Genomic DNA, 72,089 nt, shown 5'->3' on the forward strand with positions numbered 1-72,089 from the left:
ACTTGACCAGCCCACTCTTAATCCTTAGTCCTCCTGATCTTATACCCATGAAAAGATGAGGGTTAGGGAACTTAGGTAGCTTAGGAATTCAAGCAGTGGTTCAGCTTTGTCTTCTTACTCCAGCAAATAGGTTCTTTCCACCGTGCCCTCTAGAGATCTACTATTGTGGGTTGTTATTTCAGTGTATGGAACACTTAAGCATGAGGGACACTCTATGTGAGGAAGTTCAAGAAAACATGGAGTTTTCCAAGCGTCTTGTGCATCTTTGGTGCCCCAAGATCAATTTAAAATTAATTGAGCTGAGTAGCTATGATTTTTGGGAAACACACATGTTTCGGTTTCCATAGTTGTCACCAAATTACAATTCCTGTGTCACACACAGAGGAGGTGAAGTAACATTTGACTGTCTCTGGCCTTGAATTGGCCTCTCGGGCAATTGGTGCCTGTGCTATCAGCCTGTATGTCACACTTATATATGTAAAACACCTGACATGGCAGTTTCAGGAAGGCAGGGGCTCTGCTGGAGATGAGCTAGAAGCTCTAGTTTCACTAGGACTTCTAAGCGGGGAAAAGGGGTGGGATTCTGCTGACCAGGGCATACTTGGTGATGTCTGCAGACACTTTGACAGTCAAGGTTGGGTTGGAGGTGCTCCTGGCATTGACTTATGGAGCCCAGAGACGCTGCTCAACATCATACAGTACACGTGAAAGTTCCTACCACAAAGAATCAGCCAACCCTAAATGTCAATAGTGTTAAGGTAAGAACTCCTGGTCCTTAGCAAGACAGACACTACCTGTCTAGGTATCCACCCGTCATCTCTCTATCAACCAGCTATCATCTATCTTTCTCTATACTTGAGTTGTCCATCTATCTCTAGCTAGCAAGCAATGCATACATCCATGTATCTATCTCTGTCAGTGGTTTGCAATTAGGAATGTTTCTGCTTCCCAGGGGCAGGCACTCGCAATGTCTGGAGACATCTTTGATTGTCCCAGCTGGGGAGAGGGGTTGCTCTTGGTATCTGAAGGGTGGAATCCAGTGATGCTGCTAAATACCCTACCATGTCCAGGAGAAGACCCACTGTGAAGGATTTCCCAACCCAATATGTCCATAGTGCTGAGGAGGAGAACCTAGCCTGCATGAGTTCAAGGAGAGCCCAGGGCTGAGTAGAGAGGAGCCCTTCCCTCACTCCTGAAGGTCTCTGATAAGAAAAGTCTTCCCTGAACCCATAAGAAGGAGAACAAACCTCCTCTAGACCTCTCCTCCCCCTCTTCACACCCTCCCCACTGCCTGACCAAGAATGCATGTATTTGATCAGGTTCTACTTCTCCTGTAGAATGTAAGCTCCCTGAGGGCAAGGAGCTGTCTGCTGGCTAATCTTCTTATCTCTATACACTAGCCTGTTCTGACATCAGCTCGTATAGTTTTATTGCCCACTAACAATAGAGAGCATTCCCTGGATGTCTAGCCAGCCTTGTACTCAATGCTTTATATGAATTATCCCACTCCATCCTTACCCTTTTTTGAGCTAGGGGCCATTTAATAGGAGCATCCTTATATCTGGATCATAGCAATAGACACTCAACAGTTGTATCTGGAATGAATGTTGACTGTACACCCCTCCTGACCTGAAGCCACAAAAGACATTGAGTGTCCTGGGCTGAGATGTTCCGTGAGACAAGGTCCTACCTTCTTATCCTCTGATCTCCTGGGTTCTGTGACACATGAAGTTCTCAGTGCCCTCAACATCTAACTTTTGAAACCACAGCAAACATGGTGATGTTTGCATTCATAGAACCAATGAGATCCTCCACATTTTGGTTTGTGCTAACCAAATTGTAGGGACCAAGGAATTCTAGCTTATTGGTAGAATTTCTGAAATGTATGGGTGATAGATACGCTGGAGAGGAGCAACCTGCCTTCTCCAACTCAAGGGCATCTTTTAACACCCAGGTGAGGTAGCTCTCCATCCCACTGGACTTGGTGGCAGCCTGAATTTTGACAAGCAGTGGCCCAAGTCTGAAGCATTCAGGCAGGACAATGAGGCAGTTGCCTACCCTGGTCAGAATGTTCTCTTGCTTGGACATTGAAGCTTCTCTAGGATTTTTAGCATCTTGACCCTCAGCCCTGGGCCTGGGATGGGTTATCTTTCCATAGAAACATCAGAAAAGCAACAGAGACATTAAAAAGGCTGCCTTGCTGCCCTCCTCCTCTGGAGTGGACAAACTTAGCCTTTTCCACTGGGTGCCCCCAAACCACTTAGGTCATCTTCAGTCTCTCCACTTCCTGGTTGGGGGTTCCCAGCATGCACCATGAAAGGTAAAGGTGCATCTCATCACTTATTCCACCTGGAACTGGGTTCTGTCCTCTGAGATTGGCCCTATGATAGGCAGAACAATGCCTTCCACCCAAAAGATGTCCACATCCTACTCCCTGGGACCTATGAATGTGTCAACTTACTTGGTAGATGGGATTCAGTTCAGGGTTATGAGATGGAGAAATTATCTTGGATTATGGGGGTAGACCCAGTGTAATACAGGGATCTCAGAAGAGGGAGGCAGAGGGGCCAGGATCAGAGAAGAAAGTGGCACCACAGAAGCAGAGATTGTCGCGATGAGCTTGGAAGATGGAGGAAGGGGCCACAAGCCAAGGAATGTGGGTGGTCTTTAGATTCTGGAATAGGCCAAGAAACTGACTTCCTCTAGAGGCTCCAGAAGGAGCCAGCTCTGTCCAGAGTTTTATTTTAGCCCAGTGAGACAAGTTTTAGACTCCTGACCTCCTGGAACTGAAAAAAAAAATTTTTTTTTCTGTTTTAAGCCACTAAAGTTCTGGGAATTTGTTACATCAGCCTGAGGACATCCCAGGACATTGGAAGAGAGGATGCTAGAGGCATCAGGAGGTGTTGGCTGGGGAAAAACCTGACCCTGAGACAGCCTTGAACAAGCAGTTTGGAGCAAATCACCTTCCTCTTAGCAACTTGGAGCCTTCGTTTTTAACTGTAACACAGAGATATTTATCTTCACTTTGCTTTTCTCATATCACTCACAGATTTTTTTTTTGTCATGGAATATATGTGAAAGTGCTTTTTGGCTATGAAACATTTTTATAAATACAAGCTATCATTATTGCTATTTTTAATAAGAGGGATTGGCACCAACTCGTGTAGGTGAATTTGTAGGCAGGAGTGGAGGCTACCAATTGGCCACTCATGTTCCAATTTCAGCTGCCAGCTCTCAAAGCAAGCAAACCCTAAAGTCTCACTACTATCGCCCCAGAAACTGATTCTCTGTTTGAACGCCAAGAGTCCCCAAACCACATCCCTTCCAGATATAATCCTCGCTTCTGCTTGCTTCTAGGACTGAGCTGTCTCAAGACTCTTCTCAGGTCTGAATTCCCAGGAAGGAATGGACATCCTGACTCTGTGCCTTTTGGATTTGGGAAGAAGGAATCACAGAAGATGAGCCAAGAAGTTTTAAGGTGTTGTACCTGCTTAGTTTTGATACTGTGGTACCATGTCAATGGGGCATGATCACGTAGTGTGCCAAAACACTGTGAGTGCCGCAGTTCTGGCTGGGTAGTTCAGCAGATACAGCTCAAACCGTCTTTGGCTTCAAACAGGCAAGGGTTGAAATGTCTGTCCTGCTTCTTAATAACGAGCCAAGTTAGTGCTGCTCATTGGGGCAGAGGGTCATGATCAAACCCTTGAAGCTGGGGAGATGAGATCGAAGGGAAGGGATGTGTGCCGAAGCCGAACGTGCTTCAAACCATCATCCGGGAGAACAGAGTCCTCACCGGACGTGGAATGCTTATTCCCAATAAACTTTGCAAGGAAGCTCATCAGAGCATATGCAAATCACTATCCCTTTAGCATTTTTTTTTACAAGTATTATTTTTAAAGATAAAGCGTGACTCTGCTTCCTGAAGTCATCACGGTAGTTCCTTTTCCACCCCTTTAAAATGTGGTGACCTTGCACATCAGGCGTAACCCCGTAGTTCTGCAGGTCCATTGACTATACACTCTGTTGCTTCTCGCCAAGCATGACCAGCTTCTTCCCGCTGTGGGCAGCTGCCACCATCCTCCTGCTGGTAGACCTGACAGTTTCGGAGGACATAGGAGGGGCAGGTAAGCTGACTTCTGGGGATGTGGCCACACGTGTGTGCAAAATGTTTTCTTATTTTCATACCCCATCGCCCCCTTTTTTTTCCGGTCCGTCAACCACGCCGTCTCATTCATAAAGTTACAACAGGTGTGTCAAGATTGCTGCACATCTAAAATTGGATCCGGATAAGCTGAACCCATTGCAAACTGCCTTCTCTTTCCTTGAGTGCAGGATGACAGTGGAATGGGAGAAAAAGGGAAGGTGCTACCTGTTGCAGGGACAACCTGGGGTGGCTGGCGCCAAGTCCCCTAATCTTCATTTTCTATCTTCAAAGAGGTCGAATTTTTGTTTTCTTAAATCAATATTTATCTTCCTGTGGTGAAGTCACATTACCAGGAGACCTCAGAGAACGATGAGGTGTCATCGTCTATGAAATAACTTACACCAGGCAGGTGGCACTGAACCCCGTAACTTCATGCCAGCCTACAGAGAGGGACGCACGAGTCCATGCCTTCTGGGAATGGCTCTCAGCTTGCCATTCTCCTGGTCTTGTCCCTGGGGCTTTCCCAGACATTGTGGCTAAACCCTGTCCCTTCAGTTGTGTTTACAGCACAAACAGGAGCAGCCAACCAGGAGATCCCATGCAGGTAGCAATGTAGAACGGGGCTCAGCTCAGAGGGCGAGCATTTACTGTCCAGCTCCGGTGCTTGGCACAGATACAAAGGGCTCTCTAGGGTCCCCTTAGCTTCCTTGCCATCCCAACACAACACCCCGAATTGGAAGTGTTCTCTTCTGTTTTTGTGCTAGCTTCCTGCCCACCTGGGTTTGTACGAGTCCCTGGAAACCCTTTTGCCCATGGCCTTGAGATTGCAAATTGAGCGATCTCACAAGGGAAACTGGAGGTGGAATCCCCTCTGGACTTGACCTCAAGTGGTCCCGATGGATGGGTTATTGGATTGACACCCATGCGAATCGCATCAGTGGCCCCCCCATCAGAACACAGCTCCAATGCACCATGGCTGTGGATTCTAGGTCCTTTCTGGAGACCCTCCTTTCCCTCCTTAGCCCATACCCTGTGCAGGAATTTGCTGGGAAGGTACAGTTTATACAGATCCATAGACAAATGTGCACCTAAAAGCTATCCATGCATATCCAGGTTGGTTTTCAAAACTGAGCGTTCTCCAAGCTCTCCTTTTGTAACTTCTTATAAAAACCAGAGGGGTTCTCCCTTGATGGCTTCTGTGGTTTGTTTTTCTTTCTTTTCAACACACAGCCTTTTACCAAGGCCATCAGAGGTGTGAAAGCTGTTCTGAACTTAGCTTTCAGCCCACGGGATACCCACGCTTTACGAAATGTCCCTCTCATGCCCTTGCCCTCACGTCCATCATCATAAACCAATTAGGACCCAGCTGCTGGGTGGAGGTGAGTGATGACACCGCCTGTGCCAGCTGGAAACCTGCAGAACTCTACTGGAGCTCTTTCCAACCTCCCGTTTTAGAAAGAGCTGTGCAATTTGGCTTTCAGATCATGTTTCCATCAAAGAAAGTTTTATTTTCTGATGGAGCATAATGGTGTGGTGTGCATTCACCCAACGTGAGTTAACAGCATGGGATGATGTCAAAGCAAGAGTAAGGGAAAGCAAGAGGGAAAATGTGTGTAGGCGTGAATGAGCCAGCTGTGGGGCTCCGTTAAAGGCTGAAGAGAGGTTGGAGGGAAAGACTGCTTCCCCACCCACCCTCCCCACATCAGTGGCTTTTTTGATCCATCAGTCCGTCAACCTATTGGCTTTCGTTGACCAGCGGTTGTCTGTGTGTGTGTCCGCCATTGTGCTTTGCAACATAGAATGCACAGAAATGGAGGAAGAGATGGAGATGGAGAGTTGGGTCTGTGTAGAAGGGGTCAAGAGGGAGAAGCCTATCCAAGCAGAGAAGCCAGAGTGCACATGTCTGTGAGTTTTCATGGACAATGTTTCCAGAGAAGAGTCGTCCAGGGTCAGGGAAAGTAGAACGTCTGTCTGTCAAAGATTGACTTGGTCTCCCTAAGCCCATTTCCCACACCTGAAATGAGCAGGTAATAGCACCTGCCTCCTCTGGCTATTGCAGGGCTAACACAGAGATGCCTGTAGGAGGCACAGCACAACCCGAGCACACACTCTGGGCTCTACTGATGTCAGCTGCTTCCATCATGGTGCCGTGTAGAGGGTGAGGGATCAGGATGGAAAGGTTGAGGAGAGGCTGATAAGTAAAGTGGGAGCCTCAAGCATGGAAATGAGAGCACAGGTTACACATCAGTTTTAACACGCCTCCATTCTGGGGCATTTCCCCCATATCTAGTATGGGGATTCGTCTACAGCTGGACCCTGGTATTCACTCTGAATGGAGCAGAAATTGAGGGGCTTGGGTTAAGGCAGGAGGCTAGAGATGGGTGACAGTGGGGGCAGGAAACGGAGAATTCACAGTGACCCCAAACATTGTTCCTGAAGGGAAAGTTTCCCCATCTGTGGTTTGGGAGATGGGGAACATCTGCATATTGTGATTAAATGGAAATGGGAAGACTTGACAACAATGTGTTTGAGATGACCATGGGATGTCAACACAGTGTCTTTTTTTAATTCTCATAAAACACACATAACTTAAAATTTACCATGCCACCATTTGTAAGTGTACAATTCAGTGGCACTAAGTATCTTCATGACAGACAAACACAACCCCTATCAAGTTCATGGAACATTTTTATCGCTCCACAAGACAGCCTATCCATTGAGAAGTCACTTCAAACCCCCATCCCACAAGCCCTTGGAAACCTTGGATCTGCTTTCTTCCTCTAAGAATTTGCCTATTCTAGATATTTCATATTAAGTGGTGACAGATGATATTTGTCGTGTGCCTGCCTTCTTTCCCTCAGCATCATGTCTTTAAGGTGCCTCTAGGTGGTAGCTGCATCAGAATTCCATTCCTTGCTTTTAAAGTAATTAATAATCATTTATTTATTTTAACTGTGGTAAAATGTCCTAAAAATCATCTTAACCATTGTCGGTAAATGATTCTTTGATGATAAGTATGTTGACGGTATTGTGCAGCTTTCACCACTATTTCTAGACTATTTTCATCACTCCCAATTAAAACTCATATTCATCCAGCAATAGCTCTCCATCCCCCCTCACTCCATCTCACACGTCATTCCTTTCCACAGATGAATAATAGTCCATTGTTTGGGTATACTACATTTTGTATCCTTTCCTTTTCACAGCTTTATAATATTCCATGGCATGGACGTGCCATATTTTATTTTTCTGTTCACCCATTGATGAAGAGTAGGGCTGTTTTCTCCTTCCACATGCTGTCTCTAAGATGCTTGATAAACACTCTTCTTGTGTGGTTGCCTCTTTTGGAGATGACAAAGAGAGTGAGTCCTTCAGGCTGACACAGCACAAATGGAGCTGGGGATGAGATCTTGAATCCTGTCTGCCATTTTGCTGATATTGTCTGTGACTTGCAGGAACAGCCATGAAAAGGGGCAGGGAAGCACTGGCAGCAAATCTACCACTGCACATGCCAAAGAAACCAATGCACATCTCACGTCATTATGTACATCAACAAAGTGTGTTTTATATCGAGAAGACATAGCATGGTCACCCGTGGATAGATGCCTGTTATCAATATTCAAATACCCTATGTCCAGTGAACCTTCTATACAAGAGCTTTTGGGATATGCTGCATGTTCTCTGCAGTCTCCCCATCTTGAGAGACTTTGATGGGTTGTCCACTGGAGCACCAGAAATTACAAGAGTTGTGGTCATCCTGTGGCTGCCAAAACAAAATACCGAACCCATAGAAATTTCTTCTCTCACTGTTCTGGAGGTCAAAATCAAGGTCTTCAGATTCATTTTAATCATTCAGCTGAAATGCTAAGGAAAGAATCAAAATAAGCAAGTACCATGCAATGCGGGCCTCTCAGGTGTACCACCGTCTCTCCTCCATCATACCTGCCTCTCCCAAGTCCAGTTAAAGCCTTCACCATCCATGGCTAACCTTGCTACCTGGCCCCCTCGTGGGTTTTCTGAGCCACCTCTCTTTGTCCAGGTTCTCTCATCCGCCCACTGAGCTCTCTCTGGAGGCTAAAGAAGAGGACCCCTTCTTACCTCTTCCAGTGTCTGATGGTTACTGGCACTCCTTGGCTTGTGGACGCATCCCTCCAATCTGCACCTCTGTCTGCTTTGCTGTATCTGTCTGTCTTTGTGACCGAATCGCCCTCTGCTTATGACAGCAGTCATATTGCATCAGGACCCACCTTATTCCAAGTTGGCTTCACCTTCACCAATTACACCTGCAAAGATCCTCTTTCCAAATAAGGCCACATTCCGAAGGACAAGGTCATCTCTTCTTTAGGGGACACAGTTCAAGCCATCACAGTGGGATTTTCTGAGCTGGGGAGAGTGACACCAAATCACCCTGATCATTATTTCGGCCATCCAATTCTGATGGGAATTTTGGAGAGAATCACTGTGCCTCTTGGTTCTCTCTGAGGTGATATTAGGCAGAAACATGATGGCAGGACATCCATCCTCTATAAGAGAGGAAACACAGGACAGGTAGTGGAGACAGACAGTGAGCGGATGAGAGAACCTGGACAAAGAGAGGTGGCTCAGAAAACCCAGGATGGGGGCCAGGTAATAAGGTTAGCTATGGATGGTGAAGGCTTTCACTGGACTTGGGGGAGGCAGGTATGATGGAGGAGAGACGGTGGTATACCTGAGAGGCCCGCGTTGCATGGTACTTGCTTATTTTGATTCTTTCCTTAGCATTTCAGCTGAATGATTAAAAATGAATGGAAGAAACCCCAAAGACCACATTTGCAACGCAACTTATCAAAGAGTCAAATTTAGGCTTACTAAAGGTTTGCAATACGTGCCCATTCTAACTCAGTCTTGGGAGCCTTACTTTGCATTCAGCACAGAAATAAATAGGAGTGTATTTTCTGGAATCCTCCTTCCAGCCAACAGTAGGTCCGTAGATGAGGATGGGGCTGGGGATGTCGGGTGAGGTCTCAGAGGTTTGGCTCTGAGCAAGGTCCTTCTTTCAGCCCAGCCTCCCCTCATCAATCCTGCGTCTTTTGACATGCAGGTTTCTCATTTAATCAGGGACCTTGCCCCCTAATGGAGATCTTTACATCACTGCTTCTCCAACTTCCCTGCTTCTGGGATAGATCATTTGATTCGCGGATTTTAATTTGTGATTATGGTGTGGATTCTTGTTGTCTTTTTATCAATGCAAAGGTCACTTCAGGCATTTATCCCCAAGTATATGCAAAATTCTACGAGGGTTTTAAGTGAAGTTGTGTTAAGTCATGCTCTCTGACGTCGACCAGTTACCCACTGTTTCTGACCAAGATCTAAGGGTTGGGGCAGTGAGTTCCCTTGTCATACTCAAGCTTGTGATAGCAAAGGATTGTGATTCATCAACCTGCTCTATGTTTTTTTAACGGAGAGGCGGGCTCTAAATTCAAAAGGAAATTCTTGGTGTTTGAATGATGTATCGGTATATCTGGGGCCCGCGGTGTGCAAATCTGTTCATCTCCAGATTTCCTGCCACTCTTCCATTTTTCTGAGAAAAAAAAAAAAAGAAAGGGGGGCAAGGGTTGTGGAATCAAAGGCAGCTTTACAAAAGTACCAGGAGTTTCTAATGGTCTCATCTGCCTGGGGCACAGATGTTGGTGAGAGCAGCCTTTGTTTCCACAGACCCATCTGTTTGGGTACCTGCTTATCAGTGATAGGGAAGACTGCTTCTATCAGAAGACATTGGAAGGATCTGGCGGCCGAAGCACCGCGAAACTGGTTCAATTTTTGTTTTCGTAGCAACTTTAGTGACCTAGAATTCACACACCAAAAAATCCACTCATGTAAAGTGTACAATTCAATGTTTTTTAATATGTTCATAGATATGTGCAGCTGCCCAACAGACAGTTTTAGAACATTTTCATCACCTCAAAAAGAAGCCCTGAACCCTTCAGTTATCAGTCCCCTTTCCTTCTAGGAAACACCCGCCTTTGCTCCTGTCAGCTACTAATCTGCTTTGTGTTTCTACTAATTGACTTACTCTGGACATTTTGTGTCAATGGAATCCCATAATACATGGTCTTTTGTGACGAGCTTCTTTCATCGTACATGATGATTTTGAGGTTTATCCACGTTGTAGCAACGATCATTCATTTTATGGTTGAGGAATGTTCCATTGCATAGGTGTACCGAGTCCGTGTTGATCCAAAGAAATGATAGTTAATGTTTTTCCCAGATATCCTCAGACGGGTACACTGTGGTGAATCAATACCTGAAATCTTAGATCAAAGGCACTGAAATCCATTCCAACTAATTCTTAATATAGACAGTTCAAAGTTTAGAGTCTATAAAATTATTTTGAGTGATACCATAAAATTAATTTTAATAAAAGGAGTGAAAAGAAAGAAGGAAGGGTAACTTGAATTATGTTAGAAATGTGGCCGGCAGCATTCCCGCGACTTGGTGTGGACTTGGGGTCTTGGTGAGAGTTGGATTTTGAATGTAAATGTTGTGTTCATTCAAGGTAGGAATGAAACACCCAAAGACCACTCACTCGGTCTTTCTCTCCTCCCTTTCTGTCTCTGCAAACTTCTCTCTCTCTTGGTAAAAGCTGCTTTCATCACCAACGCGCCAATAGATTATAGGTTTTCTGGTACGATTTGCCAGTTATGCCTTTACCTCTTTAAATTTCAAAATAACTTAATGCTATCCAATGATAGTATTAAGAAAATATTTGTATTTTCTGGAGTGACAATTGTAGATAAAACAGTTCCAAGAAAACATGAGTTCCTTTCTGTCAAAGAGCTTAGAATCTTGTTGAGGAACTGATTTCAAACATAAGGAATAAGAAAACCCAAGAGGCAATGGCACATTTTAGGGTAAGTGATGGCCCCAGAAATGGTAATGGCTGATAGATGGAGGGTCCAGAAGTGTAGGTGGCTCCTGGAAATGGGAAGAGGAGGCAGAAGTTGTTCTAAAGCATAGGGCAGGGGTGAGGACAAATGGGCTGAGGTCAGTTCCTTTTCTGTTTTCCAAACAGCCCCTAAAGCCTTACAACGGGCTTGTAACTCTTGGGCCGGTTTTCAGGTAACTTGTGAGATGACTCTACCGCAGGTTCAAAATTGTGCTCACAAAGACATTTTGTGGATTGAGTGGGAAACCGTCCACCCTTTCCCTCCCAAAGCCCATCTTAGAAAAATGTTGACCACATCACTGTGGTGAGTCTGAGGATCACACTCCCCCCATCAAAGCTGGGCCCTTGTGGTCACTAGTAGCTCAGCAGGAATGGCTAATGACTGAGTCCAGTAGCTGGCAGATATGGGTAGTCAACTGAGAAGCAAGAGGTGAACAAGTCACTTCTTTGTCCTTCTCCTTCTAAAGGACAGGCATGAGGCCAGGAGTCAGACGGCTGGACCGCTTGTCCTTGACTCTGAGTCATCATGTGGGGGAGTCATGTAAGCACAGAACATTTCTGCTTTCCTTTTGGAAAATGAGGGTGTGAGGTTCTATCCATGGGACATTTTCTATGGAAGTTGAGAGATGTGACTTAATGTTCACTGAGGACTGAGGTGCAAACCTCCCTGTCTTTAAGGGATTCATGGAAGGGGGCACACAGGACTTCCTGTTCCAAAATTGGGAGGATTTCCAGATGCCCTGACACCCTCCTACTAGTGCTGCTTTGAATGTAGAAGGTCATGGCTCAAATTCAATGTTGTTCATTTTGTTGTCAGTTATGAAGCTGACGATGGCAGTATCGAACCAAAGTATTTCATACGCCTCGGAGAGATAAAGGGTCTTCCTTCTTAAGACATCAAGTAATGTCCATTATCTAATTTTATTCTCTGATTTCAGAAGCTGGGATAGCCCCAGAGTCATATGAAGGAGTCCTGTATGATGAGTAATTTCTCCTTGCTTCTGGTTTTCAGCCCAATTTAACTTGCATTTTCTGAGCATTTTTCAATGTACTCAGCGAGGGTCTAGGCCAACGAGACTAATTTCTGTCGATCGGTTTGGGAAAACACAACGAAGGCAAGAAACTAGCTGAGAAGGTTACAAAGAAGGTTTGGTGGAGTCCCAGATGATTGCAATGATGTCAAAATGTCAGGTGTGAGAGTCATCAGTCTGACTAATCAAAAAGGGAAAAGAGAATATTGGTCGGAAGTCTTGGAACAGACACTGTGGAAGCAGGAACCCAGGCTTCCTGATTCTCAAGTCTGCGCACCTACCTTCTATGTTCCATCTCTAGGGTCTGGAGATAATTCTTCTTTGTGTGTTGAAAGGTATCTTTCCTGTGTTTTGTCTACTGGAGGAAAAAAGTGAGCACATCAATGGGCATGCTGATTTGTAAACTTTAAATACATGTCACTAACAAGGGCTGTAAAACATCATTAAATGTACTCTACCAACATGCCTTTTAATGGTCCAAGTTTCCCAATCACATAGCTGGTGCTTAATTAATTCCACATGTTGTACAGTTGGGTACTCTATGACTGATTGGCCTTATGAATGAACTGTCAATGAATATGTCCGCAATTCCATTTATTTATTCAGAATAAATACCTATATGTATTTTATATTTTCTCCTTGCATATCCTTTTTTTCTGAAATTTTGAGAATACATAGTAGACATGACACCCCTTTAAATAAGTACATTCTCTTATATAACCACAATGCACTGAATAAAATCAATAAATTAATGTTGTTAAAATGTTATCGTCCAATCCTCAGACTTTATACAGAGTTCACTAGTTGTTTCACCAATATGCATAGCAAGAGAAAAAAAAAATCTGGTACTGAATCCAATCCAGCTTTAATTTGGAAACATTACTCAGTCTTTCTTTGTGTTTCACGTCTTTCTCAGTTTTGAAGAGTGTAGGCAAATTATTTAGAAGACTGTCCTACAATTTGGGGTTGACCAATATTGAATTTGAGCCAGGACTTTCTACATTCAAAGCAGCACTAGCAGGAGGTTGTCAGGGTATCTGGCAATCCTCCCAACTTTGGAAGAGGAAGTCCTGTCTGACGCTTTTCATGAATCCCTTCTAATGGTTATATTTGGGTTATGCAATTTAGGCAAGAATATTTTAGTTAAACTACCACAGAGGCTGTACCGTGTCCTTCTTGGTACATCCTCTCAGAAGATATTTGGCTATCTATTTGTCCTAATTCTAGTGACATTCACCTCAGTCACTTGATTAAGATGGAGTTTATCAGATTTTTCCACATCATAGTTACTTCTCTTCTCTTCGTAATGAACAATGATGTTGTAGGGAAATACTTTGGACCATGTAAATATCCTGTTACCTATCATACATTTTTTTCCCACCAATTTTAGCACCCATTGATAATTCATATCTAAAAGAATTGCTTTTAGGCTAATTGTCAAATGTTCATTTTTGTAATTCTGTCTTTCCTTCTAATTCATTATTGACACTCTCCTTCAAGGAAAGACTTCTTTTATTCCTACTTATTTCTTCATTCTTTCACTTTCATTCTATCTATCTATCTGTCTATCTATTTATCTATCTATCTATCTATCTATCTATCTATCTATCTATCTATCTATCTATCTACGTACCTACCTACCTATCATCTGGCTAGCTAGCTGTACATCTACCCATCCATCCATCCATCCATCCATCCATCCATCCATCCATCCATCCATCCATCCCTCCCTCCCTCCATCCAACCATCCATCCATCCATCCATCCATCCTTCCATCCCTCCCTCCCTCCCTCCCTCCATCCAACCATCCATCCATCCATCCATCCATCCATCATTCATCCATCCATCCATCCATCCATCCATCCCTCCCTCCCTCCATCCATCCATCCATCCATCCATCCATCCATCCATCCATCCATCCCTCCCTCCCTCCCTCCCTCCCTCCATCCATCCCTCCATCCACCCACCAAATCCATCCTGGTATTCCCCCTTCCAATCCAACACCTCAGGGTTCTTTCCAGCCTTCCATGTTTCCATATTTGTAACTCTCTTTGCTGACTGTGAGAAACTTGGATCCAATTATCCATAATAGAGTTACATATTTGCTCAATCCTAGAATGAACACATCAGTTACTTTCTGGATCATTAATAGGCCCCCAAGAAAAGCAAGCCAACTCACCAGCCTAAATTTTAAAGCAAAAATTGAAGGACTCATTCGAGCTTTCACTCAAGATGCCAAGTTTGGTGTTGTAAGTTGGTGAGGTAGGCTGAGGGCTCGTATGGAAGTATGGGATGCCTCTTTTATTTTCTCTCAAAGCCGACCTCACCGGACAGTGCTCACACTGTTGCACTAGTGGATAGCAATTACACAGTGTGCAAACACAGGCAGAAAGGGAGTTGGTAACCTGCTGCTGACTCGTCTATCTCAAGACAAGTGAGATTCTTACCAAGCTTTGTATCTCACATGGATCCTGTTGAAGTAATTTATAATTGCTTTGTTTGTGAAAATCTTGGGTAATTTCCTCCCTCAGTGTACTATATTGTTCTTATGACAGGAATGCTGAAATCACCTTATAAATTTCGAGCTCTCTTCCATGCCACTTCAAAGTGCGTTCTGTTTGTCTCCTTTTATTCTCAGGAGAAGAGATACAGCTTCAGCTCATCTACTTTAATTTTGAAACTATGCAGGTTACATGGAATGCAAGCAAATATTCTGAGACTAACCTGACTTTCTTTTACAAGTAAGTGCTCTCAGGAAGTGAATCAGATGCCCTGTTGTAAAATAAATCTTCTTCTGAAACATTAGCAATTGGGAATGCCAGAAAGCAAAGAGGTGAATCAGAATCCAGATCTGAATGTAAGCATTCTCTTTAGACCCCAATCCTTACTACAACTTCAGTTCTCGAAACTTCCAACTGAGTGTTGAGTGAGTCACACTCAAAACTACCTATATTCTTAACACAACATCCACTACATGCCTTGCACACCCAGTACTGACCGTAATGTCACAGCACCTGCCCTTTTTTTGGAGTTCCATATCCTGGAGACCTTACCTCTACAGGGCTATGGCAGAGATTTCACATTCTGAAATTTTCATGCCAGGTTACTGGGGCACCCCTTCCAACAATGTGGGCTTATTTGTGCTCGCGTTTATGCCCAAGGAAGAACTATAAATGTGGGAAGATTTTTCCTGTGAATTTAGTCTCAGATCTATAAAGGGGAGGTATAGAATGTATACCTCCCCTTTGCAATCTGACAGCCCAAGGGATAAACTGAAAAGTGTACAAAGAGGGAAATTTTAAGATGAATTGATTTGGAAAATAAGACTCACAGATAATCACTTGCATTTTCTGAGGTTCTGTTTTCTCATCCATAAAGAATTTTTTTTTTCATCTAACCACTGCTAACTTCTAGATTTTACGAGGGAACATCATTTGGGCCTGTCCTGAGTTCTGTGCTGCTTCTTAATCCAGCAAGATAACCAAGAGAGATATGCACAAAACAGCCCTGCTTTAAAGCATGCTCAAATCAAGGGTTGGTGATTCTCAAAGTCAAAACACTCCTTAATTAGTTTCCTAAGGCTGTTTTAACAAATGACTCAGCAGCTTGAATCAGCAGAAATGTATTCTCTCATAGTTCGGGAGGTGAAAATTCCAAAATCAAGGTATTGGCGAAGACGCTAGGGGAGAGTCCTTCTTTGATTCTTCTAGCTTCTGGGGGCCCACAATGTTCCTTGGCTTGTCGTTGCATGACCCCGACTCTGCCTCCATCTTCACATCGTTTTCTTCTCCCTGAGTCTCCAATATCTCTCTGCCTTCCTCTTATAAGGACACTTGTTGGATTCAGCCTACTCTGGTAACCCAGGATGATTTCATGGTCTTCAGGTTCCTAGTCTAATTATATCTTTTCCAAATTAGGTCATATTCACAGGTTCTGGGGTTAAGATATGAATATAGCTTTTGGGGGCCAATACTCAACCCTCTAGAGGGGTCCTTCAAGGTGTTTAAACATCTGAAAGAGGGGACACTCTTCTGTTTGGTCAGGTCTGTCTAAAGCTAAGGAGAAGTATCCATGAAGAAAGAGAGGCAAGACTCTGATCTGAGTCGATTCCAGGGTTTTGGAGAGAAAGAATAGCCTTGAGATAGGTTAAGATGCTATTGTGAAACATGCCCCATGACTAAATGGTTCTCTTTTCTAACCATAGACTCAGTGAAGATGAGGTACATCAGAATTGTCCCAACTATATTCTTTATCAACATCACACTGCTGGGTGCATCCTGGAGGCTGGAGATGATGTTCTGGATTTTTACATCTCGAATGGGACTCATTCTCTTCACACCATGAGTCTATGGACCAGCAGCTACCGTGAGTGTGGAGAAGAGAGGTCTTTGCCTGATCACCCCAGAGCTGAGCCTGTGTGCCCCTTCTGAAATCCCAATGGGGAAGAGGTGTGCCTTCTAGAAAGGTCCATCTCAACACAGAGGCTGGGCAGGAATGCCTCGGGTATGTCAGGCGGGGAACTGAATGACCAACAAGACGGATATGAGAGAAACAAGCTGGAGATGAGATGTGAAGAAAGAGAAAAACCCTCTGACTTCTCTTATCCACTTACCCCATCCTATTAGGTTGTCTTAAGTGCCATCTTGGTTGGCTGATAAGTGAGGAGATCTTACACAAATGTAGCGAAATACTCTCTCCAAAATATTTATTTTTTTATTTTAGAATTCAGTAAGGTAGTGGTTCTTTATTGGGGGGGGGGTGTATGTCACAGATCCATTTCACAATCTGATGACAAGTATGGATCCCCTAGAGATTTATGAAATTCTCATTGACACACACCACAATTTCAGAGAGTTCCTTCCACAACACACAATGCCCTTGGAACTCTGGATAAAGCTCCTATTACAAACATAATGAGGACAAGGAAAACCCAAATCTTCTAAGGCATTAAAAGAAGGAATGATAGGAGAAAGGTAGTTGAATCAAATACACAATTAATTCTTAAGAGGTAAAGTGTCTCTTTTTGCTTTTCCTTCTTAGTCAAACCCAGCTCGCCAAAGGATGTGAATTTCCTGTGGAACCACGTAGCGGTTACAGTCACATGTTCTGACTTGATACACAATGGTCTCTTATACGAAATCCAGCACAGAAGCAACTTTGACACGGAGTGGCAGGCAAGTGTATCATCATGAAGGAGTTAGCACCCCACAAACTGTGTCCATGAGGTTGGGTGCTTCTCCCAACCTCCCATTCCCATGTTTCAACCTCACTGCTGTTCCTTCCACCTTTTCTTCTTGAGTGACACCTAAGCCCACTCGGTGTCCCCTCTTTTCCTTCCACCATGCAGTTGTCCTTACCCAACACACTCCTCTGTGTGTGTGTTCAGATGCAGGGAAGCATGATTGGAGCACATGAGCAGAGCCAACTGAAGGCATTAAACTCATGAGACTATCAAAGACCCGGGGACCCCATAACTATCTCTCAGTATTTAAAGGGCTACCATGGAATTGAGGGATAAAGCTCCTACCAAGGTAGAGAATTGGGACCAATGGGCACACGGAATCAACTGGAATCAGGTATACAAGTTGCCCATTCCGGGAGTGTCCAAGGTAAAGCTGTAGTTCCCTTGGAGGATCTCTCCTAAAAATTGAGGGTGAGCACTGGGTGGATGGCAGTGCTACCAGATCTTAAAGTCCCCTTACAACCACAAGAGTTAACCATTCCACAGTTCTAGGCAGGCAAGAAATAGGTAAATGGGAGAGAAGGGTAAGTATTCCCTCTATAGTAGGATTCTAACTAAATGGGAGAGAAGGGTAAGTATTCCCTCTATAGTAGGATTCTAACTAAATGGGAGAGAAGGGTAAGTATTCCCTCAATAGTAGGATTCTAACTAAATGGGAGAGAAGGGTAAGTATTCCCTCAATAGTAGGATTCTAACTAAATGGGAGAGAAGGGTAAGTATTCCCTCAATAGTAGGATTCTAACTAAATGGGAGAGAAGAGTAAGTATTCCCTCTATAGTAGGATTCTAACTAAATGGAAGAGAAGAGTAAGTATTCCCTCTATAGTAGGATTCTAACTAAATTGGAGAGAAGAGTAAGTATTCCCTCTATAGTAGGATTCTAGCTAAATGGGAGAGAAGAGTAAGTATTCCCTCAATAGTAGGATTCTAACTAAATGGGAGAGAAGAGTAAGTATTCCCTCTATAGTAGGATTCTAGCTAAATGGGAGAGAAGAGTAAGTATTCCCTCTATAGTAGGATTCTAACTAAATGGGAGAGAAGAGTAAGTATTCCCTCTATAGTAGGATTCTAGCTAAATGGGAGAGAAGGGTAAGTATTCCCTCTATAGTAGGATTCTAGCTAAATGGGAGAGAAGAGTAAGTATTCCCTCTATAGTAGGATTCTAGCTAAATGGGAGAGAAGGGTAAGTATTCCCTCTATAGTAGGATTCTAGTTAAATGGGAGAGAAGAGTAAGTATTCCCTCTATAGTAGGATTCTAGCTAAATGGGAGAGAAGAGTAAGTATTCCCTCTATAGTAGGATTCTAGCTAAATGAGAGAGGAGGATAAGTATTCCCTCTATAGTAGGATTCTAACTAAATGGGAGAGAAAGGTAAGTATTCCCTCTATAGTAGGATTCTAACTAAATGGGAGAGAAGAGTAAGTATTCCCTCTATAGTAGGATTCTAACTAAATGGGAGAGAAGAGTAAGTATTCCCTCTATAGTAGGATTCTAACTAAATGGGAGAGAAGAGTAAGTATTCCCTCTATAGTAGGATTCTAACTAAATGGGAGAGAAGGGTAAGTATTCCCTCTATAGTAGGATTCTAACTAAATGGGAGAGAAGGGTAAGTATTCCCTCTATAGTAGGATTCTAGCTAAATGGGAGAGAAGGGTAAGTATTCCCTCTATAGTAGGATTCTAGCTAAATGGGAGAGAAGAGTAAGTATTCCCTCTATAGTAGGATTCTAGCTAAATGGGAGAGAAGAGTAAGTATTTCCTCTATAGTAGGATTCTAGCTAAATGGGAGAGAAGAGTAAGTATTCCCTCTATAGTAAGATTCTAACTAAATGGGAGAGAAGGGTAAGTATTTCCTCTATAGTAGGATTCTAGCTAAATGGGAGAGAAGAGTAAGTATTCCCTCTATAGTAGGATTCTAACTAAATGGGAGAGAAGGGTAAGTATTCCCTCTATAGTAGGATTCTAGCTAAATGGGAGAGAAGAGTAAGTGTTCCCTCTATAGTAGGATTCTAACTAAGGCATTCATAGGTAGAAAAATTCTCAATTGACAGCTCTCCTAGTAAGCCAAGAATCACCAATCGGTTCTAAAACCGTGTACGTGCTCTGGTAACCCATAAAGGTGAAGTAAAAGGAATTAGGCAGATTGTCCTACAGGATGCAATGATGATGATGGCTGGAGACTTGGTTTTTATGGCAACTCACCCAGGGATTGTAAGGGTGAGGATCAGGAGAAAGGAAACAAATCCATGTGGTAAGATCAGCTACCTACCACGTGGGGTCTGAAGAAGTCTTCACAAGTCTGTCATTCAGGTGGGAACTCAGAGGCAGCATGCATCTTGTTCTAGTTTGCTAGCTGCTGGAATGCAACATACCAGAAACAGAATGAGTTTTAAAAAGGTGAATTCAATGAGTTGCTAGTTTATGGCTCTAAGGCTGAGAAAATGTCCCAGTTAAAACAAGTCTATAGAAATGTCCAATCAAAGGCATCCAGAGAAAGATACCTTGGTTCAAGAAGGCCAGTGAAGTTCTTGGTTTCTCTCTCAATTGGAAGGGCGCATGGCAAACATAGTCAGGGTTTCTCTCTTGGCTGGAAGGGCACGTGGTGAGCAAAGCATCATCTGCTAGCTTCTTCTCCTGGCTTCCTGTTTCACGAATTTTCCCAGGAGGCATGTTGCTTCTTCTTTGGACCTTCTCCAAAGGTCGCTGACTGGTGGACTCTGCTTCTTGGGGCTACATCCTTCTGCTTTGCTCTCTCTGAATCTCTCGTTCTCCAAAACGTTTCCTTTTTTATAGGACTTCAGAAACTTATCAAGACCCACCCAAATGGGCAGAGACATGTCATCACCTAATCCAGCTTAACAACCACACTTGATTAAATCACATCTTTGGGGATATAATCTAATTATAGCTTCAAACATACAGGGTTGAATAGGGATTATTCTGCCTTTACAAAACAGGATTTTGATGAAAACGTGGCTTTTCTAGGGGACATACATCTTTTCAAACCAGCACGTATCTTATCTAGGCACCTCTGCTCTCATCTTTTTGTCTCTGCCATTTTCTGCCACTCAAATGCCTTCAAGACAGGCCATTTGAAGATGGAAGGAACCTGGGAAAGGGCATCTTGGCACTTTTTGAGGCTGTTTTCTGGGCAAATAGTCTATGAGACACTGAACAGGATGGTTGTGCCACCCAGAGTCCTGAGCAGATTGGGTGACTCAGAGTCTGGTTTCAAGTTCCTTCTGTGGGTATTATTAAAAACTTCCAGAAGTGGCATAGGTTTTATTATCTCTCCTTGAAATTAGATGACTAGTCAAGATGCATTGCCATCCACTGCTGCTCGGTACAGTAGGTGCTTAGAAGCAGTACTTCATCTTGAGAAGCACTGTGCATGCCCACCCCATATTTCATGAATGTTTTCTGATTGTGTATTTGTTCAAATGAAACACCCTAGGCTCACCAGGAGAAAAACAGGAGAAAATCACATGCTCAGTAATTTCTGAGAGCCTGTGATAAATGTTCAGCATTAATTCCCAGTTGTCTTTCTGCTCATGAATAAAAGCATGAATAACTGTTGGGCTCAGTGTACTGATACCTTGCCTTCTTTATGCAAGAAGAATGCTGGAGTAAGATAACAGTGGAGCTCTGAGCGGTGAAATGAAGGAACTTTAGAAGTGAGCTAACAGCGTTGTCAGAAGAAGACATTTCATTTTCATTTTATCTACCTATTACTGGGTTCAGGAATAATTCAACTTTCCTGGGGTTAACCCGAAGGCTGCTAAATGCATTCATTTGTACTTGTGGAATGATATACCTTAGAGCAATTGTATCTGTTACAACCAAGGGGTTGTACAGAGTTGAGTGATTGGGGCAACAATTTGAGTGGAAAAACTTGGCAACAGATCCCAGGAGAAGGAAGAAGAGGAAAAGGGAGAGAGAAGTTTTGGCAAAACTGTTGCCCTGAAGGGGGAGAGATATCTCAGGTGGGAGTGATGGTTGATGTGCTCTAAAATTTGGAAATGGTGGAGATAAAATCCATCAGTGAGGGTAAAAATGAGACAAAATACCACCATAAGGGAAACCTAGGAAATAGAAGCCAAAGAAAGTTCCTCAGACTAAGACACACTGATGTTTTGTTGAACTGATAGAATGACTCTCTCTGCTGAGCAGAGAAATGCAAATTCAAGCAATTGGGAATATTTATTTTTGCCCAAATAGCACATAACCATGATATCGTTCAATGATGCTGAGGACCACAAAATTTAAGGGTTTATAAATGATCTTAGTTCTGACCCAGAAATTCCCCCTTTAGAAACCTGTCCTAAGGAAATAAAGATAAGATATGGACCAGGTTTTATGTGCTAAAAATTGAAGCATTACTTAAAATAGCACAAACCACCGGGGACAAGTTATGTGTCGTGCCCTAGGAAAATAGTCAAACAAAGTAGAGTACATCCTTACCATAAAATATTTAAGAATGGCCCCAAAATGGAATCTTAAAGAATATTTAGTGATGAGGCAATTCATACAGTAAAACGTTAAGTGAAAAAAAAGATAGGGCTAGAAAAAAACAAACACATTTTTTTTAATTAATAAAAGAGAAAACAAAAAAGGTAGGGTGTTGCGATGTTGGCTCAGAGAAAGAATTCTTGCTAGAGAATGTTAGAGACCTGGGTTCAATTCCCAGTGTCTGACCATGTGAAAAAAAAAATTAAAAGATACACATGCCAAAACAAAACCAAAAACTTGGGCAGTGCAAAGATAGCTCACTGGTGGAATTCTCACCTGCCACGTTGGAGATCTGGGTTTGATTCCCTGAGCCTGCACACACCAAAAGAAAAAAATGATACACAGGTTTATGGACAATGTGACTCCGATTTATTTATATGAGTGCCCTTGGAAGAAAGTAGAAAACTTCAACTTGTTAATGGTGATTCTATCGTTTTTGTTTTGTTTTGTTTTAGTTTCCTGCTCTTTTGAAGGGGGGGTTTCTAAGATCTCAAAAACAAATAGTGCTACTTTTATAATTTATTTCTTTTAATTTTATAAATTTGAACTTTGTCACGAAGAACTTTTCCAAAGCATCCACAATTGAATTTGTTACGAGTTTGTGTGGGCAGAGGGAAGGGAGGGTAGGTTTGTACCTGTTGAGTGTTTTTGGGGGGGAGGAGATAAAAATCAGGCAAAAGAAGGAAGTGAAACAATAGAATGTGAAGTTCTCAAAGTAGACTTAGTGTGGCTGGGATGAAACAAAGTCGAGTCACTAATCACTGATGTATTTTCTCTCCAGTCCAAGGAGAAGGATACCTGCAATGTTACAATAGATGGCTTGGATGATGAGAAATGTTACTATTTCCGGGCCCGAGTGAAAACAAAGGAGTCCACCTATGGGACGGATACATACCCAAGTGACTGGACAGAAGTGACACATTGGCAGCGGGGTCAATTAAGAGGTAATGCTTGTTACACAGCGATGTCACAAAGGCATGGGTCAGGGACTTTCCTTTAGTGAGGGTGAGGTGGGAGGGGGAGTACCTGCAAACACTAAGGACCTCAATTTCCATTCCAAAGATCAATGGGAAAATGCTTCCTCTTAATATTTTTCTCTCTAGGCAGCCTCCCCCAATGGGCTAATTATAAATTTTACTTGTATCATCACAGCAACAATAACTGCAAGTACCATTTATTAAAAATCTGATGTGTGCTCGTTACTACATGCATCACCTCTTATCTGTGAAATAAAAGTACAAGTATTTTAATTTTTTGATGGTGAAAATAAAGGAGGTAAAATCAGTTGTCGAAGGACACACAGTTAGCCCATGGATTGATGGGTAGATGAATGTATGTGTAGATGGATGGATGGATGTATGGATGGGTGGGTGGGTGGGTGGATGGATGGGTAGATGAATGGATGGATGGATGGATGGGTGGATGCATGGATGGATAGATGGGTGGATGGATGGTTAGGTGGGTGGGTGGATGGATAGATGGATGGATGGATGGATGGATGGATGGATGGTTGGCTGGGTGGGTGGATGGATGGATGGATGGGTGGGTGGATGGATGGGTGGATGGATGCATGGATGGATAGATGGGTGGATGGATGGTTAGGTGGGTGGATGGGTGGATGGATGGATGGATGGATGGATGGATGGATGGATGGATGGATGGATGGATGGTTGGCTGGGTGGGTGGATGGATGGATGAGCGGGTGGATGGATAGGTGCATGGACGAATGTGTTTTGAAAATTTTGGACCTCTATGAATTGGCTTCTGTGTTTATAGTTAATGCTTAATCAGGTATATCATGAATCATGTGTCTAAAATAGATGCGGGCATTTTATAATGTGATGTCTCCCAGTTCACATTACCCTCTACTCCACCCCACCCCCAGATTCTAGATCCTTGGATCAGTACCCAGATGCTCAAAGCCATTCAAGGCCACTTCCTATCCCCTCCACAATGTCTTTCCTTTCCCACTATCCAAATCTCTTCATTGATAGTTGACAAATAAGTTGATCATTAGATGACTTGCCCATAAAAATCATCTTCTACCACCTCTCTGAGTCATTTACAAGAGGATATTAGGCTTGATAAGGTCTTCAGCCAAAGGAATAAATACCAAAGCAAGTCAGGAAAGAAATACTCTTGAGCAGAGAGAATTTCCCAGTACATTGAACACTTGGTTTTTGCTTATTCTGCATCTCATAGCCTAAGGCAGATAAACATCAGATTATGGGACTAAACTTGTTTTCAAATTCTCATTGACATCATCAAACAGTGTCTTATTATAGATGTTGGGTTGTTGAATATGTCTCCTGAAACATCAACGCATTTCTTTTTATTCCATCTAAAATCAGAAAAGAATCTTTTAACCAAAATTCACATCTTTCTGGCTCAAGTAAACAAAACATCAAGTTCTGTACGGACATAGACCCAGCATGGAAGGAAACCAGGGAGAATGCTATCACGTTAGTGTCAAAGAGGGTAGCCAGGAAAAGTGGTCCATCGTTTTCTTGAGAGTTGCAAGCATCCTCAGAATATCACGGGCATTGCTTTCCAAAGGCAAATTGGAAGCATCTTGTATTAGTCTCTTAGGGCTACAGTAACAAACTACCACAAACTCGGTGGCTTAAAACATCAAACATTTATGGTCTAATAATTTTGAGGACCAGGTGTTTCAAATCAAGGTGAGGACAAATCCATGAAGTACATAGCGGAGAATCCTTCCTTGGCTCTTCTGCTGTTGACATTGGCCAAGAATCCATGGTCTTTGCCTCTTCCTCTGAGGCTATGTTCAAACTTCTTTTTGGTATAGAGTAACCATTCATACTAGATTAATGGCCCACCCTAATCCAGTGTGATCTAATTTTAACTTTCCTAATTCCATTTCCAACGAATTTATTTCTAAATTAGGTCAGTCACAGGTACTAGGGGTTAGAATTTCAGCATAACTTTCTGAAGCCAAATCAAACCCATATTACTCCTTCTGATGTGAAATGCAAGAATTTTTTAAAAGGTGGTCTTTCCTCTGGGGTAGTTTGTGTGAGGCAATGCAGTGCTGTGGTTTTTGAGCATCAAAAACCTGTTGTGCAATTTTTTTTTCACTGGGTGTCATTGGCAGGGCACTCGGCCTCTCTGTGAGAACTCTCTGCTTTGGTTTCCTTATCTGTAAATACAAATGGATTCCTCCATCAAGCTAGTGGTTACATCAGTATGATTGTTTTACCCTGGGCAAAGAGTTCAGCCTAGCATACCCAGACATTTTTATTTGACTTTAGAGCTAGCATATGCATATGGTGGACTCAGTATTTAATCTCTTAAGGCAATAGTGGCACCGTGTCCCAGCTGGAGGGTATCTCCGGCTTCCCTGCACATATCCAGGCATGTGGAGATCCCATTCTTCTCTGGAGTCAGCCAAAGCTGTCAGGATGTGGCAAATTCAGGAAAGGGAAGAGGTTCTATTTCAATCTTTCTGGTCTGAACTTTCCTGCCACTTGGGACTGAATATATATATCTGTGGTGCATCAGAAAATGTCAGGAATGGTTATCCCCAAAGAACTGAATGTGCTTTTTCCTTCCTTCCAAAACAATGCCACTGACCCTTCCTTGACAAGGACTGATTTTCTTTGCTCATAAAAATGCCAATGAAAGAGATTCCATTTTTCAACAATCTATTTATATCCACTTTTCTTTACATTCACAGAACTCTTCTTTAGATTGAACAGAAATCTCTACTCTTATATTCTTACAAGAATGAGATATCTCTGTTTCCCCTTCCTGTAACTGAAGCTGCTGTGCATTTGTGACTCTTTTTTAAGTGTGTTTAAAATTTTTGTCTTCAGCTTAATTCTTTATTATGCTCAACTTTTGCTTCTTAAAATCTCTGCTATTACGTTAATTAAAACATTTAAACACATATACAAGAAACTCTATCCATGTTGAACATGGGTGCCTCAAGACGTATGTAAAAAAATGTCAGTGGCACGGGGAAAATCACATGCCAAGTCCTGGGAGTAGATTGCTGTTGGGGCGAGGGCAGTGAGAGAGAACTTGGAGTGAGAAATGGGGGACTTGTGTTAGTCTGCTATGTTTAAATTTCTTAAAAAACCTAATCAGCAGCGAAAGGACAAAACGCCACCTGATGGATATTCAAATCTCCATATGTTATTTTCCATATTATTCTTTGTATATTTCTGCAATTCTTCAATTTATCAAAAAAAAAGAAAGTCCCCTTTTCTGGACTTCTCACATGATGTAAAAATGAGTCAAGGTCACAGATTACATCTCATTCTTCAAGGTGAGAAAAGCGTACATGGTGTAGGTCAAGGTATATTAAGGGGGAACCCAGACACACGCTTCCTTGTGTCTGCAGAGACACCTGCATAAGTAATCCCAGATTGGAAAGTAGTCGGTGCTTCCCTGAGGGCCACTGGAGACCCACGTCCTTCAGCCTCTGCTAAAATGTCACTTTTTGCATGAAACTCTCTATCTCCACCTACTAAAATTAACACTCCCATCCTCAACTCCCTTCAGCTGCTCTTCCTTGCTCCCTTTCCTTTTCTGGGTTTCTCTACAGCACTCACCACCATCCATTGTGCACCTAGGTTTTTGTCTCTCTTTGTTCTCTCTATGCTAATGCCCAGCAGGATATACGCTTTACATGGCAGGGTTTTTTTTTTATGTTTTGTTGAAATTGTTTGTCTTTTGTGTTCATTGCCCTATCCACCACAATTAATGGAGGGCAGTAAGGTGTTTGAGTGCTTTTCCTACTAGTTAAGAAATAATCATCTAAAAAAGTAAAGGTGGCATCTCCAGGGAGCAGATACCTGAGCTTTCCACCCCGGTAAGGTAGGTTCCCACCCAACCCTTTGCCCATACTTGATCACACCACATCCCAAGGTCCAAGCAGGCAGGAGATGAGCTTGGGAAGGAGGAGACCTGAGTCCGACCAAGAAGGGATTTCTGAGCAGGACATTAGGAGATCCCAGCAGACTGGAAGCAAAGTGGCATGGCAGTCAGATTCTTCTTTTGGGATGATTAATCAGCGTGTGGAAGGATGGCAAGTATGGTTCCCAGGCTCCAGCATGATCCAACAACAAAGCACCTCACTGGAACAGGGGATGTCGCAGGAAGAGAAGGGAGTTGGGGAAGAAGCGCCATTTTGGATAAATTCACCATGAGGTCCCATAGGACCTCAAAGCTAAGATGCACGGTGGATAACACAACATGGCTTGAAAGTGGATTATGCACTCATACCCCAGGCAAATGGTTCGTCTTGGGCATCCTTGGGTGACGTTCTTTGAGGGATGACGTCATGTTAAGCTCCTCTGTCTGGTCTCAGACTCTGCGAGAACATGGCTATTAGCAGGTTACCAATAGATGCTTCACTTCCAACAAGCAGACATGAGCTATTTCTTCACTCTTAGGATTGTCCTAGCAGGCAGTTAGGCAAAGGACAACTGTGAAGGCAGGGTCCTAAGGTCTCTCTTAGCTACTGTCTTGCTTTCCAAAGACTGCTGTAACAAACCCCCACAGAGCTGGTGGTCACAGTGGTGGAGTCCAGAAGTCCAAAGTCAAGTTGTTGGCAGGATTGGTTCCCTCGGAAGGTCTACGGGAGAATCCCCTCCATGTCTCTCACCCAGCTTCTGCTGGTGGCCACCCATTGTTGGTATCCCTGGACTTGTAGCTGCATCACTCCAATCTTGGTACCCAACATCACAGGACCTTCTTCCCCATATGTCTGTATCTCTGCATCCAAATGTCCATCTTCTTATAAGGACACCAGTCATTGGATTAGTTCTTACCAATATGACCTTGTCTTAACTTAATTCCACCTGTAAAGACCCTATTTTCAAATAAGGTCCCATTCATAGGTACTGAAGATTGGGACTTCAACTTATTTTTGTAGGGGACACGATTCAACTCATGAGAGAAAAGTTGCCAACAGTGAATAACTAGACACCAGGATACCAAGAGCAGGGTTTCGAGTCCATGTTACCAGCTGTGTGATGTGTGCTTGTTTGGAGAGACCATCTCTCATTCCAAGATATTTCCCACAACGGTGATGATTTGCTAATCCTTGACATGAACAAAGGAAAAATAATGGGGGGAAGGTGAGATTCCATATCATGTTGAACACTTAAAGCAGTCATTCTGTTTTGTTTCAGATTTGTGCCTTCAGGAGAAAAAGGCTTTCCCGAAGTATATCTTAATTTCAAGTCCGGTGGCCATCCTGACATCAGCCTTTCTACTTGTGTCTCTGTGGAAACGACAAAGGTAAACACAAACCTCATACCACCTAACCACAACAATAAGGGGAATTCCTTGGTCACCAAATGTACATGAAATTGGGAAAAAAGGCAAATCCCTTGATGGGATAATTTTGCTAAGCCTCACGTCCTTCATGACTCACTTTGCCAAAGGTAACTTGCAAGAAAGTTGACGGGGAAATAATGCTAAAAGTTCAGGGATATGTGGAATATTCATTCAGAAAGATGATTGCAGAGACAGTGAAATGAATGTTCACTAAACTTCTCCTGGAATCCTGCTAGGATCTAACACAGACCTGGATTGAGCTCATCCTATCTGGGTGTTTTGTTAATAGTGGGTAATTAAGATGCCTTTGATTTTTTTAAAAAAGGCATTTTTATTGATAAAACTTAACATGCAAACATACAAACATTCCATCCACGGTGTACAATCAGTGGCTTATAATATCATCCACAGTTCTGTATTCATCACCATGATCATTTTTTAGAACATTTGCTTCACTCCAGAAAAAGAAACAAAAAAGAAAAAACTCATACATGCCATACCCCCTACCCTTCTCTCTCATTGACCACCAGCATTTCCATCTACCCAATTCACCCTAACATTTGTTCCCTTATTATTTGTTAATTTTTATCCATATTTTTTACTCATCTGTCCATGCCCAAGATAAAAGGAGCATCAGACATGAGGTTTTCACAATCACACAGTCACACTGCGAAAGCTATATCATTATACAATCATCTTCAAGTAACATGGTTACTGGAACACAGCTCTACAGTTTCAGGCATTTCCCTCTGGCCTCTCTAATACACCATAAACTAGAAAGGGGATCTCTATATAATGTGTAAGAATAACCTCCAGGATTACCTCTTGACTCTGAAATCTCTCAGCAACTGACACTTTATTTCATCTCATTTCTCTCTTCCCCCTTTTAGTCAAGAAGGTTTTCTCAATCCCTTGATGTCCTGTTCCGCCTCATCATGGGATTTCTGTCCCACGTTGTCAGGGAGATTTACACCCCTGGGAGTCATGTCTCATGCTGGGCAGAGGGGAGGGCAGAGTTCACCTGCTGAGTTGGTTGAGAGAGAGAGGCCAAATATGAGCAACAAAAGAGGTTCTCTGGGGGTGACTCTTAGGCCCACCTTTGACTTCTGATGAGATTCATGAAAGTGGGCAATATGGCGAGAGTAGAAAGATGAATTGTACAAGAAAAAGCTATCAGTATTTTATCTATACATCTGTAGACTTTTATAGACAATGTAAGCCAACAGTCTTTGAGACTAGAAGAGAGTCTTTCAAAAATACTGTATTAAACAGTTTCCTTTTTTAAGCTTCCATGTAACAATTTAACCACTGCTATTTTCATCTTTATTCAAACTATTTGGGGACCACTGGTGGCACTTGAAGGCACTGATGCCCAAACTTGTGCTGACTATCTTTGCTTTTTTTTTTTTTCACATTGCAGCATTTTATTGTTTTCTCCTATCTTTGCTTTTTAAGATGAGTTTTCCACAGCATCAGTGGAACACCACTGAAAGGCAGATTTCCACTCTGGAGGAATCTCACTGAGTCCAAGCTATGTTGGGTTAGGCAACTTCAAATTCTTCCCATCATACTTTAATTCACTGAGAGGATGTTGCATTTAATTACCTGCCGCCCGATACAGCTTTATCTCTTTCACCAGCTCAAGTGCTGCCAGTATCACCCCCTGCCAGAGAGGAAATGAGGCAATCAGATAAGAGTCCTGCCTGGTACAGATGCATCACTGGTGACGCATCTGGGGTTTTAAGACAGAGCTGAAATGATCCCCAAGGAAACTTGGGGGCTAAAGTCATGAGCATTAGATCTGTTTTCAAGGGAATCCCCTGTTCAAAATGAGGAGAGGAATCAATGAAGTGAAAAAATGCGCCCCGTTTGAGGGGATTCATATTGTGCAGAGAGTGGCTCTTTGAACATCAGTCCCTGATGGAGTGTTTCATGCATATGACAGAAATGGGGCGCAGGAGGAAATGGACAGGGCCACGTGTTTTGGAGTCACAGGCACGGGCCCGACCACATGTGGGGTCTCTGGGGAGCCAGATCTGTACCAGTCCTCGGCCGCTCTCAGAGTCTGTGCCTTCGAAGGACTTAAGTGTGCCCTGTCTGACCAGGAACTCCGTATCCATTTCAGAGTTAAGAAGCTCCTCATTCCCAGTGTGCCAGACCCCAAATTCACCTTTCCTGGGCTCTTTGAGGACCACAAAGGGAATTTCCAGGTAATTCTGATCTTCCTTCTCCTTGTCTTCTCTTCGCTGAGTGGGTTTGCTTCCTTATGGGCGGACGTCTCCATGATGGAACATTTTCGCCAACAGTCCCATCCCAGCCTCTGACCTTAAAGCAGCAGCCTTTATCATTCAGTCAGAGAGACAGACGCATTCCCAGGGTTTCCAAGCGAAGTTTCTGTTCAGTCCCAGAGATAGCCCCACATGGGATTTCCCCATTTAAACCCACCTTCCAATCTAATCAGGATAATGTGTGCTTGATAATTCCCCCAAGTCAGGGCTCAAAAGAAGCTAAACTTCCACTTTACTCTAGTTTGCTAGCTACCAGAATGCGATATACCAGCAATGGAATGGCTTTTTTAAAGAGGGGAATTTAATAAGTTACAACTTGCAGTTCTAAGGCTGTGACATTGTCCAAATTAAAACAAGTCTATAGAAATGTCCAATCTAAGGCATCCCGGGAAAGATACCTTGGTTCAAGAAGGCCCATGAAGTTCAGGGTTTCTCTCTCAGCTGGAAAGGCACATGGTGAACACGGCAGCATCTGGTGGCTTTCTCTCCAAACCTCGTGTTTCATGAGGCTCCCCGGGAGGTGTTTTCCCTCCTTATCTCCAAAGGTCTCTGGCTGGTGGACTCTCTGCTTCATGGTTCTGTGGCATTCTCTGCTCTCTCAGAATCTCGTGGCTTTCTCTCCTGTCGTTCTCTAGCTTTTTCCAAAGTGCTTTTTCTTTTAAAGGATTCCAGGAAAACCAATCAAGACCCACCTGGAATGGATGGAGACATGTCTCCACCTAACCAAATTTAATACCACACCTGAGTGAGTCACATCTCTGGAGATACGCTAATTAAAGTTTCCAACATATGGTAGGGATTAGAAGAGACCATGGCTCCCACAAGGTTGATTAGGATTAAAACATGGCTTTTCTAGGGTATGTAAACCTTTTCAAGCTGGCACACACTTAAAAGTTTTTGTGGTCACTAATTCACTCACTGGACAAACACGCACTGGGCTGAATAGCTTGGTGGGACTTCAGGGTGGACAGAGCTGGCGTCTGCCGCTGGAGGGTCACCAGGAAATAGATTCTACAAATCCAGTATGATAAGAGCCCAGGTCAATTTTTAAACTGTGTGGGTGTAGGGAGAGGGGAAGGAGTTTGGGTTTTGAGGGCAGGAAGAAGCTGAAATTGTACATACTGGGGTTGAGGAGAAGGAGATGGACAAGGCTAAGGAGGGGATGAGAAAGGGTGAAGCAGACGATCTTCCCACTGGACCTCAGACCAGCTTGACAAATGTCATCTGGGCATTTGTCAGAAGTGCAGAATCTTCCTTCCCACCTGAACCCACTCATTAGAATAAGATTGTGAAAACAACTCCCAGAGGATCTGTGGACCGATTGAAGTTTGACCATGGCAGATACAGAGGCCACATCTTTTCCTTCCCAAATTTTAAAATAGCTGCAGGACATCAGTCATGCTTAGAAGAAAAGCCACCACCTCCCAAAGGATGTCCTTGGGAGAGAAGAATCTGTACATCCTGTCTTGAGTTTGAGATAAGGTCCCTACTGAACAGCCCTTCAGACCTTCCCTGTGTCTGAAGGGTCATCACAAGACCAGCCCATGGAAGGCAGCTGGAAAAACGCAGGTCTGCAAGTAGTGCAGCCTTAGCAGACAGACCTCAAAGAAGAGGCTTTTTGGTCCATTGGGGATGGACTTCCCGTCAGAGGATGCCTCATTTCCCAGGATGTTGACTTAGGAAGAGTCAGCGGCCATCTTCTCTGGGTTCTCCGCCAGGTTGATCTTGCCCTCCCACGATCCTAGGAGTTTGCTGTGTCCCATTTTCACCGGATTTAAGCCAGAATGTTCTCTCTATGCAGGAATGGATCAGAGACACCCAGAATGTGGTTCCCTTGAACAAGATGGAAGATGGGGATAAGGACTGTGCCATGGAAGACGTGATGGTGGCCCAGCTGGTCAAGGTGGAGGTCGACACGCCCACGATAGCTCAGTTGGGCCTGCAGATGGGGGAGGAAAAGGCAAGGGACTCTGGCCAGCTCCCTCACCAGCTCCTCCATGGTGGCGACGTGGTCTTCCTTGGTGACTTTAGGTTTGTTACGAATGATGATGCTTATGTGATGCTATGAGCAGGCATAGCCTCAGAACGAAGATGAAGTTCTGCACTGAGGTTAAAGGACTAAGTGAAAAGTCCCAGAGGGGCTCAGCACCTCCATGAAGGGACATCCTGGACCAGTGATGCTGGTGCTTGGACTCACTGACATTGCCCAGCACCAAACCAATGAGATCTTTGGGTCAAGTTTCAATCTCTTGACATCTGTTCAAGGACTTGATGGTGGATTGAAGACTCAACTCATTGGCACGATTCTTTGCTCAAAGGGATGTTTTCAACATAAATACTTGGGAGGAATCTCCAGGATCCACCCAAGACACCCTCCTTCAGGCACACATGTCAAGTCTTTCTCCTTCATTGCTTCCCCCTTCAAACACATTCTTGCACCCTCTGTTCAATTGCATGCATCCCAGAAGGTGAGGAGAGACATTCCTGTTTAGGCAAAACAACCTTGCTTTTAAAATACCAAGAATCCACCAAGAAACTGTTGTTCTGAAAGGAGAAATCCCACCAGGTCAATCATTTGATCATTTTTTTTGAGATACCCTTTTTATTCCTGACTCCATACTCATTACATATCTCTGCGACTAAGAGACATGTAAATTTAAAAAATCCTCAGCACGTTCACCCAAAGCTTCCAGGCCCTTGAGTTTGTTTTCTGTTCTGTTGTCTTTGGAATAAAGAGAAAAAAGAGCAAAGTTGTTCTGAGACCCACCAATGAAATTTAAGTTTGTTGTTGGCTTGATGTTCAGTGAGATGGTGGAGAAAACTATTCTACTGGGTATTTCACTTTGCCTTATATTTGCAGGGCTGCTATAAGAAATGCTTCACACTGTCGGATTAAACAACAGGAATTTATTGTCTCACAGTTTCGGAGGTTGGAGGTCCAGCATCAAGGAACCAACAGGATCACATGTTCTCTGAAGTCTGCAGGATCTGGGGGTGGCTTGTGCAGCCCATAACTCACTCTCTGCCCCCATTATGTGGCCATCTCTCTCCATCTGTCTCCTCCTACTGCTTATAGGGATTCCATTCATATTGAATGAAGACCCACCTTTTGCAGTTTGGCCTCATCTTAATTAACAACTCCTCCAAAAGTTCTCTTTACAAATGGGTTCACACTCACAGAACTGGGGGTTAGGACTTGATTGTCTTTTTGTGGGGGACACAAAGAGTCCCTCAAGTTTGAAGGTTATGAGACTTTAGTTCTTTGGGAAGGGACTGGGTTTAAGTTCTCTCTCTCTGCAGCGTCCATCCAGGAAAGGCATTGCAAGGTCTTCACTTGAAGCCTGGGTATGTGTGTGGGGGGGAGGGGAGCAGGTGGGTGTGGGATGGGGGGCTCCACTCTGAGCCCCCCTGGGTCCATTGTCGCTTTGGTGGGGTGTCCCGAGGACTGTGTTGAGTTGACCACAGTTGCCGCCCTCCTTGGGGTCCACAGCTGAAATGGTGGCCCCTGAGCTCTGCAGCTTGGCGCTCTTGATTCTGCTGCCTTGGGTTGCCATCGTCAGTTGAATTTATCACATATTTGGGGAACACCTCTCTTAAATACCTTTGGGATGGACATATACTCACCACAACCCCATCTCTTGAGGGTTTTGCAGTAAATGTAACCTGGGTAGTATTTTAAACGTCCCCAGTTGTCTCTGGATCCATGGAAAGAGGTGGATGTAGGGTCACCCCACTATCTAGAGAACAAGGTCTTAGAAAGCTGCACTGGGTCAAGCATTTATGACCCCAGTAGGAAGAGATCGGGTACACACATAGAAAAGAGGTCCTCTGGATTAAAAAAGCTTCTGTCTTGTTATTTAAGCCTTTCACAAAACCTGACCCAAGTTTTCAAGTCCCAAGGCTGAACGCAAAGTCTATGAGCCAAATTCCAATGGAATCAAGGGCCACCATGATGGACCCAAGGACTCAAGGCTTCTCTTCTCCCCGTGTACCTCCTTTTTACATCTCTCGGCTATGATTGCACCACATTTTGCTCTGACGCCATCACTGTGCCATGCAAATCTGCTTATCTGCTGATGGATTGACTCATTTGCTTGTGAACCCATATCTCCTGCCATCTCGATGATTCCACCCACATCTATGATGGGTGTCATGGGAGATGAAGATGAGAAATGGGTGTGGTCCCAGGGGCCTGTGGCTGCATCTCACGCACACATGCTCCTGTGAGGGTGACGGTTTCATAGCAGAGAAGACCTCAAAAGAAGGACACCGATTTAAGAACCCAGAGAGATGTATTTCTGCCACCTGGAAGAGGGTGTTTGGGCTCAGGGAAATTGACCCCACACCTGGTTTATTTGCTAAAAACATGTTCCTATTCTTCAGAGGAATAACTTTTTCAGACCCTCATATTTAGCCCCTGATTATATTCTAAGGGAAGTATGGGTAAATACAGAACTGCAGAATGGAACCATACATTTTCAGATATCTGAGAAGCATTTATAGCTCATAAAAATAGGAAGTACGCCTTCCTACAAACCCCATGCTTCTTTTACAATTTTATTTATTTTTATTTTATTGCTTATTTTAGTTCTCTTTCCTTCCTACACTTTTATCCTTCCTCCCTCTCTCCTTTTGCTCTCCTTTCCCTCCTTACCTCCTTTCTTTATTTCCTTTTATGTGTACAGATGTCTTTCCTCTGCATAAGACAAACTCCAGGTATAGCCCAGGCTTCCCGTTAGAAACACAGAACTGGTTGTGATGGACAAATTCATGTGTCAACTCGGCCAGGTGATGGTGTCTACTTGTCTGGTCAAGCAAGCACTGGCCTGAGTGCTACTGGGAGGATATTTTGTGGATTCAAATCATCAGTCAGTTGATTGCCTCTGTGTCTGATTCCATCTACAATCAACTGGGATTACCATCAACGATGAGAGACGTCTCATCCAATCCATCAAAGACCTTAAAAGGGAAACGGATGATTTCAGCAGTCAGAAGCTCAAACATTTTCATCTGAGAGAAAGCTTGCAGCCTGCCCTATGGAATTTGGACTTGCCCCAACCCACAGTTGCATGAGCCAATTCCTATAGTAAATCTCATAAAAACAAAGTCTTCTTTGCATGTCCAGAGTTGAGCAAATGACAGGTAGCAATGATGTATGAGGGACAGCCAATGGAGCTCTCCACTCAACCCAAAGACACAGAAGTGCCTTCTCCTTAAACCTTTGCATGGATGCATCTTTGTTTGCATGAAGGCCATTCTTTACTGGACATGGAGCAGAGGTGCCTGCCCCTTGGTGACCCCTGGATCCTGAGGGCTGCAGGAGGATGGAGGACCACCAAGTCCTCCCTGCCTCCTGACCACCTGCCTAGCCTCTCACCTCACCTCCCCTTCTCGGCCTCGGTGCCATTGGCTTTATGTAGTTCCGTTCTTCACTTTCCTCTCCACCGCCCTTCTCTCTCCATTCTCTTGCATGTCCTGTGCTTTTGTGGGAGCAAGAGAGATAAGTGGATGTGTGCTCCCCATCACTATAACCCCTTCCCATCCCAGTATGTCCCTTTCTCTCATGGCCATCACAGATTGACCCCTTTCTCTCCTCTCCACACCACACCTGTATTTAAGGCATGAGAGGCTCTTTGCTTGCTTCTCCTGCCTCCACCTTCCAAAGCCCAAATCATGCTCCCTGCTCCACGAAGCCTTCCTTCTCTTCTCAGAGTTGCCTTCTCCTTAGGACAGTACCTAGGCCAAGTTTTTGAAGAGCAGGGAGAGTTAACTCTGCTGGTTACAGAACCTCCAGCGGCCGCACGACTCACTCCTGAGGAAACTGGCCAGGACTGCTTCGATGGACCAGACTAACGATATACATTTTTTTGAAGGGGTGTAAGCAAGGGGTTCTTGCTGGTCAAAGCAACCATGAGTAACTGCCTTGGGACCAAATATGAACTTCTCCTAGTCCCCACTTCCAGGCCGGGCTTGGACATTTCCACCCACCTCTGGCACTGACCAGACACTCTGCTAATAGGAGTCTGTCCCAAGGAACCCCGTGTCCTGCCTCTTGGGAAGCTTCCATCTGGGAAAACACGAGTCCTTCCCTGCCAGGAGCTCTGCATGGGACATGCTTGGACATTGTGCCAGCCTCAGGAGTGGGATGTCAGGGTCTTTTTTCCAGGTGGGTGGGTTCCATCAGCCAAATTCTCTCCCCACCCCTGCAGAGGCGCTCGGTGGAGCAAAGAAAGGTCACTCTTGGGGGGGCTCCCTGGAGTCCCCCTCAATGGAAGACTATACTTTCCATGTTCCCCATCCCTCAATCCTGCTTTGCCCACCCTGCATTTATAAACATCCATGTAGCCCACACTGTAGAGAGAAGTTCCTTCACAGGAGCTCGGGGAGAATCGACGCAAAGACAAAGGTTAGCAAAAGGGAAGCCTCTGACCTGAGCACTGGGCTTGGGTTTATCCATTTCAAACGTTTGCTTTTTTTTTAGTTTTTAAAACAATTTTAATGACTATTTCATACAGTACTTGAAGGTTTTCAGAAAAACTGGGCAGAAAATATTGGGTTTCTATACACCTCACTCCCCTACCAGAATTTCCTCTATTGCAAACATCTTGAATTAGTGAGGTGTGCTTGTTACAATGGATGAACTGATACAGATACACTGTTATTAACGGAAGTCCCTGTTTTACTCAAGGCTGCACTTTACTGAATGTATGTTTCTAAATTGACAGATGCACAAATACAATATCCCACAGAATAATTCCACTAGCCTAAAAACACCCTGCTCCACCTGTCACAAATACATTTTCACTCATTATGTGGCAGCTCTTTGAATTCATGGATTGGCTTCCCCAAAGTGAACCTGAAATTTATGTTTCATTTATTCATTTTAATTTAAGAAAACAGACAATACACTTAGAACCACCAAACATGAATATCTTAGCTAGCTTAACTACATGCATATTTAAATAAAGTATCCATATCCTGAAACTGATTTTTGCCTGCAGAATGAAAACCGGTAGAAAGAACAATGCAGAGAATGTTCTGTGCAGAGACGGTTCATTGAAGATGCTATTTCCCCTTTGTCTGGGCACACATTGTTTGTGAAAGAGGCTCCGTTTGTTTGCTTTGTTCTTCCCCCATAATAGTTATCACACACGATCAAAATTGGAAATGACTATGCGAAGCTCGGCTGTAACGAACCAAAGACCTTGCCTGGAAATGGGTGTTTCTGCCCCAAACCACAGTTTGGAAAGTCAGACAAAGAGTTGTTGCTCAAGTTGAGGAGCAAGAAGAGGGAGTCCACTCTCCAATGTGGAACACACTGAGAATGGCCAGATCTTCCTAGCATGATAACTCAGTGTCGCAGCTGTGCTGTGTGGCCAAGGATGATTTCCTAACCTCTCTGAGCCTCCTTTCTGAAAGCCTGCGGTCCCTTCCTGGGGCTCCCATCTGCATCAGCAGAGAGGGGTGCTTGCCTCGTTGAGGGCTTGCCACACGGCAGAAATGGAAAAATAATTTGTAAAAAGCCCATCAGATTGATTATAATTCCATTCATATTCAGTTTGAGACAAGTCTTCTCTCAAGCTGCTCTTTACTTTGGAAGTTGGCCTACTAATTTTGTTGGGAATAAGTTTCTCAGTATCACTGTACATAAAATTTACAGGAGTAGTTACATTTTTGGTTGGGCAGATTCAAGTTTATGAAAGAAAATATTTCTCTATGTTCCAAGCATCATAAGGAGTTAATACAAAATCTTTTTGTTGACATTGTCAAATACGTATACAATACAATGCATATCATATATACACATGATATACATATTATGTATGCTTATATAGATTATGTATATCATGTGATATGCTTACAGTACAATAAAAAGAGCTTTGCATTCCTTAGAGTCCATGGCAGTTTGGGAATGCAAAGAAAATCATCCAAACCTCTGCTAACTTTTCCCTAAATGAACTAGAAACAGAATTCTCTGGAATTTTCTCATTGACTTAATGATTTTCAACATGCATCTGGACATGAAATTGCAAAGGCTCAAAACGTCCGTACAAGTTAAGAAAAAGACCTCGAAAATCCAGTGAATTCATTCAGAGCTTTAATTTTTTGATCTATTCTTTAATACCTATTTGGCTGATTCTCTTGTTTTCCTTTTCTCCTAAAGAGTTGCAGTGCTTTAAATCCCAGGTCCTTTCTCCTCATTTGCTGTGGCCTAAAGCCAGGGGTTGCAGCCTCTAAATAGCCTGAAGGTTCCCTGGGTGATTTCTCAAGACAGAGAGGCCATGTGCACTCCTTCCCAGGTTTTCTGAGTCAGCAGGACCAGGCAGGGGCCCCAAAATGAGCATTTCTGACAGGTTCCCAGGTGACGGCAAGGCTGCTGGTATAGGTAGCACAACTGACATAAAAAAAAAGTGCCACAAATCCTAGAAAGTGGGGGGTGGGCAGGTCTTAGCCCAGCAGGAGGGAGTGGCTGGGAATGGCCACGATGGTCACCCAACTTCAAGGGGCCTGAGGCCCAGGGGGACAGCAGGGCACCCCGTGGACGAGTCAACCAAGGCCAAGTTTGCTTTGAGATGTGGAACCAGCTGGAGGCCCTTGCACTGGGGTGCCGTGATTTTTTTGCTGCCAGTGAGACTTTTATTTTCCTTAATAAACTATACATATATATATCTTTTTTTTTTTTACCAGTTTTACTTTACAGAAAAACTGCCAGACAGGGAATTTCCATATACCTTCTCTGCTCCACCCCCAATCATTAGTATTTTGCATTAAGTGTGGTACAGTTGTTACAACATTGAGCCAATACTGATACATTGTTATTAACTGAAGTCCACGGGTTGCTTAGGGCTCCTTCTGTGTATTTGGCCATTCTATGGGTTTTGACAAATGCATCGTGTCACGGATCCAGCATTACGTCGTCACAGAGAAGAGTTTCCCTGCCCTAAAAATGTCCTGGGATCCCACTGTTTGTCTCTTCCCCTTGACCCCTGGGAACCACTGCTCTTTTTACTGTCTCTACAGTTTTGCTTTCACCAAAATGTCATACAAGTGGCATCATGCAGTGTGTGGCATTTCAGACTGCCTTCTCTCTATTAGCAACAAGCATTTAAAGCTCCTCTGGGTATTTTTGTGGCTTGGTAGCTCATTTCTTTTGATCCCAGAGTACAATAATACTGTATATTCCCTTATATGGTATGCCAGAGCTTGTCCATCTATGAAAGGACATCTTGGTCCTCTAGAGGGGCTGTAGCCCTTTGCATTCCCACCAGCAGTGAACGAGAAGCCCACATGTTCCCCATCCTTGTCAACATTTGGATTTGTCAGAGTTTTGGATTTTAGCCATGCTAACAGATGTGTAGAGGTGTCTCACTGCTGTTTTAATTTGCAATTCCCTAAGGTTAGACAGCGCTCAGCATCTTTTCAGATGCGCATTTGCCATCCATCCTTCTTCTCTGGAGAGTGGCCTGTTCTGCCTTGGATACCAATCTGGAATTAGGCAAGACTTCCGTAATAGGGCAATGCAACCATTTTCCAGGACCTAAACCCACACTTGGGTATACATCAGGCTTCTTGGGACGTTGTTTGGGTGTGAGTTTCATTGCCGAAGAAGACGGTGACCTGGGAAATCAGTGGGGACGGAACATCATGGGATGCTATGGGGTCATCTTGTCCATCTAGATTGTGGGCTCGGACCCTACTTCTGTCTCCTGGCCCCCAAACCCCAGCTTTACCCCCTTCAATTGAGCCACTCTTTGGCCCCCCTACCCCAGAAAATGGGTCAGATCCTTCTGAAGGGACCAGAACTTCTCCCCGCTGTGGAGGCAAGTCTGCATGAAGTCCAGTTCTCCCTATGGGAGTTGGTTTGGCCCCGTGAAGAGACAGCCACTCTTTTCAGGGTAGAGACCACCTGGCTGCCCCCAACCCCATCTTGGAAGATGATAGAAAATAAACCATAAGTGGTCCACCTTGGCGTGATTTGATCCCAGCTGCTGGGATACAGTGGAAGCAAATACTCTTCTCTCATCTTCAGATTCAAAGACTCTTACTGGTCAAATCACCCAAGGAAAGGTAAGCCCAGTCACAAATATATGGAGAGTTCATTCTGTGAAAAGGCTCATTGGATTTGAAAGCCCAGACTTGGAGATCTGGCAGGAAGTGGTAATAAAACCCACAGAGTTTAAGTGCTTCAAAATGGACTTTGTTTGTCTCTGGGTCATCATCTTTGGAGACTTAATGACCCTCCATATTTTTCACTTTGCTTTTATGGGGACAGCTTCAGAGTTGAGAAAATATGAGTTCATATTTGATGATGCTGAGGTTTCATTGGAGGAGGCAAAGTCAGTGCTTCACATCTTCATTGTGGAGAGAATTTGGAAGGTGAGCAGATGAGGGTCAAAGAATGTAGCTTCATAACCTGCTTCTTGCAGAGAAATGACCAAATTCCAAGATGCCTGTTCTTCTGTGGCTCTGATTTGGCCTGAATTGTGTACCCAATTTGGGCATGTCCCTGGTCCTGGCCTGCCTCCTGGGAGGTGGGAACCCAGAGTAAATGGAACCTGTCAAGGTGTCCCTTCCATTCAGATGCGGCTCCCTTGAACCTGGTTGAGATTTAATCAAGATTACTGGAGTCCTTTGTAAGTAGAACCAAATTTAGGAAGAGAGAGAGAGGACAAGAAGAGAGAAGGCCCAAGGAACAAGCTGGAAGTCAATGGAACATGGAGGAGAAAGGAGAAGATGCCGCCATATGCATTACCATGGAATGGAAAAGAGAAAGGCTCAAGGATCAGTAGCAGCCATTTCCAGAATGCCATGTTCTCCTGGAAGAAAGAAAGCATCCCCTCCAGGATGCCTTCATTTTGGACTTCCCCCAGCCTCAAATCCATGAGCCAGTAAATTCCCATTGCTTAAGCCAGCCCATCGCATGGTATTTATTTTATCAGCCTGATAACTAAAACAAGCACAAATGCATCTTTATTCCGCCCATCTTGAGCCTGAAGGTAGAAATAAACTATTTGCTCACATTCACTTCTGAGCAGACTTGGTGATTTGGGGTTTCTTTTGGCAGAGTCTGCAGCATCTTCCTGCTCAGCTCCCTCTCCTTGGGGTAATGACAAAGCTCTCGGGGGTTCAGAGGGTCCCAGCTCAGTGGGGAAGAGTTGGGAACCCTGTCCATCCTGACATCTGAGGCTGGGTACCTGGTGGCACCTGGTTTGCGTTTTCACTGTCCTTTCATGCTGTCCCTTTCCACATGGTCACCTCGGAGGCTGAGGGGTCCCCTCCTCCTGCTGCAGAGACCTCTTCTTGCATGTCGTGACCACAAGGAATCGGTGGGTCCATCCTTTATGGTCCTTTGGCTGATTCCTGCACCATCTCTGGGATGAGGGAACAGTGTCTGCTCTTTCTTGTTCTGAGGTTGCTTCCAGCTCTTTCCACTGCTAAGTGTCTCCTATAAATGGAGACAATTAAATACAGAGATAACTTGTCATTTTCCAGTAACATTTATAACTGCTGGGGAAATAAAGAAGCAAGTGGAAACAGCAGTCAAGGAACACTTAATGTTCTCCATGCAAAACCAAAACTGTCAGAGACAGGCTGGCTTCCTGGGAACCTGGCTAGCCTGCAGTGGGCATTTCACATTCTCAGGATTAGCCAACAGTGAGCTAGCAGACACTGAGGGCACTGGACGCCAGGAGGCAGCTACCAGTCCATGGCACACACCTCCCAACGTGCTTAGCCTCAAGTATCCATCTCCACCTTTAAAGATTCTCTTGGTTTGCATCTTGCTGAGACTGTGTTTTTCCTCTCAGAGCATGCCCATGCATTTCTTCTTATTTTTCTTTAAAATGCAAGTTTATTTCTATTTAAGTTTTCCTTTAAATTGGGAGAAGACCACCATTTTTTTTAATTGTAGCAGTGTATCTTGAGACCTACTTGGTTGAGCCATGGAATCTTGTATTTAACCCTGGTAGCTTATTAATAATAGTCTTTTTAACACCCGTCTTAGATTTTTTCTTAATTTCAAACTCCCATTTCTTAAACTCTAGGTGTTTAGTTAATTAAGGGGACTCCATTTGGGATGGAATGCTCAAGTCCAGCACGCTTGATGGCTGCATTTCCAACAAGGAACAGTGGAACCTGCTTTCTTCGGGATCTCCAACCATTATCTGTGGCTCCGGGGTGCCCCAGCCTTGGTTTTGGGATTTAGAGACCATTGCAGAGGCCCCCCCTGATTTCACAACACCCAAGATTCTTAAGCCTGTGGTTCTCACCACACCTTCTTCAGTCCTCAGTAGAGACCCCAAACTGGCATTGCAGAAGCCACAGTTGACTCTCTGTAACCAATCCCAAAACAGAGAGATGCAAACATCCCCTGAGCTTCCACCACCTGTGTTCGGAGGTTTGGTCTTTATCCAAATGATCAGCAAAGTTAGACTTTTGACCTCAAAGGAAAAAATGGCCAACATGTGTCCAAATTTTTCTATAGGCAATGTCTTCGTTTCCTGAGGCTGCCCCAAGGTGGCTTAAAATCACACACAAAAAATGTATTGTCTCCCCATGCCACAAGTCTGAAATCTGGGGGAGAGAATCCTTCCTTGCCTCTTCTTAGCCTCCGGTCATTTCACCGGGAAACCTTGGGCTCCCATCTTCACCTCCACCTTTGCAGGGTCACTCAAAAATATCTATGTTAAGCCACACCAGTGGATTATCCACTAGTCATAGTGGATAAAGGACCCACCTACTCAGGTATGACTTCATTACAACTAATTCCATCTTCCAAGACCCTCTTTTCAGAGACAAAATCACATTCACAAGCCCGGGAGTTTGCAATCGGACGTGTCTTTCTGGGGGACACAGAATTGAAAGCGTTACCATCTTAGCTTGTGAAACTCTATCTGTCGCTCTTTTCTACATTTTAACTGTATGACTTAATTCTTTGTGACTTACTCGTTGAATAGAATTTCAAACTTGCAGAAAAGTTGCAAGAAGAGTACAAGGTGTTCTTTGAGCCAAATTCCTAGCTGGTTTATATTTTGCGCCCTTTGCTTTATCATTCATTCTCTCTCGAGTTGCGTATATTTATGCATGTTTCTTTTTTCTCTGAACAAGTGGAATTAAGTCACAGACTTTGAGTTCTTTACCCCTCAATGGTTGAGGATGTATTCTTTAAGAACAGGACACTTGGACATAGTCGCAGTACATTTACTAAAATCCGGATATTTAATATCGACAAAAATTCATCTTCTGATCCGTATTCAAAAAATATCAACCATCCATTGACAGCCTTCATAGCTATTTTCTCACCATCCTAAATCTAACCCAAGATGATGTGTTTCTAGTTTCTCTCCTTTAATCTGCAACGATTTCTCACCATTCTTTGTTTCTCCTCACCTTGTGCCTTGCTCGTTCTGGAGATCTCAGCCCATTATCACGTAAAACAGAGCTCAATTTGGGTTCATCTGATACTTTCTCCTGATTAGATTCAGGCTGTGCAACTTGGTAAGGATTCCGTGGGAGACATTAATTTTGATCTCTTGGAGAAAATACCATTGGCCAGGTTTTCCACTGGCTTAGCATCCCATTTGCTCATGAAAAGCTTGGAAGGAAGTCCTGTGGCACTTAATTATTGCATCTGTTCACATCACCCTTACTGAGCAACGGCAGCACCCATTGGCACTTTGCTCACTCAGGATGCCTCTGTATTTATTAGTCAGCATTCTACCGTTGGAAGTGCTTTCCCGCCTCCCCTATGTATTTGTTCTCTTATTAATTAGATCCTACAGGCTCAGGGATTCTTATTTTCTTCAAGAAGCTACAAACCATTTGCATCATCTTTAATTTTGATGCGCATATGTCCCCACAGCTGACACTTGCATTCTTTTGATGTGTTCCCGCCATTCTTTGTGCACTTCTTTTCTTTTTGGCTCAATAAAATTCTCTGGGCTCATCAGGCACCTGTTTGCCAAGCCTTGCAGTCAGACTTTAATCCAAGAAGAAACAGTTTCCACATATCACTTCTAAATAATGGAAGTCTTTAAAATAGTACATGGAATCATATAAATTAATTTAAAGTTATAATGCCATAAATTTAAATTTCATTAAAAATGAATGCCTTAATTTAATTTTAATTAGTTTAATTGGATATATCTCCCAAAATTATTTGAACATGTGAAATTAAACGCATTAAATTAATTTTAAATTGAGTTAAATTCAATTTAAATAAAATAAAAAGGAGTAAGCTGAAGCCAGAAATACATGAGCTCATAGCAATAATGTTTCTAATTTCAATCGAATACCTCAGCCATTCCTTTTACGCTTCCTTCTCTCCGGGTCTGTAACTCCCTCTCCCACAGTGAGAAACATAACGGCAATTATGCTTCAGAAACTTATTCATTTGCTGGAGGTTGGAACCCACAGAAAGTATGCCATCCCTGAATTATACCTGTGCAACATTTATGAGTGTTCTGAATTTAGCCATAAAACCACATGCTCAGAAACCCCTCAAGGAAAATTAATCCTCATTTTAATGAAAATTACTTCCGGATTTTGCAAGCACAATTTGTCCCAATCCCAAGGCGAGGCGTATCCGATCCAACCTGTGTGTGCTTAAATTGCACACGCACGGCAATTAGGTTTCTGATAGACAAAAATTTTTTGCAGACATTAAGCAGTCCTAGTTAGGTGCCTCTGGTTATTTTGGAAACATACGTCATAAAAACGTCTCTGTTTTGTCAGCATCGCTGCTTATTACATTTTCACTTTTTTTGATTAAAAAAAAAAAACCAAAGATAAATATCTAGAGGCTAGATATTGTGCCTCTGTTTGCTTGCCAAAAACCGCCACAAATTTAGGAGGTGCTGAGTGTCCGGAGTGAGGGGCTCCAAGTTTAAGTTGAAATCACTTTTTACCTCTTTCTTACACACCACGTAACTTGTGCTCCTATCCCACAATCTCAGACGGCTGTGCACAGACTCTCACAAAGAGCAGTTAAATCCTATCACAAGAGAGCAGGCTCCTTCCACTTTGGCTATGTGCAGAGTCTTGTTTCACACCCTTGTTTGTCTCACCAGAACTGGCAAAATCTAGGACCCCGGAGATGGAGACCAAGAATGGCTCTCAGCTCCCTGCTGGGATTTGCATCTGGGTGGTCACCGCCTGAACTGCTGGAAACAGGGATCCTAGAGCCTCATTTTTGCAGAAGTTAAGGGCTTTTTAATAACAGCATCACGTCAATGCACATGTATTTGGATTTGCAATCCTTGGAGGGAGAGGCTCATAAACGGATTGTAGGAAAACTGCACTTTTCATACTGCTGGGGTCGTTTCACCTCCAGCTCACCCACCTCTTAGGAATTTCGTTGCAGATATACGCTTCTCTGCAGTCCCTCAAACATAAAACCTGAACGGTGTTGACGGATGAGTTACCCTGGCGTCCCCCTGCTATTCATGTCCTCAATTTATTTATTATATATATTTTTTGCAGTCGTTCACCCTCTCTAGAGGTCTGAATTTCCAAAATGACGGGAAACGTGGGTGGCCAGTGTGTTTTCCTTCATAGGTTGAGCTTCTGCTCTCTTGTCGTCTTCCTACCTGCCCCGATGCCATATGTATAGTTTCCCATTTTTATTTCCAAAAGTTTATTGTTTATATTTAGGTGTTTGAAGTGTTTATTCCATGTTATGTAAACTGTAAGTTAGGGATTATGTTATTTATTGCTGCCGTAAAACATGAATGCACTTTTTACCTCTCAATTTCTGTAGGCAAGAAGGCTGGACACGATGAGGCTTAGTTTATTTGTTTGAATAACTTGCTACTGATGAACAAGCTATTTAAGTAACCTCATTACTAATTCTCTTTGGTAGCTCTTTAAGATTTCCTACATATTTTATGCTCCTGTCCATCATGTCTGCAAATAAAGACGCCTTTATTTCTCTCTTTCCAATCGTTATACTTTTTATTTCTTGTCTCACGTCGTGGCACTGATGATAGCTTCTGTAAAATGTGGAATTGGAGGTGTGAGAGGGACAATCTTACTTTGGTTTGAGCTTACGGGGTTAGGCATTCATGCTTTCACCATTAAATATCATCTTTGCCGAGGATTTTGGTAGCTGTCATTTCTCACGGTGAAGAACTTTCTTTTATTCTCAACTTGCTGAGAGTTTTTCATCATGAATAGAGAGTGAATTTTGTCAGATCTTTTGTGCTTCTCTTGGGATGATTATGTTATGTTGCCTTAATTTTTTAATAAATTGAATCGTCTTGATGCATTATTTCTTGAAGTTACTTTTATTGATGCACATGGCTTCTCCACCAAATATACATTCCCCTTTTCCCCTTCTCTGCCCTCTGGTAACTTCGATTCTACTTTCTGCCTCTCTGAATTTGCTGTTTCTGGATACCTCTTACAAGTGACATCACACAATATTTGTCCTTATATAGTTTGCTTCTTTCACTGAGCATAATTTTTTCAAGACTCTTCCACGTTGCAGCCTGTCTCAGACCTTCACTCTTTTTTTTCATGGCTGAATAATATTCCATTGTCTGCAGGTGCCATTCATTCGTCGATGGACATTTGGGTTGTTTACACAATTTGGCTATTGTGAATAATGCTGCTGCAAACATCGGTGTATAGGAATCCACTGGAGACCCTGTTTTCATTTTCTTTGGCTATAAACCTAGAAGTGAAATTGCTGGGTCACATAGTAACTGCGCATTTAATGTTTTGAGGAACTGCTGTGTTGCTTTCCACAGCAGCTTCACCGTTCTACATGCCCTAACAACAGTGCACTAGAGTTTCAATTTCTCCACATCTTCCTCAACGTCTGTTATTTTCTATTTTTAAAATAATAGCCATCCTTTGGGAGCATGAAATAGTATCTCATGGTTTTGATTGGCATTTCCCTAATGGCTAATAAGATACAGCATCCTTTCATGAGCTTATTGGCCATTTATTTATCTTTGTTTGGAGAAATCGATTTGCCTTGATGGATTTTGAAGGGAATGGCATTTTTCATATTGATGGATTCTATCTGCTTTTATCCTCATGATGGGCGTAGTTTTCTTTTATAGTAATGTGCACCAGATTTCGATATCAGGCCTTATAAAATGAATTCATCGTGCTCTGAAAAGGATTGTGTAGGATTGACAGTTTTTTTTCCAAAGAGTCATCTTGGATCCTTTGTCCAAAGCCAATTGACCATATATATTCAATGTATTTATGGACTTTTAATTCTGTCGTATTTCTCTACATGCCTGTTCATTCACCAACATCTAGATTATTGTAGATTTGTAATAATTGTTGCATCTATGAGTGTCATTTCTATGTTTTCATCCAACTTTGTTCTCATTTTGAATAATTCTGTTTGGTATTGTAGATTCTTTGCTTATTCATATAAATTTTAGCATCAATGGTTGATTTCAAGTACTATTTAGTTAAACTGGAGTTTCATCAATAAATCACTTTGGGGAGCATATGTTGATGATCTGTGAGCACAAATATAACCGTCACTTAGATTTCCTTGGACTTTGCTCACACTTGTTTTATAGTTTTCAGTGCGCAGGTCCTGTTTGGTTTTGCTAAATCCAGTCTGGATATGACACATTCTTACACTATTTCAAATGGTCCTGCTTTATAGTTTTATTTGCCAATGCTTTCCTGTTAGTTTATAGAAAGGTGATGAATTCATTTTTATGCATTGACTTCTGTTCTGTGACCTTGCTAAACTCACCTGTGAGTTCCAGCCACTTTTTTGTTGCATTCTTTGGGCTCTTCTATGCAGACTAGTAATTCTCAACTGGGTAGGGGTGGAGACACTCTTTGGTTGTCAGATGGGGGCTTCTCCTGGTGTCTAGTGGAAGAGGGTAGTGAGAGGACAGCACCCACCTCAAACAGTGGGCATCCCCCAATGCCAGTTGGGCAGAGACTGGAAGACCTTGTGCAGACAATGACACTATTTGTCATCTGTGAACAAGCAGAGTCGTATTTCTTCCCTTCCATTCTCTGTGCCTTTACTTTATTGCTTCCTTGCTCTGGCTACGACACTACTGCAAGGTCGAATAAGAGTGGTAGACCCAACGTCCTTGGCCAACATTGGAGAGAAGGCTTTTAGTCTTTCAATGATGAGCCTCTTTTAATTCATGCCATGTGTCTACCTTTGTCTCCCTTTCCTCTTTTAATTGTATTTGTTTATATCTTCCATTTTTTTTCGGATCAATTTCACTGTATTTTGATTGTTTTATTAATCTTTTCAAATTTTCTTTTCTGGTTGATACCTTCTATTTTTTATTTGTTTACTAGTCTGATTTTTTTTTCATGGTGGGTCACCCTATTTTGATTGTTTTTATTTATTTCCTTCTTTCTACTTTTTTGTACAATTTTGTTTTTCCTTTCTTTAACTCCATGAGTTGAACATTTTGCTCTATCATTTTCAGTATTCTTTTAAAGTATCTTTATTTCAAGGGATTTAAATGTCCTAATCATTATCTCAGCTATAGCACACAGGTTTCGCCAAGTCATATTTTGCTGTTCAGTTTTAAATATTTCACAGTTTCTGCTTTTGTTCTGACCTATGGATTATTTGCATGTCATTAAAAAAAAATTCTCAACAGAGGTCGTTATTTGCATCCTGCCTGCCGTCATCTTCTTAAACATCATTACCTAAAAAATTAAAATGAAATTGAGTACTTTGCTTAGATTCCCGGAAATCAAAGGGCACTTTTCTTGCAGCCTGAGATACTGCATTCTGATTTTGTCCCCAATTCCTGACTCCAGAGGTGCTGTGCCTGAGAACTAAATCCTCCTTGAAACTAGAGGCAAATAGGCTTCCAGGGAGTGGAAGGAAGATGCTATTGAGGCTGGTGCTCTTGGAGCAGAGAACAGAAATGAATTTACAGGCACCTGCAGGTAGACCAGCTGGCCAAACTTCTGCACACCTCCCTATTGGCGTTTATTGGTGGAATGGAAGACATGTGCAGCCAAATCAGAGCTCGGCCGTTGTTCTCTTAACCTTCCTTATCTCAACATCTTTTCAGGGCTCTGGGGAATTGACTCTGGTTAAACAGGAAATGCAAACCCCCTCCTGCCCACTCCCTTCTCCTGTGCTCTGACTCAGCTCCACTCCCATTTTCTCTTCTCCCAACATCAATTCCACAGTCCACTCAAAACCCTGTGACTCTCTTCTTCACCCGTGGAATCTGTCTCCTGGTGCCGACAGCTTTGCTCGCTTCCTCTCTCATTTCTTTCTTTCCCTTTCTTGACAAGTGTTTGACATTTCTTTAAATGATGGCAATGAACTCTGAACAACTGGCTGATCACAATCAGAACATATCTTGCTATTTATTATCGAGCTTTTCACTTCCTGGTAATTCATTAGGAACAATTTAAATAAACACTTCAGTGCTTCAGTTTCCCTAGAGAAAGAAAATAAGGAGAAGGACCTTTGTTTTCAGTCTAAAAGACATTAATAAGGGGTGATAGTTGTCTGTCCCGGGTGAAAGTGCCACTTGTCAAATGTCCCCTTATTTTCTCTTTGGAGGGGCCAAGGGAAGCAGGGGTTTCTTGCTTCCTCCCCCCTCTCAGCTGCTGTTTTCCCATCAGAAACCATCAGATACGTTGTTTCCTGGGTCTGAGTTTATGTGGACCTGCAGACACCACACCTCCAGCCCCAGCCCACACTGCAGAATAAGCTGTTGTCCTTCTGTATTTATAAAAGCACATGGCAAGATCAACTTAACTGCGACGACCAGGTGCCCTGAGTTGTCCTGTGTCTCCAGCTGGAGCAGAAAATACTTTCTTTCCATGACACAGCTCTATCAATTAGGAAAGTCTGCTAGAGAAAACTCTGGGGATTCCGTGCTAGCTCACCAGGCCTGTCCTCAGATACCTGCTGAGATGGAAGGGAGCAGACGTCATCAAGCTAAGAAGAGGCCACAGTGGAGTAGGGTGGTCCCTCTATTAGAAACAATGTATCCCTATTTTGGTCACAATGTGGCTGTTGTCCTAATAAGAAGGGAGAGGACATGCAGACCGACACGGAGGAAGGAAATAAGTAGGTAAAGACAGAGGCAGAGATTGGGGTGATGGGGCCACAAGCCAAGGGATTCCAAGGGCAATGGGCAAACATCAGATGCCGGGAGAGAGGCATGGGACAAGCAGTTGCTACAGGGTTTCAGAGGGCATGTGGCCGTGTCCACACCTTGCCTTTGGACCTCCCACATCAAGCGCTGTGTAAGATGCATCCCTATTGTCCTCAGCTTCCCAGTTTCTGGTCCTTAGTTTGGGGAGCCCCAGGGCACTAAGAGCCTCCTCATAATTTCCCTAAGTTGCAGGTGACACCCTTTCTGCAGGTTTGCCTTGCAGTGCATTTTCACCCATGCAATGTCTGTGCCTTTGCATAGACAGTGCAAACCAGCTCGGGTGTATCCTTGCTTCCGGGAGCCTGACTTAAATCTGATGCTTAATGAGGGGCGCCACCCCTGAGTTAACACAGTAGGCAAGCAGAAATATAAACATTAGAAATATAAACATTAGAAATATAAACACAGAAAGGTGCATGCTTGGTCCCTGAGCATCCACCTGGGGAAAGCGGTAAGAGGCACAGGCAGGAAGGAGTTTCAGAGAAAGGTGGATACACACAGATGTCGATGACCGCGGCGATGGAGCGCTCACCTCCTGAGCTGTTGGGTTGAAAGAAACCAAATCCGAGAGGGACAGACGCAGTGTCCTTCATTTTGACCTGAAATCCAATGGCACAGCTGCAGAGATGAGAAGATGTGGTTTATGCAATGACACGGGGGTTTGTAGCTGAGGGCAGGCTCAGCGTGTCCAAAGGGCCAGGCGAGGTTCCAGGCAGGACAGTGGGGCTAGGGGTCCGTGGTGGGTTGGGCGCATGAGCGAGGCTGGAGGGTCCTTTCACGTGCTCATTGCAGGGGTCAATGCTTGTATTTTTTTTTTTTTTTTTTGCATGGACAGGCATCAGGAATCGAACCCAGGTCTCCGGCATGGCAGGCAAGAACTTTGCCTGCTGAGCCACCATGGCCCGCCCCAATGCTGGTCTTTTAAAACATGATTTTGTAATGGACCTGCCCACTCCCCCTTTTATAGAAGCCTATTTTTATTGACACATCTTCGCACATGTAGAATCCATACTTGGTGTGCAATTAGTGACTGACAATATCATCACACAGTTGTGTATTCACCATCATGATCATTTTTAGACCATTTGCATCACTCAAGGAAAAGAAATAATAAGAAAAAAGTCCTACATCCCATACCCCTTACCCCTCCCTCTCTTTGACCCCTAGTATTTCCATCTATCGAATTTATTTTAACCTTTGTCCCCCCCTATTATTTATTTATTTTTTGTCTATATGTCTTTTTTACTCATCTGTCCATACCCTGGATAAAAGGAGCATCAGACACAAGGTTTTCACAATCACACAGTCACACTGAAAAAGCTATATCATTACACAGGATATTCAAGAGTCTAGGCTACTGGAACACAGATCTACAGTTTCGGGTACTTCCCTCCAGCCTCTCCACTACACCATAAGCTAAAAAAGGATATCTATAGAATGCATAAGAATAACCACCAGGGTAACCTCTTGGCTCTGAAATGTCTCAACCACTGAGACTGTATTTTGTCTCATTTCACTCTTCCCCCTTTTGGTCGAAAAGTTTTTCTCAATCCCTTCATGCTGAGTCTCAGCTCGTTCTAGGATTTCTGTCCCAGGTTGCCAGGGAGGTCCACACCTCTGGGAGTCATGTCCCACGTTGGGGGGGGGTGCAGTGAGTTCACCTGCTGAGTTGGCTGAGAGAGAGACCCTACCCACCCTTCTTAAACATCATTGGGATGATGCGAGGGGTTGAAAATAAAGTAATGCCACTCTAGACTCAATATGGAATTAAGGAGACAGTCCAAAACATAAAGCAAATGTTGATTTAAAAAAAGCTGTATTTTTGAAATAATTCACAATGTACAGAAAAGTTGCAAAATAGTGGGAGAACTCCCATGTGCTTATAACTCAGATTCATCAATTGGTTAACATGTCATATGAGTGCTCTTTCTCTCTCTCCATATGTATATCCGATCAATCTATATCCCCCCATCCCTCTAGCTGCCATCTATATCTCTGTCTATATCATCCATCATTTATCCATCCATTCATCTATTAATCTAGCTGTAGGTCTGAATACCATCCATCCATCCGTTAGCTATCACCTATCTATCCAATGTGTTTACCAATCATATTTATATACCACCTGTCTATCTATCTATCCATCCATCCATCCATCCATCTATCTATATTCCAAATATATAAACACACACCCACAATTGCAACAGGCAATTAGCGAAAATGTCAAAAAGTCTCCTTGGGAAGAGGGCAATAATGAAGCAGAAAAAGATGGTTGATAAACACAGCTATACAAAGATATATATATATATATATATTCAGAATCATTATCTTTGCTCGCTCTCCCTTCAGACATATTATATTTTCTGAATGTTTTCAGAGTGTGTTGCCTACATCATGCTTCCTTCCCCCAAATATCCCAGGGTTATTTCCTAAGAACAAGCTCTTCTACTTTTATAAACGGTTGCAGTTTTCCAAATCAGAAAATTCAACATTGATATAATGCTATAGATCTTATTCAGTCTTGCCAATTGTCTTTATTGATGTTTTTTATAGCACTTCCCCCCTGGTTCAGGATCTCTCTGAGATTACAGGGTCTCTTTAGTTCCCTTCAGTCTGATGCAGTGCCTCACTTTCTCTTATCTTTTATAATCTTGACATGCTGAAGACTGCGGGCCACTTATTTGGGGACCTCGATTTAAGTTGTTTTGACAGTTTTAACCATACTTTCCCTGTTCCAGATCAAGCAACACTTACACACTCTCTAAAATAGGAAAGTCATGATGTTTCTCTGCAATAGAAATGAAACACAGTTCTTTTGTCTCATTGGTTAATTCCCTTTGTGAGTCGAACAAAAAAGTCACTTCTAAAATTTATGGGGAAATGCGAAAAGTACAAAAAATTCCCCCCAAAAGTCACGCCCATATTTTCGCTTATGTTTTTACTTATCAACTTGATGTCTTCATTGTGCCAGCTTTGCTATGATGTGATTGCCCAAATGAGTTGAGAATATCTACCAGGCACCCAGGATGGACAGAAGGTCCCAAGGCAGAGAGGGACCTTCCCATCAGTAGCCTTTTAACAAGGTCGCAGCTCCTTTCACATTTGCTTACTTGTTTTTTTTTTTGTTTGTTTCATTAGAATCATCTCTCACTGTTAACACCAACGGCTTCACCTGCCTTAGAATTCTCTTAGCGTAGGGAATTTCCTTAATTCTTGGCTTAGAATTCAGAGACACCTCACATTACTTATCTGGGGCTTAGAAAAAAAGAAATCAAATGCCTCTTAACCCCTACACTTTCTCCTGCTCCTCTATTTTGCTCCTCAGTTCAATCCTTCCAGGTGAGACTGATACACATTATCCTCCCAAATCTGTGCTCTCTTTGCAGTTGGAATGAATGGTGAGGGATCATGTCATTATATGGCCTTTTGGATGCCTGCCGGGATTCTGCCAGGGTGGGTTTTTTAGTTGAATTCACTCCATTTCCAGGACTACTCTTCATCCCTACACTGATAGTCTCAGAATTCTGATTTTACTTATTTCCCAAAGCAGACCAGTCCCCTAAGGCTAGACTCCCATTAGCTCGACTCACAGGGACTAAAGCAGACACCCTCTTGGAAATTCATTCGTTTCCAGTACAAATGTTCAGTTGCAGAGACTGAGTGGCCCACCCTGGCACAGATGTGCTTTTTTTCTCTCTCTCTCTCTCCAGACACAAAGCAGCAAAGAAAACGAGTTAATTAACATGAGCTGGTGTTAAGATCTGGGCATAGATTCACTCAGCTGCCCTGACAAAAGAGCAGGTGGGAGTGCTGAGACTGTGGGCCAAGGCTGAGTGGCTCACTCCAGCCCTGGCTGCATACTCCAATCACCCAGAGAACTTCCAGAATCCATGATGAGCTGTGGATGGCACAGGCTGGGCTGGACACTGGTGCTGGTGTTTAGGTGAGCGGCCAGCTGTCTGCAGAGAGGATGACACATAAGAGATCAGATTTCCCTTCCTTCGCCCCATGCCCGCCCACCTCCACTGGAAATCCTTTGTATCTGAACTTCTCATGCAGATGCCTGGACAATCTGGGAAACGACTGTGCTTCCCACTTAACTCTCCTGGACCCCCTGTTTCCACCCACTCACCCCAAGAAAAGACCCGGCTCTCCTTAAGGGAAGGAATGTACCCCATCCACCAACCCACAGGCTGCTGCTGCCTCTCTCCCCACATGGGACAGGACAGAAGGGGGAAAGCAGAGTTGTTCCAGCAGCATCTCCAAGGCTGAGTTTTCTACCCATCCCAAGCTGGGAAACCTATGTGAGGTGCCCAAAATGAGCAGCTGTTTGGAATACTTCTTGATACAGAGTCAAGTAGCACACTTGCTTAGCCTGGTTCCAGAGAAGCAAAGAAGGCATTACATTGGTTTAAAAGCTTCATCTGTCTCACTGTTTGTTTATTCAAAGCCTCCCTCCTGGAAGAGGTCTGAGCTTGTAAGGATATAAGACTGGATACATTTTATCCTATTATTCAACTCTACCTAAGTGCATGAGGGTAGATACATTTTATCCTGCTGTTTCTCAAGTTACATAGCTGCATCCATTGCTCTGGAAGGAGCCAAGCTCCTGAATGAGTGCCCTTTGCAAAGACAGTGTAATTTCTGCAAAGACACTTTATATGACACCTAAAATTAAACAGTTATTGATACAGATTTGGCTTGCTGACATCATGGGGTGTCTTTGAGGTTGGCAGAGAGGTCGCTGAACAGCCCATCACACTGAGCTTTGTCCTTTATCCCCTGACCCCCTCTACGAAATTCTGTATAGGCGCTTAGGTCCATCAAAGGACATTTCTGTAATTATGCCTGCATTGCAAAGAAATACATTTGCTTCTCCTAAAGGTCTCCCACGTTACAAAAATCATTATCCTCTAACTATGGACTCCTCCTTCCCAAGAATAATGCAGCTTTTGCTGCTTGGCTGGCCCCATTCACAAATAACACAGCTGCCCAGAGACTCTGATCTTTCTTTTGCCAGGGTTTATAGGTGCAAACTCTGCTTTCTCTCCCCCTTTAAAATAAGGCTTTCTTGTACGAGAACAAACCCTTCTCTGCCTCTGAGAAGTGGCAAATAAAGGAAGTCCCATTTATAAACAGCATTATCCATAATTCTGTACCTGGCCTTCATAAGCTCGCCAGTCATTGCCTCCCCCCAAACCACCACTTAAATCTCATTGGCCTCGAGAAATATGCAGCTACAAAACATAACCAGATGGGCTCCCCCTGCCCTCTGAAGGAAGGGGGAAATGAAAGCACCTCATGTTACACAGCCTATGAGGGAAGAAATACAACGTGCAAACTTTCCACTGACAGATAAAATAGTGTTCTCACTTTTAAAGAAAAACAGTACTTCCTAGAAGGAGGTCTGCAAGACATTTAACAATTACTCAAGATTTGCCTTTATGGCAGGGTGTTTTTAAACATGTGTGCACGATGTTATTTTTTCATAATTAAATTAATTTAAATAATAAACAACATAAATGTTTTGGGGACCTCACCTCCCCCCTCGGGGTTGGAGAATGATCCATATTCAACGTGAACTGTAACCATCGAGGTAGGGGGCTGGGGGGGGGAGGTATTTTCAGAGCTCCAAAGTCTGGAAACACGTGAGATATTGGTACAGCCACCTGTCCGTGTTTTAGAGGAGCAAAAAGGGGGCAAGCTGCTGTGTCCGGCCTTAAATTACCTGGACGTCTGGTTCCAGAACAAAAGAAACACTTCTTCTAGAGTTTAGTGTTTTCACATTAATTTTTTCCCTTGCGCTTCACCCCAGGGAAGCAGACAAGGAGCACAATCCATCATTGTGCTTGTTTCTTGCAGAATTTGGTGCTGCATGGCAAGGAGCAAAGTCTGTCCTCCATTCTGCCAGGCAAACGGAAACCTTCCAAAAGGCCCAAAGTGAGGCGAGGAGCCCCGGACAAACGTTCAAACGCTCATTTAAAAATGGGATGCGTTAAGAGGACTGTGAGGCAACCTAACCAGGCTCCATTCTTGTTATCAGACTCACAGTGCAGGGAAAAAAGGAAATGATTTCTGAGTTATTCCATTTTCACCTGGAATCTTGTACAGAGCGTCGGTCGGTCGGCGGCTGGACCAGTCCTGGATGCTGGCATCACTTTGCGAGGCAGATTGCTTTCTCGATGGCAAGACAGCTTGAGCCCCCTCCGAGGTGAAGCAAACTCCAAGCTGATAACCATCATTTTATACTTGGTAGAGACCACACGCGACACAACAAACAATTTTTTTTTCCCTCTGTGCGTACACTTTGGGACTTTCAATAATCGGAGTCGAGCACAAGCTGTTAATGTTGGGAGGCAGAGGTGGTGGCAGCTGTATCTGCTGCTCCTTCCTTCCGCCCTGCCTTATTTAGAACCACCCTGGGGAGGGAAGGAAGAGACATGTTGCCTGTTTCCCACAGTCTTCGTCACTGCCATCTACACCGCTCGTGTCCCTGAGGATTGTAAAATCTTCTCAGACACGTGGCGTTAGAGAAAAACTAAATTTTCTTTTGTCAAATGTGGTCAGGGGAGTGCCTGCCCCAGAAAGCTGCTCCTGGTCGGGTGAGGAGAGACCGGAGCTGTTTTCCCCTTTATTTCTAGCAGAGACGTAGGATGCAAAAGTTCTGCAAAACATGCATGGCCAAACAATGCTTGCACAGAAGTGAAATATGAAGAAATATGTGCCGAAAAGCAAGACACGGCAGGCGTTTCCATGCTGCATGAGCATGAACACTTCTGGAAACTTTTGGCCGTACTTTTTTTTTTTTGCAGCTTCATTCAGTGTTTTAACATAATTACATTACAATTAGGTATTATTGTGCTGTCCATTTTTGAGTTTTTATATCTAGTCCTGTTGCACAGTTTGTATCCCTTCAGCTCCAATTATCCATTATCTTACCCTATTTCTATCCCCTGATGGTCTCTGTTACCAATGACATATTCCAAGTTTATTCTCGAATGTCGGTTCACATCAGTGGGACCATACAGTATTTGTCCTTTAGTTTTTAGCTAGACTCACTCAGCATAATGTTCTCTAGGTCCATCCATGTTATTACATGCTTCATAAGTTTATCCTGTCTTAAAGCTGCATAATATTCCATCATAGGTATATACCACAGTTTGTTTAGCCACTCGTCTGTTGATGGATGGTCTTACTTTTAGTTCCACTTTTCACTCCACAAGGCAGATGGAGCCCTGGGGAGATTTTCTTCGCAGCTCGGCAGTGTGTTCCACAATCCTAAACACCACTGGGTGGCAGCAGGTCCCTGAGATTTCTTAAGATCGTCTTTATTCAGTAATGAACAGGAAAATTCTTTGGGTGCTGGGGCGTCTGTTTTGGACCCACCCCAGGCTCTTTAAACTCAATGGGCAATATAAGGACAACCGACCGAAAAGCGTATTGCTGATCAAATCATCCCAGATAAATAAAAGTCCTGATTAAGGGACAACTTTCACAGCTGGGAACAGGCTGAATGACACCTGATAAGAGCCCCAAACTTCCAAGTTTTGCAGGTATTAGGGGTCCACGGGGTTTCTGAATGACTCCAAAGCACTTGAGCTGTGACAACCGGCCTTACAGATTTTCTGGAGCATTTTGCAAAAGGGAGATGGATTCTGAAAATCCAATGAAACCTAAGGAGATAGCCAAATGAGCACCTTTTTTTTTTTTTTTGCCCTGTCTCAACAAATAGCTTATAAAGAGTTGTGTGAAAACAGGACAGACCTGCATCCCAAGAGGGAGTCACGACTGGGGGAGGATGTGTCACAGCCTGGAAATATTCTGGAATGTTATGCAGCTGACTCACTGTGGATTGCTGTAGCCGGTAGAGAAATCAGATGTTGCAGGGCAGGATTTTGTGCTCAGGTGGATTGTTTTAAGACAATGCTGTAAGGGCAAGGCGGCACCCCATGCGCACCCTGCAAATAGCTGGGTGTAAATAACGGGGAGGAGGGGGCACTGCCTGCATGATAGCTGGTCTCGGTTCCCGGTACACCCCCCATCTGTCCCCCCAGCACCGAGCTGCAGGTGTCACAGCTCAGCTAGGCATGGATGGGCTGGGGTCATTTGTCAGCTGGGGTGAAATGGGCCCCCTTTTACTGGGGCTTCCCTCGGGTGAGAAGAAGAAGGAAAGTTGAGACCCGAGAGTCTTCAGCTGGGGATTTACGTGGGACACTGCGCAAATAAGCATGGGCCAGTCCTGGGGCACCCGTGAGGATTTCCCTAAGCCAAAGCAAACCCTGAACTGATAACCGTCGTTATAAAATTCTTCTCTGAGAGTCCCCTTTTGGGCTTTCGATAATCTAAGCACATAGGACCTGCTAAGAATTTCCCAAGAAAGAGAGAATTTGCTAACGGATTAAGTCTCGTAAAAAATATTATTACGAATCATGTCAAACCAAGTGTCACCCTTTCTTCATATTTAAATAATTCAAAGCCTCCTTCTTAAGAATAAGCCGGCACAATGAAGCATAGTTTAGCCAAAAACGCATGGGCAGGAGTGAGTTTTAGATTTCATCGCCCAAGCGGCGCTGTGAAATTCAGGGCCTCTGGCAATTCACCTCTGTACAGGTGAAACTCATTAACATTTATGATCTATAGGTGGGATGTATGATTATTTAACTTCTTAACACCCAAACGATTTCCAGACACAACTGTGCATATTTTCTCCGGGCACTTTTGAGTCTCCTCCTTTGCGGCGTTTGGTAAAAGTGACAGGACTGAGTTTTTCACGTCTGCATCTCCGGAAGCTTTCCTCTCTCAGCCCGTTTGTCTCTGGACATGTCCTCTCTGTGCCTCAGTCTGGGAAATAGCATCTGGGAAATGGGTGCTGTGGGAGCAGTTTCCGGCTGTGGAAAGTTCAAGGAAGGAGTTGGATGACCAGGGCAGCTGACAGTAGGGTTTTGTGGTGACTTGGAAAGAGAATTTGTTAGAATTCCCCAAATTCCTCAACAGGCCAAAATCCCACAAGAAAAAGTGGATTGTATATATGTTTTTTAAACTTTTAAAATTGTATATATGTATATATATTTACTTTAAAAACATATATACAAAGCAAGGGAAGAAAAAAGCAGTAGTTTTCAAAGCTCTCTCCAACAAGTAGTTATAGCAACGATCCCAGAGTTTGTCATCGGCTACCATACCATCCTCTCTGATGTTTCCTTCTAGCTGCTCCAGAATATAGGAAGCTAGAAGGAATGCATATTTTTTTTCAATCATCGCAATCAAATTTTTTTTCTTTTTTTGTGAAAAATAACATAAACACAAAAAGCAACAAATTTCAAAGCATGGCACAATGTATCATTCTTAAAAAAGATTTTATTAAGTCCTGAGGGCAACACTTATTTGAAGGAGGGGCTTCTTTTTATGGAGAGGAATATTACAATGAAAGTCAATAAAAAATAAAAGAATCAAATGAATTTTTGCCTATGAAGTTCTTTCTTTTTTTCTTACTCCTCAAGAAATTTGTTCAGGAAAGAACAATTTCTCTGTGATCTTTATGGCTGGAAGAGCTTAAGATGTGCCCGAAATAGAGTTATGCAAGATTCTAGGTGGAAACCAGCCTTTATCGCTGAGATTTGGATGAAGGATACAGTTTTAAATGAGTTAAATACGTCACTTTTAAAGACAAAGTAGCACAATAATTAAGCTTCTGTCAATTGAATTAAACCTAAAGGAATGTTTTAAGTCCTAACCCTCCCATAAAGGTGTCCATATTTGGAAATACGATGTTTTGAGAATGAGATTAGTCAGCCTGAGGCCAAAGTGAAGCTGAAGGAGCTCTAAACCCATCGTGACTCACAACCTCATCAGAAGAGGGAAATGTAAACAGAGACGCACGGAGAAGTTCCAGGCGGTGGAGAGAGGCTGAAGTTCTGCAGCGGAAAGCTGGGGAGCCAACAGAAGGTGGAAGAGGCAAAGAGCGGCTGGAATGAGCACAGCCTGATGGCTTTCAATTTCAGACTCCCGGCCTCAGGACCGTGAGATGAGAATTCCGTTGTCTCCAGCCGCCCAGATGTGTGGGGCTTAGAATCGGAGGCCACGGGAAACCCAGACGCTGGCATCTGAGCCCTTTGGAGTTGTGCACACCGTCTTTCCAAAACAGGGAGCATCCCAGCATGCAAGCGGCAGATGGACGGGAAGGCAGAGATGGACGCAGGGGTGGCATGCCATCTCACGGTGCACCAGGTGGGCACACAACTGGGGGAGGTTGCAGCAAAAAATGAGGGAGCTGCTGGGGAAGTGGGACTGGGAACCTCAGCGCCACCGTGGGGCTGGTGGCAAACCTGGGTGGTTTTTGTCTGCACACTCAGCATGCCTGCTGAGCCTTGCAGCTTTTTCCTTCCAGCCGAAAGCCTCATTTCCGCTAAACAGGAATCAATTCCCCTAAGCCTGACCCTTCTCTCCAGCAAGCTGCCCTGTGCCACTGGCGGGAACCTGGGAAGGGGTACATGCGAAGATGTGGTCCCTGAATATGGGGGCGGCTCCCTCCCATTTCACAGGATGGAAAGTCCTGAGGTGGGAACAGAGCGGCAGATGGAGGGAGGGGGAGAGAATGTCCAGTCTGGACTCAAGCTGCAAGAAGGAGGCTCTAAAGCATCACCTGGGGGGAAGGAATCCGTAGAGGTGTGTGGCATGCAAACGGGTCAGCTGCAAGGAGGAGAAGAGGGAAAGATGCACCTCTCTGCAGCTTTGGGGAGGCAGGGGCCCCCCCACAATGGGGAACCCCAAAAGGGGCCCCTGGCAGCTGAGCATCAGCTAGCATACATTCCACACTCCCAGCCCCAAACACTTCCTTCCTGCAGAGGCACAGAAAGAAAGCAATCAGGAAGGGCTGCGGCCGCCTGCCCCTCCTCCCCTCCCCTGCACCACAGTAGCCCTTTTACTGCCCCTCCTGCCCACCCCACGCTCTGCAGACACCCTACAGTCTCCCACTGTTGCCTGCCCAGAGCCCAAGGAGCCAGGTAAGCACTTTCTCTGAGGCCAGCCTTCGTAATTAATGACTCGGCTAATAAGGTGAGAAGCCAGGGACCACATAGGCTAAAGACGTTATTGTTTGGGGAAAAAGTAAATAAAGTAAGGATTCTATCGCTAGCTTTTAAAAAAAAAATTCCCATTAAAAAAAGTAATGAAAGGTGAAGAATGTTAATGAAAGGGAAACTTTCTTTCAGGAAGTTTTGGGCAAGCTTGACTCGACTTCCCTGCCTCGCCGACCTGGGTCCAAGCGGCTTTTATATAAATTGGAGTCGCTGGCTGGTTTGAGTCCACCATGGACGTAGAGGGGTGGTGGGGAGGAGAAAAGGATGTTTTTTCCCCAAATGGCGACTGGAAGCAGAGTTGCGAGGGTCTTGGCTAAAGCCATGGCCTTTATTTTCCTGGCCTCCAAACCTCATCTCAGGCTTGAAGCAGAGACAGATCCAAGGCTCTCTCTTTCTAAGGGCCGTAAATGCAAGAGGATGTTTTGGGGACTGTGAAACATCTCACACACATAAAACTCATGCAGCGTGGCAGGGCCTGCTGGCCTCTGCCTCCATACCAGAGACTCATCCAGAAGGGGCTTCTTGATGGGGGCAATTCTGAGCAGGGAACCCCAGGCAATGTCTGCACACATTTGCGGGGGTGGTCAGAAGTGGGGGTTTCAGAAGTTCCTGGCATCTAGTGGATAGAAACCAGGGATGCTGTTCAATGGCCTACAGTGTCCAGGTGGGACCCCGCCTCAGAGGCTCATCAGCCCCAATTGCAGTAGTGCTGGGACAGACAAACTGCATCAATGCATCCATCCATTGATTGATCCCTCTATCCATCCATCCATCCATTTATCCATCTATCTATCCATCCATCCAACCATCCATCCATCCATCTGTCCATCCATCCATCCATCCATCTCTCTATCCATCCATCTACCCTTCCATCTATCCAACCGTCCATCCATCTGTACATCCATCAATCTATTCATTCATCCATTCATCCATCTATCTATGTCTATTGATCCATCCATCCATCCTTCCATGCATCCATCCATCCAACCATCCATCCATCCATCCAACCATCCATCCATCCATCCATCCATCCATCCGTCTACCCATCCATCTACCCATCCATCCATTCATCCATCTATCCATCCATCCATCCATCCATCCATCCATCCATCCGTCCATCCATCCATCCATCCGTCCATCCATACATCCATCTATTCATTCATCCATCTATCTATGTCTATTGATCCATCCATCCATCCTTCCATGCATCCATCCATCCAACCATCCATCCATCCATCCATCTGTCTACCCATCCATCTACCCATCCATTCATTCATCCATGTATTCATTCATCCATTCATCCATCTATCTATGTCTATTGAGCCATCCATCCATCCTTCCATGCATCCATCCATCCATCCATCTTTCCATCCATCTATCCATCCATCCATCCATGTATTCATTCATCCATTCATCCATCTATCTCTTATCTATTGAGCCATCCATCTATCCATTCATCCATCCACCCACCCACGTGCCTGTCCCATTTCTATCTATCCATCTATCATCTACCTATGGCAGGACTTTGAAATTAAGCACGATTTTGTCCCCTCTCCAGGGGATACATGGCGATGTCTGGAGACACTTTTGGTTCTCACAGTTGAGGAGGGGGCTGCCGCTGGCGTTGAGTGTGTGGAGCCCAGGGACACTTCTCAGCACCCCATAGTGCCCAGGATGACCCTACCATAGAGAATCATCCAGCACATAGTATCATTCGTGCCAAGACTGAGAAACCCAGCTGTGACATGGACCCATTTGAGCCACCTGCCGACATACGTACTTATGGTGTGTGTGTGGGACTCTCTCTGTGCAATCCCTGGCTTTTGCTCCCAGTGTTTAAAGCATGCCCCTTTAGAACACTCCTGGTGTAAGAATCAGTGTTTGCTTTATTTAGCTCTCTACACCTGCACTTTAGAAGTGGGATTCCAACTGGCCTCAATGACCTGAATTGACTCGGGAGACCCTCTGCAAGGGCTTCCAGGCAATCTCCAAAGGAAAGTCTTTCTCAGAGGCTGCCATAGGAGCAAAAGGGAGGGAGGAAAAGCTGAGCAGGTTAAAAAGAAAAGGCAATGCCCCCTCCCCCACCCAGAGTTGGAGAGAAACACACCATTTGCATGTCAGTGGGAGAGAACAAAGGATCCTGCTGCTTTCTGAGTAGCTCACAAAGGGGCAGGATGGGGGAGGCAGGAAAAATAGTCCTTGGAGGACAAGTCTTTAAAACTGGGAATTGCAGAGCCACAGCCCCTCAAAAAAGCCGGGCTGATACAGACAATTCTAGACCCCTAAGAACCAAGCAAGGGGTAAATCCCATGCTGAGAGTTGGAAGGCAAGTTCTCGTTTTCTGCCCCAAAGCCTAGGGATAATGGCACAAAGTTCCATGCAGCTTTAAGAGCCTGAAGACTCCCAGAAAAATGCCTGCCGGGAACCATCCAGGGGTTTCCCTCTCGTTCATCGTGTCCTGAAAGCACTGAACAAACGTATATGGAGCCTCAGGGACTAAAGGGAATGCAAAAGAGAGCAAAAAAGAAAATGCAGCACACTGAGTCGCAGCCCCACGGAGAGGGATGGACAGTGCACTGACAGGCACACAAATCAGTGAGGGCTGTGAAGTTATGGGGTGGGAGAGAGAGAAAGCTAAGTGTGGGCAGCAGAAAAACTGCCTCCCCAGACGTCCCCAAGCTTATCTCTAGAACCTGTGATGGTGCAACGATATCTGTGATGAAGTCAAGGACCTCAACGTTTGGACCCTGTCCTGGAGTGTCCAGTGGTCTTAGTATAGACAAGAGGGTCTTCACAAGAGGAAGGCAGAAGAAACATCAAAAGAGGAAGAGGGAGGTTGGAAGAAGTTACAGGCTGGCTTTGAAGATGAAAGCACAGATCAGGCACCAAAGCGAGCAGGCAGCCTCTAGATGCTGGAAAAGGCAAGGAAATGGATTCTCCTGGAGCCTCCAGGCTGGAACGAACTCTGCTACCCTCTTGGTGATAAGACAACGGTGAGAGAATACATTTCTGTGGTTTTTAAGTCTCTCAGTTTGTGGGAACTTGTCACAGCAGCTAGGGAAGTTCCTACGCTGATTTAGCCTGGGGATGGGGTGTTGGAACAGCTTCTAATAAAAATGGCATTGAAATTGAGCTCTAACTAGACAGGTACCGAGAAAATCGGAAGGGGATTAGCAAGAAAGTTCCCTTCCCAGGTGAGCAGGTGAAGCAGGAAGGAGCAGGCAGGGTGATTGGAGGGTCAGGTCCTTTCCCAAAGGAAATACGACATTTTTGTATATGAGATTGTGGGACACTGCTGCTTGAGGGCCCCTTACCTTTATCTTGGGAACATAACTGTCCAGTGTGAACCTGCATTTCCAAGCCACCTTTGGCCTCAGGTGTGACATAAAGCTAAAGGCATCCCCCACGAACCATGGCAGGAGTCCACGGTTCAATTTCTACCTCACTTGCTTAAAAGGAAATTACGGTCCTGGGCCTCTGCTCTTTCCAGTGGCTGCATGTTGGAACACAGGTGTGCTCTCTCTCCATGCCCCTTTGACCTCACAGGTGCACGTTATTATACAGGGCATGGCAGAGCAGCAAGAGGTTTCTCTCATGTAAAAAGGAGATGCAGAGTGGCATGGAAACTGGGCATTATAGGCTCTTCTTTAAGTCACCACATTTTCTGGGACTGTTTGTTACACAGCACAGCTTTAGAAGCGGGATGTTGTAGTCATCCTGAGGCCATCATGCTGGATTAAATGGAATGGAAGCTGTGCTTCCTGTGAAACCCATCGACTTCATCTCTGAGAAGCCCAAGGTCATGGCTCAGCCTTGCCTTCTCTGACTGCATGTTGTCCTGCAGTTGTTCAGTTGTCTCATCATTTCCTTTGCTTTGATGACAGCTCTCTGGACACCACCCCCCTTTTCCCATCCTGGATTATCCAGGTGGGGCCATATAATCACAACAGTCCTAATAGTAGAGAGAGATTTGACTGCAGGGAAAGCTGTGATGACAGAAGCAGAGGTGTGAGTGATGTGCTTTGACATTGGAGGAAGAGGCAATGAGCCAAGGAATGTGGGCATCCTCCGAAAGCGCAAAAAAGCAAGGTGTGCTGGTTTGAAAGGATGTATGGACCCTAGAAAAGCCATGTTTTAATCAAAATCCCATTTCATAAAGGTAGAATAATCCCTATTCACTACTGTATGTTTGAAACTGTCATCAGATCATCTCCCTGGATGATGTGATTTAGTCAACAGTTGTTGTTCAGCTGGATTAGGTGATGACATGTCTTCATCTATTTGGGTGGGTCTTGATAAGTTTCTGGAGTCCTGTAAAAGAAGAAATATTTTGGAGAATGAGAGATTCAGAGAGAGCAGAGAATGCTGCAGCACCACGAAGCAGAGAGTCCACCAGCCAGTGACCTTTGGAGATGAAGAAGGAAAATGCCTCCTGGGGAGCTTCATGAAACAGGAATCCAGGAGAGAAAGTAGCAGATGATGCTGTGTTCGCCATGTGCCCTTCCAGATGAGACAGAAGCCCTGACCATGTTTGCCATGTGCCTTCTCACTTGAGAGAGAAACCCTGAACTTCATTGGCCTTCCTGAACCAAGGTCTCTTTCCCTGGATGCCTTTGATTGGACATTTCTATAGACTCGTTTTAATTGCGACATTTTCTCAGCCTTAGAACTGCAAACTAGCAACTCATTAAATTTCCCATTTTAAAAGCCATCCTGTTTCTGGTATACTGCATTCCAGCAGCTAGCAAACTAGAACACAAGGCAAGGGATTAATTTCCCCTGAGGCCTCTAGACAGAACCAGCCCCGCTCAGACCTTGATTTTAGCTCAGGGAGATCCATTTCAGACTTCTGATTTTCAGACTGTGAGGTGATATGTTTGTGCTGTTTTGAGCCACCAAGTCCAGGGTCATTTGTTATAGCAGCAGGAAGTAACTCATACGGCTGGTGATTACTTGCGTTTCCCTCTTTGCATTTACTCCCAGGAAGCTCAGCTGCTGGGTATCACAATGGATCTACCCTAGAAGTCTTTCCTCACATCAACTCTTCTTCGTCTACTCTGAGTTACATACCTTACTGTGTGGCAACACCCTTTCTTTGTCTTCTGCAATCATCTTTTGGGAAAAAGATAGCTCTAAATATATAAACTGTAAAGTGCCATGGAAAGGTTCAACATTGCTTTGCAATCATGCTGGAAGGTACTGGGATGGAATAGAGTAAAAATTGTTTCCAACAAGAACAGAAATCGGACTTCCTGCATCTTGCTTTATTTAGAAGTGTTTACTCCTATAAGAAATCCTTTTCTTATTAGAAATCGGGAATAGGATTGAATGACCATCCCACATGCTCAGAAGTCTGCTAGGTTCTTCTACTCATCACAATTGGGCAATTTTAAAAATTCAGTGAGTGAAAGAGACGTAGATCATTCTAAGGAATTTCTTTGCCTCTTTCTCATCCATGCCTATAAAAACCTTCTCCTAGATCAGACCTTTATTTTGTTGCCCTGGACCGTCCAAAGTTGCTCTTGAGTCAGGGAGAAGGTCCAGGAATTTTCTCAGATTTAACAAGACTTTAGTGGGATAAATTAAAAACGGGTCTCCTTGCCTTTTGCTTGATTGTTAGTTTGTGAAAAACATCTTGGCTTCGGGGTGTCAAGACATCTGGTGGCAAAAATAACAAATACCCTACAAGCTGTGGATGTTGGTTTCCACAATGTCCAGGCTCAGAGGAGGGAAAGAAGGTACAGAGGGAAAATGCAGAAGCATTCTTGGCTCACTCACCCCAATTTCTAGAAGGAATGAACCACAAATTATCCTGAACACAGTGGCCGAGGCAGCTTCAACTACATTTCCTTGTTTCTGAGTCACATACTCTTCAAAGATGGTGATCATCACTTGTCACCATTTTATTGTTTTTCATAAATGCCATTGCTTAGGCAGTTGCTTGTGAGTGGGCTCCTTGTCTAAATTTATCCTAACTCAACAGGGAGAAAGGATATGAATATTTAGTCCCCCAAGTGTATTCCTGAGTTTCCCAGGAAACATAACAGAGCAAACAAAGTTGGTGGCTTTAAACAATGGAAACACGCGCTCACAATTCCAGAGGCAGATTAACCCATAAACAGATGTCAATAGAGCATGCTCCTTCTGATGTTGAGAAGGAGGTCTCTTCCTTGCTTCTTCCTGCCTCTGGTGGCAGCCCAGCAAACATTGGCTTTCCTTGGCTTGTACCTGCGTCATTCCAGGCACTGGCTCCATTTTCACCTGGTTAAACAATCACTGGCCTGATTGTCACTGTTTTCTCCCTGGATTGCATCTATAGTCAGCTGATTGCATCTACAATCAACAAAAGAGATTTCCCTCAGCAATATGGGGAGTCTCTTCATCCAATTAGTTAGAGATCTTAGAGCCACAATGGAGAATTTCAGCAGCCAGACAAAAGAATTTCTACTTCTAATAGATAGCTTCTCCTGAATAATTCAACCTCAGTTTCATTGGGGTTTCTAAATTGTGACCTGTCCTGCAAAGTTCAAGCTTGCCAATCTCCACCATTACGAGTCGATTCCTGTAATATATCTAAATTTATATCTATATTTAAATCTATATCTATCTATCTATCTATCTATCTATCTATCTATCTATCTATCTATCTATCTATCTATTTATCTATCCATATATGTAAACATCCTGTCGGTTTCATTTCTCTGGAGATCTCTGACTAATACAACCCAAGTACATTTGAACTAAATTCCCTCTGTTTTCTGCCCTCTGTTCCAGCTAGGACAGTGGCGTCCATTCACAACATATCCCCAAGGTGTGGGGTCATACTTGGCATACCATGAGTGGTCCATAGCCATAGCGAGAAGGAATGGAGAAGCTTTGGATGTGGCAGTGTCTGGGCTGTGTGCTGCGGGTGATGTCTGAAGCCCAACTCATCATCAGCTAAGTCACCCATCCTAGCCATGTCAAAGAGCAATGCAACACCTGGAAGTGCTCCCTTCCATGGAGAAGGCATGGACCCTGTTCTCCCCCTGGAGGGGCCTTGGTGGGGGTTGAAGATGTCAGCCCTGCCTTATCCCCTTGAGATGAGGAAATGGAAGTCCTGGGAAGCTGCTTTGCTCACATCTCATGGCACTTTAGAAGCCAGCTCTGCATTGAGCTCGGGCCAACCTCGTGAGCTATTCCCATCTGAGCCAGCTGGGCTGATGGATGCAGAGAGGTGAATGGCTTGTGGCAATAGAAGGGATTCCATCCATCAGAAAGGAGAAGGTAGGTTTCACCCAGGTTCTTTCATATTTAGCAGGATGTCAAAGGAAAAAGCCACCTTCTAAGAGGTGGGAGCAAATCTGATGGTGCCGGAATGGGGGAGCCTGGGGGAGGGAGGAAGAAGGGACCTGCTGGAAAGATGCTTGGTGGTCCAGGCTCCAACGCCTCTGAGATGTTCAGAACCTCCATGTCCACTTGTGTCCTCTGGACATGGCATGTGCTATACATATCTGAACATTCCAGAGGGTGGAGCTGGTGAGATGCACTCCTTCAGCAGAAAACTCCTTCTGATGCCCACTGAGCCTGCACGAGCGGCCCCTGTCCAACCGGCCCACCCCAAAGAGAGAGTCACATTCTCTCACATTGCTGCATCTTAGGATGCTACTGTTGGCAAGGAACACATGCCCTACAAATCCTGGTTTCCAGGTGACACCACATTATTAGAAAGAACAACAAGCATCTTCTGAGAATTTCCCCAACAAAACCCGAGCTCGCCGTCCTTCGACGTGTGAACTGCATCGACAGTCCCTTCGCTGACCGAGCCTGTGTGAGGATTTGACCAAGACCTCCAGCAAAGTGAAACACATGTCTCATGTTGTACCAAGATTGCATCGCAGGTTTCTAGGGCTCACCAAATTTTAGGTGGACACATCTGCTTATGGAGTGTTGCTGGGAACTTGGCTGTGTAACGTGAGTCCTGGGAACCAGCTCTACTGCAGGAAGCAATTCTCAATGCCCCTGAGAAAGCGATGGCTTCCTGACATCTCTCACTGTGGTATCATTTCCACTTGAGCCTGAAAGCAAAACAAAGCAGAGCCATTGCAAACCTCAACAGGTCAGAATAGAAGAGGAACCTCACTGTCCAGCCAGCTTTGGGATTTATAGACTTCAAACAGTCAACGTCCTTTAAGGAAGTAGTCTACTTTCTTTGGTTCCAACATTTGTGAAAGCTTCCTTTCCTTTATTCATTCTGTGTGCTTTTTTCCTAACTTCATGCCACCACATATACACTTTTCTAATTGGATGTGCTAACATATCTAGCAGTTTTGAGTAAGGATATGTTCATACATAGTCTTGATGAAAAAAAGAAGCCAATCCTCACCACTAAATTCCACCTTTGTCTTTTGCTTATCCTAGTAAAAAGCCAACAAAAAGGATTTTTCTCAGAGGAGACCTCGGAATTGGCAATGAGTGGTGTTACTCTTTCTTTGTCTTCTACAGAAGGATCAATGGTGCCTCCCCAAAATATATCCATGCCTAACCCCTAGAACTGGGGAATGTGACCTTATTTGGACAAAGGGTCTTTGTGGATATAATTAACTGAAAAATGAGGTCCTTTTAGAATAGGGTAGTCCTTAAATCCAAGGAATGGTGTCCATAGAAGAAGAGGAGAAGACACACAGAGAAAGCCATGGGAAGATGGAGACAGAGATGGGATGATACAGCTACAAGCCAAGGAATATCTGCAGCCACCAGAAGCTAGAAGAAGGAGGAAGGAGCTGTTCCAGGACCCTCTGGAGGAGGCACAGCAGTGCTCAGACCTTGGTTATGGAGCTCTGGCCTCTAGAACTGGGAGACAATACATTCCAGTTGTTTTTACTTGCCCAGTCTGTGGTTATTTATTGTGGCAGCCTGAGAGAACGAGAACATCCCCGTGTTGGGGCAGTGGGTTGTGCAGCCTGGATCCCAGGTCACCTGGGGCTATTAGCAATGGCTTCCACGTCAACCACACCTTTCTTTTTTGTGGGAAACAGGTACTGGCTGGAAGGCAGTGTCTGCATATGACAACAGGAAGGCAAGTGCTCAGTGGGATCGTCATGGAAAGGGATTCAGTGAAATGGTTCAAGTGGGCCAGAGTGTCGATGAAGAGGGAGAGGGATCTACAGAGAGTTAGGCGAGAAAGAGAAAGCACCGCAAGCCAATGCCCCTGTTTTCTCAACAGAGCTGTTTCCAGAAAATACCATGTGTGTGCTCACAGCAGACACGTAACATCCTGATTTCTAGACTCTCCATATGGCAAACGACAATTAATAAACAATGTGAAATGATATTTCTTGAGTCATCGTGGGATTCTTCTTGCACGTCGTAGGAATAAAGTATTAGAAAAAAATCAACACCTTCATTGGAAGTTAAAAAGCTATTTCAAAAAAATGATTGAATCAGTGGACTATATAATAAGACAGAGGAACGTCTTCAAAAATATACTTAGATAAAAATCTGGAGAAAGAAAGTACATAAACTTGGATTGGAGAGTGTTTGCAATTTCATGTCTCCTGGAAGATGTGGAGGCAACATGATTGTACCTCTGATGAGCCTTGTAAGTGGAAAGCTTAGGAACACAAAACCCAACTTGGCTTTGCAATTAGAGATGCAGTATCCACTTGCTACGACAGGAAAAAACTACATTTCAAAGGCAGCATCTATTCTACTTTCCAATGACTTCAACACCAATTCCAGTTGAGACTTAGAAGCAAGATCTTCCCAATGCTTCTCCCTGTTCTTTCAAATCTCTGCATGAATTTTGCTCAAGAGAAAAGTCAAGTGGGTAGTTATATGATTTCACTCCAAAGCCTGATGAGAAACTGGTTTCCTTGCTTGAGTTGCTCAAAGTATCTGAATGTACTGACTTTTGTTTCAACTTCCAGTTAAACAAACATGCCTCTCTTCTTCTTGATCTTGGAAGCTTCTTTTATCATGATGGCCGACAAGAACTGGGCATCCTTTAAAAGCTAGACATCGACCTCAGTCACCCAAAATGATCTAAAAATTGGGGTTGATCCAAATATTGAGACCAAATTTTGGAGACCCAATGGACTGGACATTTTGCTAAAACTTGCCTTTCAGCTGTGAATCCATGGGCGAACTTGGCCTCATTGCTTCCAAGGCACATGCTCAGGTGTGATCTGGCCAGAGGTGGCTTTGGCCCAGTAGAAGTCCTTGTCAGTGGAATTTCCCTCATCTGTCCGGTCTCCTGGTTTATGGAGAATCAAGGTTAAGCATTTGATGAGACCGCTTATGTCCATAAGATGCTTATTTCAGAGTAGAATGGGCTCAGTCTTTGCTTATGAGGAAGTTGTGTTCCACCCTGCCTGATTCTGGCATTTCTATAATGTGTGGGCTAACCCCATTTCAGATCAGTAGACCTCCCCACCACCTTGTCCTGGGGTCAA

General features: G+C 43.9%; 1 protein-coding gene across 1 annotated transcript; it reads left to right on the forward strand.

The window, feature by feature from the left end:
* The first annotated feature begins 3,999 nt into the window (after positions 1 to 3,999).
* Positions 4,000 to 33,295, forward strand: CRLF2 (cytokine receptor like factor 2). Its single transcript, XM_077145117.1, has 8 exons — positions 4,000 to 4,124; positions 14,739 to 14,841; positions 16,305 to 16,465; positions 17,141 to 17,274; positions 22,631 to 22,793; positions 28,011 to 28,119; positions 30,284 to 30,368; positions 32,248 to 33,295. The coding sequence occupies exons 1-8, from the start codon at positions 4,040 to 4,042 to the stop codon at positions 32,512 to 32,514; spliced, it is 1,107 nt and encodes a 368-aa protein (XP_077001232.1). The 5' UTR covers positions 4,000 to 4,039; the 3' UTR covers positions 32,515 to 33,295.
* The last annotated feature ends 38,794 nt before the right edge of the window (positions 33,296 to 72,089 follow it).

Source organism: Tamandua tetradactyla, chromosome X (genome assembly GCF_023851605.1).
Source record: "Tamandua tetradactyla isolate mTamTet1 chromosome X, mTamTet1.pri, whole genome shotgun sequence".
Lineage (NCBI taxonomy): Eukaryota > Metazoa > Chordata > Mammalia > Pilosa > Myrmecophagidae > Tamandua > Tamandua tetradactyla.

What these genes read in the sequence shown, in the direction of transcription:
- CRLF2 (XM_077145117.1), top strand. Translation starts at nt 4,040, where the DNA reads ATGACCAGCTTCTTCCCGCTGTGGGCAGCTGCCACCATCCTCCTGCTG. An exon ending in GGAGGACATAGGAGGGGCAG is followed by an intron (nt 4,125 to 14,738) that starts GTAAGCTGACTT and finishes TTTTATTCTCAG; the next exon opens with GAGAAGAGATACAGCTTCAG. An exon ending in ACTTTGACACGGAGTGGCAG is followed by an intron (nt 17,275 to 22,630) that starts GCAAGTGTATCA and finishes TTTTCTCTCCAG; the next exon opens with TCCAAGGAGAAGGATACCTG.